Source organism: Sorex fumeus, unplaced genomic scaffold (assembly GCF_029834395.1).
Source record: "Sorex fumeus unplaced genomic scaffold, SorFum_2.1 ptg000254l, whole genome shotgun sequence".
In the NCBI taxonomy this organism is placed as follows: Eukaryota; Metazoa; Chordata; class Mammalia; order Eulipotyphla; family Soricidae; genus Sorex; species Sorex fumeus.
Genome location: NW_026606311.1, coordinates 725868 through 797956, shown reverse-complemented (window position 1 = coordinate 797956; position 72089 = coordinate 725868).

Below are 72089 nucleotides of genomic sequence, written 5' to 3'. Positions count from 1 at the left end.
AGAAAAGAAAAGAAATAAAGTTAGTAGCCTTACCCACAGAAATGTTGGGCTTAATACTCACAGGCTCTGACCATCTCAAGTTGTGTCCATTTTCCCTGGGACAGCTTCCATCCAAGCACTGCAAAAATTATCCCTCTTGTGCATAGATCAAGAGGGATAGGGAATGAGTCAGCAGGACTCAGCCTGGGAACATGAAAGGAGGGAGGCTGGCTCTGATCCGGAGGGTGGGGCGAATACTCCGTTTGGGTGGTTTTGGGGTCTCCCAAGCAGGGTTCAGGGACCCTGGACCAGTGCCTGTGATAGCGGGCTAGGTAATTTAATGTCCAGCTGGGCAGACAATGCTGTTTGGGTCACCAAGGCAATTCCAGGGGTGCTCAAGGGGCCCTGAGGCCTGGGATGCAAATTGCCTGGCAGGTGCCCCTGGGCTATCTCCACAGCTGCTCAAGAAAGAGCACAGTACGTCAGCATGTGGGTCCGACAGGAGAATGGGGGTGGCAGGGAAAGCTGGCGTAGCTCAGTGGGTCAGGTAAAAGGCAACAGAGGCCTGGGCCAGGCAGGAGCAGAAAGAACACAGCAAAGAGAAAGATACAGACGCTCTTGCTCCTTCAACTTAGTGGTTAACAGAACTCAAAGAGACCTGGAGAGGAAAAGGTCAGTGTCACTCAGCCTCAACCATGGCACATATAAACTCTATTATCTTGGTAGCACAGGGGCCAGAGAGACAGCAGAGCAGGCTTGCCTGGATTCAAGCTGACCTGGGTTTGATATCTGGCACCCCATATGATGCCCCAAGCTCAGCAGGAGTGATCTCTGAGAATGCAGCCTGAAATAATCCCTGAACATTACCAGGTGTGGTGTGACTATGGGTCTCTGTGTATGTATGTGTGTGTGCAGAATAAATGAATAAAAAAATAAACAATTAGACCGATGAATGAGAGGCAGAGAAGAATAAATTATATTTAGAGACCCCTTCTAATATAAATCCATCCTTAGAAGTAATAGACTCAAGAGGCGGGTAGAAAGTCCAAATTTACAGCTTGATACCCTCTTTTGATCAACCTGTAAATTTGAGGCCAGTTGAGGTCAGAGCAAACTGAAGGAGAAAGTAAGAACAGGGCTCTCAGGGATTCTTCAGGCTTGTGCCATTTCAGATACTCTTTCCCAGTGACTCTTCTCCATGGATACCTTGCCCAGGTCATCCAAAACTATCAACTTCCCCTAATCCCAGGCCTTTTGGCATGTTCCAGAACTTTCCATACTCTTGGAATGATTCTTTCGGTGACCATCTAAATTGTTCAAAGACTGATTCCCTGGTTTGTCCAGGGCCCACAGAGCACCAACTGCACACTGGGGCTTAACCTGAAGCTGTCCTCACACTAACAGACATCCCCTACCTCAGTCCCCTGGAGTCTTTAAACTGCCATCACCTGGGGATAGAGAGGGGCGGATGGGTGTTTGATCATTGTGTGATTGGAACCCAAACATGAAAGCTTGTAACTCTATCACTATGATTCAATAAAAAAAAAAAGAGTCTGCCTTGCATGCAGTAGACCCCACTACTACTCCCCAGAATCTCACGTGGTTCCCTGAGCTCTGCCAGGAGTGGTCCCTGAGTGCAGAGCCAGGAGCAGGCCCTGAACAGCACTGGGTGTGGTCCCAAACCATTCCCTCTGTCCAAACAAACTGGATCACATTTGCAAGTACAAAAATGGGGTTTTCTCTGTCTACTCTAAGAAGTCTCTGGCTGTGCACTTTGGCTTCAGAGATCTCCAGGGGCCTCCTACCTGGAGTGTCATTTTCCTAATGTCATACTACCATCTAGTTGTGCCAGGCAACTTTACACATAGATCCAGGAAATATTGTGTTTCTATTCCAGGACTGTCTGACATCTCTTTTTTTTTTTTTTATAATTTATTTATTTATTGAATCACTGTGGGAAAAGTTACAGAGCTTTCGGGTTTAGGTCTCAGTCATGTAAATATCAAACACATTTCCCTTTACCAATACTTATTTTTAACCCCGAATCCCAATAGACCCCCACCTCCCACCCCTCCCAATTCTTGTGAGGCAGATGAGTTCTAGTTAATACTCTATCTACTTTGACTAGATATATTGTTTCGATAGAAGATGCACAATTATTGTTTAGAGTTTACGACCCACCCCCCATAATCAGATATGCTGAAACAGCGTTGTGAAATGATTTGCTTTCTACAACTTGGTTTAAGAATAAAATGATGTCGCGCAGCCGCGCGGTTTTGAATTTCTGCTATTTTACTTATTGACCCTGGAAGAATTTCTATTAAAAGTTAGATAGTTAAGAGATTGGTTTCTGTGCCCTGGAGTCGTGGCCGTGCCGGAGAGCCGCTCGTGGGGGGCAGCTGGCGACCTCGGTGGGGCGTGGGGGACGGCCCACAAAGCCCCCCTTCCCATGAGGTCCCCGCCGCTCCCGCCGAGCCCGGCTCAAACCTGCTGTCCACAAGGCTCCCGTGCGGCCACCATCTTTCTTTCCAGAGAGGAGCGGGCGGGGCTGTCTGACATCTCTTAACATTTTCCTTTATCTATGAAGAGGATCTCCTAAAGACTGATTCTCTAGCATATAACAAAGACTCGATACTTCTTTCAACAAGTATAAACAGGGAGGGATACTGGGAACATTGGTGGTGGAGAATGGGCACTAGTGGAGGGATGGGTACTTGATCATTGTATGCCTGAACGCAATCAAGAAAGTTTGTAAATCTGTAACTGTATCTCATGGTGATTCAATAAAAAACTTTTTTAAGTATAAAGAGAAGGGCAAAATAATTTCTTACCCTCTTCAGGTACCTTAATGGCAACTGAAATCCAGAAAGTCTTTCCCAGGTGCGTCTGGGGTCGCATGTCCAACTAAACTTTAAACCCCAGTGTCACACCTGTTCTTTAGTTAGCAATAAAGTGATTTTTCAAAAGTCCCAGCTGCCGTGGATGAAATCCTGACTCCTATCCACCAAAAGGACATTTGAATAATCTAACAGAAATGCTGAGGAACAACCTGTAACCCCGGAGGTCAAGATCAAGAAGGAAGGAGAGAAAAAGACATCCCCACCCCAGCTGAGAGGCTGGGAGTCAGCCCAGTCATCCTCCACCACCCCTTGGGTCTCTGCCTTGGGTCTCTGGGTAGACAGGCCTTGGCTTATGGAGACAGCCGGGGAGGCCTGAGTGCCCAGCTGGATCATGAAATAAAAACAAAACAACTGTGCTGGTCATTATCTGTTGGCCTGGTAACCTCTCATCCTTAACAGTCGCTGAAATTGCCCTCCATACTGGACCCTGCAAATGCCCTTTCCCTCTCAGTTGAAAGCAAAATTCTCAAGTCCAGATATGTTCAGCAATTTGGGGGTGTTTTTGTTTTTTGTTTTTCTTGGGTTGGTTTGTTTTGCTTTGGAGTTACACCAGGTGGTGAGCAGGGCTTTCTCCCGGCTCTGTGCTGAGCGATCACTCCTGAAATGCTCAGAGGGCCATATGGGGTGCTCAAACCTAGGTCATCCAGGTGCAGAACCAGAGCTTCACCTGCCGGACTAAAGCTCCAGCCGGGCTCCAGATGGACAGCCCTATTCTCCATTTTAGGAACAAAGCCAGACATCCAATTTAGGGGTTCGTTTGGACAGAGCACCTACAGCTAAATGGGCCTATCTGACCTAACCTTGGCCTGTGACAGAGGAGAAGGGACACAGGAGCCTGGTTTCCTAAGCTCCCTACCATGCTGATGGCCAAAGGAAATTCCCTCCCTCATCTCCTAACTACCTCCAAAGCCAAGCTTGTTGGGGAAAACTCAATCCTCGTGCCCCACAGACAGGGATTCTGCAAGCTTCTCTAGGACCGGATGGACCTTGTCTCCCCAGAGCCCTGCACCCCAATGTAGGACCCTTCACTGCCCACAAACTTCCCAGACAGCACAAGCCCATAGTCACCCTCGTTCCCCACCACTCAGAGACGTATTTGACTCTCAGCCCAGCGATCGCAGGAGGGAGAGCGGTCAGGGCGCAGGAGGCGGCTCAAAGCACTGGGCCTGGCTGTGCGCGGGGCAGGGAGGACAGGGGCACTCTGCAAGGGTCATAGCGGGCAGGGGACGATGTGGGCAGTTGGGGTCCCTTATGGTCAGGCTGCAGGACTCCCTGAGGGCACATGGCTAGGCTAGAGGCCAAAGGTACATATGAGTGCACTGAGAGGATTTCCAGAACAGGTCGAGAGCCATATGAGAGAAGCGTCCACCTTCCCAATGCCAAGGCCAGCTAGGATGGACTGAGTCTCAGAGGAAGGGGCAGGAACAGGGGCTAGGGAGGCGCTTGTGGTGGGGAGGGGGTCATGGAAGAGCCCTCCGTGGGCTCTGAAGGGGAAGTCTTTATGCAACAGAGGGAACTCTGGTCAGAGACTGCCCGGACCAGGGTCTTGAAGGCCTCATAGATTTGCTGCCAGGCTGGGAGGGAGCAGAGAGAGAACAGAGATAGGACGGGGAAAGAATGCACGAGCCAGGAGTAACCCCTGTGCATTGCTGGCTGTGGCCCAAGAAGCAAAAAAATTAAATAAATAAGAGAGAGAGAGAGAGAGAGAGAGAGAGAGAGAGAGAGAGAGAGAGAGAGAGAGAGACAGGGTGAGTGAGGGGTGGTGTGGACAGCGGCCTGGACACCCCCTAAGCCAGTGCTCTGGACTCTGACACCAGCAGCCAGGCCCAACCTGGGGGAGCTCAGAGGCGACTCCCAGCGGCTGCAGGACAAGCCTGGGAATCTGGGGGCATGATTTGGGAATGAGAAAGTCCTGGACTGAGCTATGGGGAGACTGAAAGGGTCAGTGTCTGGACAGACGCGCTTCCCTCGGAATAGGTTCCCGGCCCACCCTGGGGCCACAGAGTTCCAAGCCTCCATCATGGGTAGGGGCAGTGCCCAAGGGACAGAGGCTGGTGCAGCCTTCCTTGTTAGGTCAGCTTCCCTCTGGGTGGTGGCTGGGCCCCTGGGAGCGCTGGAATTCTCGCTGGCCAATGGGGTTGCAGATCCGAGGCCACGCCCACGAGCCCCGCCCTGACAGTTGAGGGCACCCTCTGGCAGAGACCCTTAAGCTAGAAGAGGCCCCAAGCCCCTTATACAAGTTTACTTTTCTCTAGGAGATAGCTGGAAATGGGCAGAGCCCGACAGAGGGTCAGAGTGCTGGAATGGCTTTCCCCGGGCAGCCCACGGTCCTGCGACGGCTCTGCAGTGGTCAGAGCGTGAGGCACAGAGTTCAAGAATGAAGACCCGGTCCATTTCCAGCCCAGGTCTGCAGCCATTCCTGTCCCCAGCAGCCTTGGCTACCAGGTTCTCCCCAGGACTCTGGGATGGGGACCCTCAGAGGCCCCCTCTCCAGGAACTTTCCTCTCCTTCTGCCACTGGAAAGACCCAGGGGCCTGGACACTGGTGTACCAGCTCAGGAAACAATGTGGATGGGAGCTCAGCAGGAGAGGAAAATCCAACACAGTGCTCAGGAGCTGCTTCTGAGGTACTGGGGTTCAAAGCAGGATCCCTGGGTGCAGAGACCCCTGGACTGACCATTGCCAACACACCCCCTCCCTCGTGTTTTGGACAGAGAAAGGAATTGAAAGACGAATTCTAAAACATCAAATATATTAAAACATTCAGAAGACCACATAGCAGGACACACTTGTCTGGGTGAGTGACTGGGGTCTCGGGGGAATGGGATCAGGGGTTCAAGCCTGTGACGTGGGGATGGGGATGGCGGGAAGGGGTGGCCTAGATGCCCAGGGCGGGGGCCTTGTGAAGGGGACTTGTGGTATTGAGAGACGGGCGGGAGCTGAGCTGGAGAGTCTCACAGTCCTGCTCCTCAGTGTCCTCCTCTGTGGACAGCAGGTGGGTATCAGGGTCACCCAGAATATTCTGGGCATGGAAATGCAGAGAGCTCAAAGGCCCCAAACATGGAACCGTCATTTATGTCCTGTCCCTTTCCAGCTCTGCCAGGAGGACTCAATGAGTCCAAACCAGGGAAGAAGCGACTGTCAGGGGCCTGGAGCAGCTGAGGCCGTGAGAAATGAGCAGCCCCCCGAAATGAGCAGGAGGAGCCCCAAGGTCAGGGGCTGAGGACCATGAAGTTAGGGTGGGGCTGAGGCTGCAATGGGCTGGACTGTTGGCTTCCCCTCAGGGGCACCTGCCCCTGGGTGCCTTTGGTTCAGCCACCTGGATGTCGCCACATGACAGAACACTAAAGCTGGAGGTCAGGAAGTTCCAGGAAGAACCGGCGAGCCGGGAGAACAACTGCAGGTGCCCATGAGGGCTGAATGGATTGAGCTGGTGCCACAGGGGGGAGGGGCAGCGCCTCCTATGGTGTGAGGGCCCGGGGGTTGGTCTGAGCCAGGTTAGGCTAGAGCTGTGTCTCACAAACAGGGGAAAGGGATTTGGGCAACATTCCCCCGCGACCTGTCCCCACGCTGGGAGACCAGGAGCAGCTGGCCGCAGGCCGAGCAACCAGACTTTCCTGAGTCTGTGCAGGGATCTCCTGGCCGGCTGCTCCGCTCTGGCTTAGGCCTTTCTTGGAGAGCGGGGGAGAGATGTTTCAGCCCTCTGCGCCTTGACTTTCCTGACTGGGGAATAGGCTGGTGAGACTCCCTGTGAGGCCAAGAGCTGGCCTTGGGTGATGGAAGGGCAGGCTGGGACACCACCCTCTGAGGAGATGCAGTGGGACCAGAGAGGTGGAGGTTTCAGGGTAGGATTAAGGGGATAAAGCAGGGAGAGGCCCCATGATTAGGTCCTGGGAGAGACACCCAGTGGCGGCCTTGTAGGGGACAGGTCGCCCCAGGTGCTCCCTGCCATGGGCCGGGGAGTGAGGATCTGAGCCCTGTAGCTCATCGCTGGGGTCTGGTTAGCCCACCAACTATCCTCACAGCTCCGACCTACTCAAAGATGCAACTGCAGGATGAGATGGTGAGGGCTGTGTCCTCACTGGGACCTTTCTCCTGCTTCTTCGAACAGCACACAGCTATGACACAACAGCCCCTGGAGGCCCTCCGTCACCTGGGCTCCAAGGTGGAGACGCTGCACCCGCAGTTGCTGCAGCAGAAGCAGTTCATGGAGCAGCTGCAGCTGGCGCAATCCACACAGGAGGCCCAGCTGAGGGACACCCAGGTGAGAGAGGGGCCAGGGCTGCCAGGACAGGAAGGCAGCAACTGGCTCCCTCCCTGATTCTCACCTTTTGCCTTCACCTCTAAGGGCTGCTCAGTCAGACTCAGAAGGAGAAACAGCAGCTCTAGGACCTGCTGCACTTGCATGGGGCCCTGGAAAGGGTCAGTGGCTTGAAGGAGAAGACCCTTTGGGGGGCAGGAGATATGCAATTGGGGAGGCGGAAACGGGGGCCCTGTCCCAGACCTCTCCACCCACCTCCATTGTCTGAGACACTCTGGCTCCCTTACAGGCAACCCAGTGTCAAAGGAGGCTGACAGAAGTGAAAAGGGTGGAACTGTGCAACCAGGTGAAGTGTGCAGCTGAAGGATCAAGGAGGAGGCGGTGAGAAAGGCGCCGGAGTGAGAGAGGAGTGTGGAACTTGACATCGTGGTCAAGGAGGAAGAGTGCAGACGATCTGGGGGATTAGGAGAGTGGACGTTGACAGTGTCGTCAAGGAAGAAAAAAGTGGAAGACCTTCTGGGCTGGAGCGATAGCACAGAGGGTAGGGCATTTGCCTTGCACAAGGCTGACCCACGTTCGATTCCCAGCTTTCTGTATCAACCCCTGAGCACCACCAGGAGTGATTCCTGAGTGGAAAACCACGTTCGATTCCCAGCATACCATATAGAACTCTGAGCACCGCCATGAGTGATTTCTGACTGCAAAGCTAGGAATAACTCCTGAGCGTCCCCAGGTGTGACACCCCCCCCCCCCCCCAAAAAGTTGAAGACTTGAAGACCTTCTGGGGGATTAGGAGAGTGGAACTTGACATTGTGGTCAGGGAAGAAAAGAGTGGAAAATCTTCGGGGCTGAAGTCAGAGCACCGTGGGTAGGTCCTTTGCCTTGCACGGGGCTGACTCACGTTCAATTCCCAGCATAACATATGGCTCCTGAGCACCTCCAGGAGTGATTCCTGAGTACAAAGCCAGGAATAACCAGTGAGCATCGCCAGATGTCACCCAAAATGCAAAAAAAAAAAAAAAACCAAACAAACAAAGAAGGACGACCTTCTCGGGGATAAAGAGAGTAGAACTTGACATTGTCGTCAAGGAAGAAAAAAGTAGAAGACTTTCAGGACTGGAGTGATAGCAGCGAGGAGGGCATTTGCCTTGCACGCAGCCAAACCATGTTCAATTTCCAGCATACCTTGTGGTGCCCTGAGCACCACCCTCAGTGATTTCTGACTGCAAAGCCAGGAATAAACCCCTGAGCATCCCCAGATGTGACCCCCCCCCCAAAAAATCTGAAGACCTCCGGGGGGTTTAGGAGAGTGGATCTTGACATTGTGTTCAAGGAAGAAAAAAGTGGAAGAACTTCAGAGCTGGAGCAATGGCACAACGGGTATACACAACGGGTATACACAATTTGGCTTAACGCGGCCCGCCACATTTGGTTCCCAGCATAGCATATGGAACCCTGAGCACCACCAGGAGTGATTCCTGAGTAGAAAGCCAGGAATAAACAGTGAGCATCACCAGATCACTCAAAAAGCAAAAAGCAAAAAACAGAACAAAACAAAAACAAAACAAACAAACAAACAAACAAAAGGACGATCTTCTGGGGGATAAGGAGAGTGGAACTTGACATTGTGGTCAAGGGAGAAAAGAGTGGAAAACCTCCGGGGTTGGAGCGAGAGCACAGTGGGTAGGACGTTTGCCTTGCATTCAACTGACCCAGGTTGAATTCCCAACATCCCGTATGAACCCCTGAGTAATGCCAAGAGTGATTTCAGAGTGCAGAGCCAGGAATAACCCCTGAGCTTCCCCAGCTATGACCTGCCCCCCCAAAAAGTTGAAGTCCTATTGGGGGATTAGGAGAGTGGAACTTGACATTGTGGTCAAGGAAGAAAAAAGTGGAAGAACTTCGGAATGGAGCAATAGCACAGAGGCTAGTGCCTTTGCCTTGCATGGGGCGAACCCACGTTTAATTCTCAGCATATCATATGTCCCTTGAGCACCACCAGGAGTCATTTCTGAGTGCAAAGCCAGGAATAACCCCTGATCAGCATTCCCAGATATAACCAAAAAGTGAAAAAAAAAAGAAAAAATATATCTTCTGGGGGATTAGGAGAGTGGAACTTGAGATTGTCATCAAGGAAGAAAATACTGACAGACCTAGGGGCTGTAGCAATAGTACAACGGGTAGGACATGTGCCTTGCACTCAACTGACCCAGGTTCGATTCCCAGCATCCCATATAGTCCCGTGAGCACCGCCAAGAGAGATTTCTGAGTGCATAGCCAGGAATAACCAGTGAGTATTCCCAGATGTGACCCAAAAAGAAAAAAAGAAGGTGAAGACCTTCTGAGGCATTAAGACAGTGGGACTTGACATTGTCATCAAGGAAGAAAAAAGTGGAAGATCTTAAGAACTGGAGAGATATCACAGCAGTTAGGGCATTTGCCTTACACTCAGCTGACTCGGTTTGATTCCCCGCATCACATATGACCCCTGAGCACTGCCAGGAGTAACTGCTGAGTGCAAATCCAGGAATAACCAGTAAACATCGCCAGATGTGATCCCAAAAGGGGGGAAAAATGAAGACCTTTTGGGGGATAAGGGGAGTGGAACTTGAATTTGTCATCAAGGAAAAAAAAGTGCAAGACCTTCAGGGCTGGAGGCTGGAGTGATAGCACAGTGTGTGGGGCATTTGCCTTGCATGTGGCCAACCCACCTTCGATTCCCAGTATCCCATATCGTCCACAGATGACAGCCATGAGTGATTCTTGAGTGTGAAGCCAGGAGTAATCCCTGAAAATCACTGAATGTGGTCCAAAAAGCAAAAAAAAAAAAAAAAAAAAAAAAAGGTGAAGACCTTCTGGGGGATTAGGAGAGTGGAACTTTATATTGTCATCAAGGAAGATAAAAATAAAAGACCTTCCATGCTGAACCAATACCACAGCAGGTAGGGCATTTTCCTTGTGCTCAGATGACCCAAGTTCAATTCCCAGCATCTCATATTCACCCCTGAGCACAGCCAGGAATTATTCCTGAGTGCAAAGCCAGGAATAACCAGTGAGCATCGCCAGATATGACCCAAAAAGAAATATATATATATATATATATATATATGCTATTCGGGTCTCCCAAAGAGGAATCGAAAGAGCTATGCTTGGAGTATCATGATTCACTCAGATGAGAGATAGAATCTGGAGTTCTGATCTCCGTCAACGCTCAAGAATCAGGGACGCTGTCTCATTTGCCAAGGCATCAAAAATCAGATGGGCTGGAGATGTAATGAGGTTAACAGATTACCACTGGACTAGGGCCATTACTGACTGGATTCCACGGGACGTCAAAATATTGCGTGGACGCCCACATACAAGATGGTCAGACTCTTCGTCAAGACCCTGAATGATCGGTTTGGAGCTCTGCCTATTACTAGCACGAGCAGATGCCATTGGGCGATACTAGCACACAACATGGATGAATGGAGACGTTACTGGGACCTGCTTGAGTAAATCTATGAGTACTGGGGTATCAAGTGATCAAGTGATACATATATATAAATTTATATATATATGGAAGATCTTCTGGGGGATAAGGAGAGTGGAACTTGACATTGTCTTCAAGGAAGAAAAAAGTGAAAGAACTTCCAGGCTGGAGTGATAGCACAGCACAGAGGGTAGGGCGTTTGCCTTGTATGGGGCCGACCCACGTTCAATTCCCAGCATATCATATGGCCCCCTGAGCACTGCCAGGAGTGATTCCTGAGTGCAAGCCAGGAATAACCAGTAAGCATCGCTAGATGTGATCCAAAAAGGGGGGGAAAAAAGGAAGACCTTCTGAAGTATAAGGAGAGTGGAACTTGACTTTGTCGTCAAGGAAGAAAAAGAGAAAGACTTTCGGGGCTGAAGGCTGGAGTGATAGCACAGTGCGTGGGGCAATTGCCTTGCATGTGGCAAAACCAACTTCGATTCCCAGTATCTCATATCATCCACTGATGACAGCTATGAATTATTCTTGAGTGTATACTTGAGTGTATTCTTGAGTTATTCTTGAGTGTATACAGGGATTACTCTTGAAGCCAGGAGTAATCCCTGAAAAACACCAAATGTGGCCCAAAAAGCAATATATATATATATATATATATATATATATATATCTCTTCCGGGGTATTAGGAGAGTGGAACTTGACATTGTCATCAAGGAAGAAAATACTGAAAATACTGACAGACCTAGGGGCTGGAGCAATAGCACAGCGAGAAGGACATGAGCCTTGCACTCAGCTGACCCAGGTTCGATTCCCAGCATCCCATATGGTCCCCTGAGCACTGCCAAGAGAGACTTCTGAGTACAAAGCCAGGAATAATCAGTGAGTATTCCCAGATGTGACCCAAAAAGAAAAAAAATAGGTGAAGACCTTTTGGGGCACTAAGACAGTGGGACTTGACATTGTCATCAAGGAAGAAAAAAGTGAAAGAACTTCCGGGCTGGAGCGATAGCACAGAAGTTAGGGCATTTGCCTTACACTCAGCTGACTCTGTTCGATTCTCAGCATCCCATATGACCCCTGAGTACTGCCAGGAGTGATTCCTGAGTGTAAACCAGGAATAACCAGTAAGCATCGCCAGATGTGATCCAAAAAGGGGGAAAAAAAGGAAGACCTTCTGCAGTATAAGGAGAGTGGAACTTGACTTTGTCATCAAGGAAGAAAAAGTGCAAGACCTTCGGGGCTGAAGGCTGGAGTGATAGCACAGTGCATGGGGCAATTGCCTTGCATGTGGCAAAACCAACTTCGATTCCCAGTATCCCATATCATCCACTGATGACAGCCATGAGTGATTCTTTACTGTGAAGCTAGGAGTAATCCCTGAAAATCACCGAATTTGGCCCAAAAAGCAAAAAAGAAAAAAAAAGAAGATCTGGGGGATTAGGAGAGTGGAACTTGACATTGTCATCAAGGAAGATTAAAAAAAATAAAAGACCTTCCACACTGGAGCAATACCACAGCGAGTAGGGCATTTGCCTTCTGCTCAGATGAACCAGGTTCAATTCCCAGCATCTCATATGCACCCCTGAGCACAGCTAGAGGTTATTCCTGGTTGCAAAGCCAGGAATAACCAATGAGCAACGCCAGATGTGACACAAGAAGGAAATATATATATGATCTTCTGGGGATAAGGAGAGTGGAACTTGACATTGTTGTCAAGGAAGAAAAAAGTGAAAGAACTTCCAGGCTGGATCGATAGCAGAGTGAGTAGGGCATTGGCCTTGCACGTGGCAGACCAAGGTGCGATTCCCACACACTATAAGGTCTCCTGAGCATCGCTCAGATGATTTCTGAATGAAAAGCCAGGAATAACCCCAGAGCATCCCCAGAGGTGAGCCAAAAAGTTTTTTTTAAAAAAACGTAAGATCTTCTAGGGAATAAGGAGAGTGGATCTTGACACTATCCTCAAGGAAGAAAAAAACTGGAAGACCTTCAAGGCTCGAGAAATAGTACAGCAGGTAGGGAATTTGCCTAAAAAGAAAAAAAATGTTGAAGACCTTTTTGGGGGTAAGGAGAGTGGAAAGTTACATTTTCATCAGGAAGATAAAAGTGGAAGACCTTCAGGCTGGAGCAATAGCACAGAGGGTAGGGCATTTGTCTTGCATGCGGCCGACCCAGGTTCAATTCTCAGCATCTCATATTGTTCCGTGAGCACCGCCAGCAGTGATTCCCGAGTGCAAAGCCAGAAGTAACCCGTGAGAATCTCCAGATGTGACCCAAAAAGCAAAAAGAAAAAAATTTGAAGACATTTTGGGGAACAGAAGAATGCAATTTGACATTGTCATCAAGGAAGAAAAAAGAAGAAGGAAGACCTTCTCAGGGATTAGGAGAGTGGAACTTGACATTGTCATCAAGGAGGAAGTGGTGGAGGATGAGCTGGTGGAGTGTAGAGGAGTGTGGGACTGGAGGCCATGGTCAAGATACAGACAACAGGGACCATGAAGTACGTGAAGATCAAGACAGACTCTCCTGTGCCTATGTGTGTAGAACGAGAGGCCGCAGACCTTGGACCCAGGCTGCAGACTCAGCCTCCACGTCCAGAGCTTCAGCACAGGTTCAGCTGGAAACTTAATCCCCACTGTTCTCTTTTTTCTGCTGTCTGGTGGACACTCTCCTCTCCAAATCCAATTCATCTAGCCCCAATGCTGTCCTTCCCACCCCCTACTTCCCGCCTTCCTCATTTCATCCTCCTCCTTCCTTGCTCTTCCTTCCACCCTCCTCTTGCCACTCTCACCTGCCACCAACCAGGAGGCATCAGGTATGTTGGGAGCAGACAAGGCCCCCACCTGAAAACACGAGATCAGGGGGGGCAGAAAGGTCAACCACAACGAGACACGGGATCGGGAGGCAGACATATCCCCCAACACTTGGAACAGAGATGTGGGGGTCAGACATGCCACAACAACTAGGCATCAGGGATCAAGGGGACAGAAATATCCCCCAATAGGTAGCAGGGATGTGAGGAACAGAAATGGCCCCAACCTGAAGACAAGGGGTCATGGGGACAGAAATGCCCCCCACCACTAGGTACCAGGGACCAAGGGGACAGGAATGTCCCCCGCCACCACTAGGCACCAGGTATTAGGGGAACAAATTCCTCCTAGACTAGGCACCAAGTATCATGGGTACAAATGACCCCCCCTTAGGCACCAAGGATTGGTGGGCAGAAATGTCACCCTGTTCGGCACTTGGAATTGGGGGGAAAATGTCCCCCAATAATTAGGCACCAGGAATGGGGGGCAGAAATGTTCCTCCCCCACAAATAGACACCAGGTATATAGGGGCAGAAATGTCCCCCCATCAGGGACTAGGAATTGGAAGCCAGAAATGTCTCGCCACCACAAGGCACCAGGGATTGGGGAGCAGAAATGTCCCCCTCACTAGGCACAAGCGATAGGGAGTAGAAATATCCCCATATTAGATACCAGGATTGGGGGCAGAAATGTCCTCACAAACAGTAGACACAAAGGATCAGGGGGCAGAAATGTCCCCCCATTAGGCACGAAAAATCGGAGCCCAAAATGACCCCCAATCATTAGACACTAGGTATCTGAGGCAGAAATATCTCACAAACGAGGTACCAGATATCAGGGAGCAGAAATGTCCCCCTCCCATTAGTCACAAGGAATCAGGGGGCAGAACGTTGACCTTCAGCATGAGGCACCAGGGATAATGTGGACAGAAATATTCTGCCCATTAGACACCAAAAATCAGAGGCAGTATTGTACCCCCAGGACAAGGCAATAGGTATCGTGGGGCAGTAATGTCCTCCGTATTAGGCAAAAAGAATCATGGGGCAGAAATGTCTGCCACATTACTAGGTGCCAGGGATCGGGGGGAAGTAATGTTTCCTGTACCACTAGACAAGAGGGATTTGTGGCAGACATGCCCCCCCAAGGATATGAGGATTTGGGGTCAAAAATGTACCGTCCATTAGGCACTAGTGAACGGGTGGCAGGAAAGAAACGTCCCCCCAATATGCTCGAGGAATTTCGGGGGCAGAAATTCCCCCCACTTACCTTAGGCACCAGGATGGGGGGAAGAAATGTCCACAACACCAGAAGGCACCAGGGATCGGAGGGTAGAAATGTCCCCCCAACAATTAGGCACCAGGTATTGGGGGCCAGAGATGTCCCCCCACCAGTAGGCACCAGGGAGCAGGGGGCAGAATTGTCCCTCATTATGCATCATAATTGGGGGACAAACATGTCAGACCTACAACTAGGCACCAGGGATACGGACCAGAACTGTCCCCCATATTAGGCACCATGAATATTGGGGCAAAAATATCCCCCCACCACTAGGCACCAGGAATTTGGGGAGCGGAAATGTTCCCCCAACACTAGTCATATGAGGCAGGGGGCAGAACTCTCCCAGTAGGCACCAGAAATCGGGTCAGAAATGTTCCTCAGATGACTAGACACCAGGAATCGGCGCAGAAATGTCCCCCCACCATTAGGCACCTGAATCAGGGGCAAAAGTGTTCTCCACACCATGAAGTATGAGAAATTGGGGGGCAGAAATGTCTCCCCTTTTAGGCACAAGGGATCGGAGGGAAGAAATGTCCCCCCCATTTAGGCACCAGGAATCTGGAGGTAGAAATGTACCCCCAGCAGTAGGCACCAGAGACCGGGGGACAAAAATGTCCCCCCATATATATCTGGAATCAAGGGCAAAAATGTCTGCCAGACCAATATATACCACGGATTGGGAAGCAGAAATGTCCCCCCAATAGGCATAAGAAATTGGGGAGCAGTAATGTCCCCAAATTAGGCACAAGGAATCCGGGGGGAGAAATGTGCCCCCCAACTAGGCATCATGGATTGGGGAAAAATAATGTCCCCCCTAGCATGAAGCACCAGGGATCAGGGCCAAGAAATGTTTCTCCGTTTTGGCACCAGGAATCGAGGAGCAGAAATGTCCCGCATTAGGCACAGGGAAGGGGGAGGCAGAAATGTCCTCCCCACCATGAGGTACGAGATCAGGCGGCAGAAATGTCCTCCCTTATGGGCACCAGAGATCGGGGGTCAGAAATGTCCCTCCCACCACTAGGTATCAGGATCGGAAGGCTGAAATGTCCTCCCCACTAGGCACCAGGGATGGGGGGCAGAAATGTCCCCTGACCACTAGGAACCAATGATTTGGGGGCATAAACGTACACCCATTACGTACCAGGAGACGGGGGGGGGGGCAGAAATGTCCCTACCCCCAACCCACTAGGCACCAGGGATCAGGGAGCAGTAATGTCCCTCTATGTGGTACGAGCAACAGGGGGCAGAAATAGCGCCCCGATAAGTACCAGGAATCGGGGGCAGAAATATCCCCCACATCACTAGGCACCAGGCATCGGGGGCAGAAGTGCCCCCCTCCCGACTGCAGCAGGGATGTGAGCAGAAATGTCCATCCAATCAATAGGCACCAGGAATAGGGGGCAGATATGTCCCCCTATTAGGGACCAGGATTAGGGACTGAAATGTCCTCCCAATAGGCTCCAGGAATCGGGGGGCAGATGTTTTCCCCAATTAGGCACTAGGAATCAGGGCAGAAATTTCACCCCTACCACTAGGCACAAGGGATCAGGGCACAAAAATTCCCTCCAACCACTAAGGCATCAGAGATGAGGGAGCAGAAATCTCCCTCTGTTAGGTATGAGAAACAGGGGCAGAAATGTCCCCCTATTGATACGAGAGATCAGGGGAGCAGAATTGTCCCCTCAGCATGAGCCACCAGAGATCAGGGGCCAAAAGTATTATCACCACTAGGCACCAGGAATTGGGGGGCAGAAATGTCCCCGAACCATGATGTATGAATCTCGGGGAGCAGAAGTGTCTCCCCTATTAGGCGCAAGGGATAGGGGGGGCAGAAATATCCCTTACAGCACGAGGACCAGGGATGTGGGGCAGAAATGTCCCCCCTTTTTGGCACCAGGAATTGGGGGACAGAAATGTCTCTCCATTAGGGATCAGGAACCAAGGGCCAAAGGTGTCCCCTGATTAGGCACCAGGAATCAGGGGCAGATATGCCCCCATCACCACTAGGCACCAGGGATCAGGAGGCAGAAATGTCCCCCAGACTAGTAGGTACCAGTGATCGGGGATCAGAATTGTACCCCCATTATGTACCAGGAGACGTGCGGGTCAGTAATATCTCCCACACCACCAGGCACCAGGGATCGGGGAACAGAAATGTCTCTATATTAGGTACAAGAAATGGGGCAGAATGTCCCCCTATCAAGTACCAGTATCGGAGGGCAGAAATGTCCCCCACAACACTAGGCACTGGACATCGGGGGAAGAAATGTCACCCCACCACTAGGCACCAGGGATGGGCGCAGAAATGTCTGCTCAACCACTAGGCACCAGGAATCAGGGGGCAGATATGTCCCCCCTATTAGACACCAGGAATCATGGGGCAGATATGTCCTGCTTTTGGCACCAGGAATTGGGGGACATAAAAGTCCCCCCCCCAGCACTAGGCACCAGGAATTGGAGGGGGTACAAATTCCCCCCCCCCCCCCACACACACACTGGCACCATGAATCAGGGGCAAATCTGTCCACCTATTAGGCACCAGGAATAGGAGGACAAAAATGTCCCCCATTTAGGCACTTGTAAACATGGGGCAGATGTGTCCCCCCATTAGGCACCAGGAATTGGGGGAGCAGAAATGTCCCCCACCACTAGACAACATGGACCAGGGAGCAGAAATCTCCCTCTATTAGGTACAAGAAATGGGAGGTAGAAATATCTTTCTATTATCAGAGATCAGGGGACAGAAATGTCCCCCCAAGCACAAGACACCTGGGATCAGGGGCCAGAATGTCCCTCTGTTTTGGCACCAAGAATCAGGAGGGAGAAATGTCCCCCCCCACCACCACAAGGTAATAAAGATTGTGGGGCTAAAATGTCCCGTCACTCCTACTGGCACTAGGGATAAGGGTATGGAAATGTCCCCTCATTAGTCATCTGAATCAGGACACAAATGTCCTACCCAACATGAAGTATGAGAAATCAGAGGACAGAAATGTCTCCCCTTTTAGGCACAAGGTATCATAGGGCAGGAATACCCCCCCCCCCAAATTAGGCACCAGAATCTGGAGGTAGAAATGTCCCCCCACCAGTAGGCACCAGAGAGCGGGGGCAGAAATGTCCCCCATATGTATCAGGAATCAGGGGGTAAAAATGTCCCCCCCACCACTAGATACCAGGGATTAGGAAGTAGAAATGTGCCCCCCCAATTAGGCACAATAAATCGGGGGGCAGTACTATTCCCCAATTAGGCACAAGGAATCAGGGGGCAGAAATGTCACCCCCGCCACTAAGCACCAGGGATTGGAGGACAAAAATGTCCCCCCAGCATGAAGCACTAGGGATCAGGGCCCAGAAATGCCCCTCCTTTATGGCACCAGGAATTGGGGAGCAGATGTGTTCCCCCCATTAGGAACCAGGAATCAGGACTGAAATGTTCGGCCATTAGACACCAGGAATCAGGGAACAGAAAAGTCCCATTAGGCACCTGGAATCGGGGGCCAGTAAGGTCCCCCCACCATGAGGTAAGAGAGATTGGGGGGCAGAAATGTCCCAACTATTACACACTAGAAATCAGGAGGCAGAAATGTTCCCCCCCACTACTAGGCACCGGAGATTGGGGGGAAGAAATGTCCCCCCGACCACTAGGCACCAGTGATTGGGTCAGAAATATCCCATTACATAACAGGATACAGGGAGCAGAAGTGTCCCCCACAACACTAGGCACCAGGGATCGGGAGCAGAAATGTCCCCCCTTTTTGGAACCAGAAATCGGGGGACAGAAATGTGCCCCCATAAGAGACCAGGAATCGGGAGCCAAATGTGTCCCCCCATTAGGCACCAGGAACCAGGCAGACATGCCTCCATCACCACTAGGCACCAGGGATCAGGAGACAGAAATGTCCCTCAGAGTACTAGGTAACAGTGCTTGGGGATCAAAATTGTCCCCCCATTAGATACCAAGAGACGGGGTCAGTAATACGACCCACACCACTGGGCAACAGGGATTGGGGACTCATATGTCCCCCGACCACTAGATACCAGGGATCAGAGAACAGAAATGTCTCTAGATTAGGTACAAGAAACGGGAGGCAAGCTATTAAGCCCAGGTATTGGGGGAAGAAATGTCACCCCCACCACTAGGCACCAGGGAAGGGGGCAGAAATGTCTGCTCAAGCACTAGACACCAGGAATCATGGGCAGACATGTCCCTGCGTTTAGGCACCAGAAATCAGGGGCAGAAATGTCCCCCCCACCACCACCACTAGGCACCAAGGATCAGGGAGCAGAAATCTCCCTCTATTAGGTACGATTACCGGGGGGCAGAAATGTCACCGTATTAAGCATCCAGGATTGGGGGTCAGAAAAGTCCCTCCTCCCAGCACAAGACACCTGGGATCAGGGGCCAGAATGTCCCTCTTTTTTTGGCACCAGGATTCGGGAGCAGAAAGGCGCCCATTAGGCAAAGGAATTGGGAGGGAGAAATGTCCCTCCCACCATGAGGTAGAGAAAGATTGTGGGGCAGAAATGTCCCTCCTATTGCACCAGGGATCAGGGTGCAGAAATGTCCTCTCATTAGTGACCTGAATCTGGACAGAAATGTCCTCACCACCATAAAGTACGAGAAATCGGGGGACAGAAATGTCTCCCCTTTAAGGCACAAGGTATCAGAGGGCAGAAATGTCCCCCCATTTGGCACCCGGAATCTGGAGGTAGACATGTCCCCCACCAGTAGGTATCAGAGAGCAGGGGGCAGAAATGTCCCCAGTATGCATCAGGATTCAGGGGGCAAAAATGTCCTCCACCCCACTAGATACCAGGGATTGGAAAGTAGAAATGTGCCCCCACCATGAGGTATTAGAGATCGGGGGACAGCAATGTCTCTCCTACTAGACACCATTGACTGGGAGGCAGAAATGCCCCCCAATAGGTACCAAGGATCGGGGGCAGAAATGTCCCCCCGACTACTAGGCACCTGGAATCAGGGAGAAGAAATCTCCCTCTATTAGGTATGAGAAACAGGGGGCAAAAATGCCCCCTTTTAAGTACCAAGGATCGAGGGGCAGCACCTGGAATCAGGGGTCAGAAATGTCCCTCATTTTTGGCATCAGGATTTGGGGATCAGAAATGTTCCCCCTTAAGGCACCAAGAACCAGGGGGGAGAAATGCCCCCCCCCACCATGAGGTACGAGAAATCTGGGGGCAGAAATGTCCCCCCTTTGAGGCAAAGGTATCAAAGGGCAGAAATGTCCCCCCTCATTAGGTACCAGGGATCTGTAGGTAGAAATGTCCCCCCATCCATAGGCAACAGAGATCAAGGGGCAGAAATGTCCTCCATATGTATCAGGATCCGGGGGGGGGGGAGCTAAATTGTCCCACACATCACTAGATACCAGGGATTAGGAAACAGAAATGTCCCCCCCCCAATTAGGCACAAAAATTGGGGGCAGTAATGTCCCCCAGTTAGGCACAAGGAATTAGGGGGCATAAATGTGCCCGCACCAGTAAGCACCAGGGATCAGGGGACAAAAATGTCCCCCGCAGCATGAAGCACCAGGGATCAGGGCCCAGAAATGTCCCTCTTCTTTGGCACCAGTAATCGGGGAGAAGAAATGTCCCTCATTAGGCACCAGGAATCGGGGGCCACTAATATACCCCCCACGATGTATGAGAGATCGAGGAGGGACAGAAGTGTCCACGCTATTAGGCACCAGAGATCAGGGATCAGAAATATCCCTCCCACCACTAGACACCAGGGATTGGGCTGCAGAAATGTCCCTCCGGCTGCTAGGCAACAGGTATCAGGAGGCAGAATGCCTTCCCCACCCACTAGGCACCTGGGATCGGGGGCAGACATGTCCCCCCATTAGGCACCAGGAATCATGGGACTGATATGTCCCCACTATTAGGAATCGGGGTGCAGAAATATCCTCCTCACTACTAGGCACCAGGGATCGGGGGGGGGGCATGAATTTCCCACCCACCACTGGCACCATGCATTGGGGGGCAAATCTGTCCCCCCATTAGGCACCAGAAATCAGGGGAACAAAAGTCTCCCTTTAGGCACCAGTAATCGGGGGCAGAAATGTCTCCCCCCAGCACTATGCACCCGGGATCTGGAGGCAGAAATATCCCCCCGAACACTAGGCACCAGGGATTGAGGGGCAGAAATGTCCCTGCATTACATCCCAGGTGACGGGGCAGAAATGTCCCCCATAGCACTAGGCACCAGGGATCAGGGCCAGAAATGCCCCCCCCAAAATTAGGCACAAGGGATCAGGGAGTAGAAATCGCCCTCAATTAGGCATGAGAAACCAAGGGCAGAAATGTCCCTCCTTTTTGGCTCCAGGATTCGGGGAACACAATGTTCCCCCATTAGGAATCTGAAATCGGGGGGAGAAATGTCCTCCCCACCAGGAGGGACAAAAATTGGGGGGCAGAAATATCCCCCCCTTTTAGGCGCAAGGTATCAGAGGGCAGAAATGCGCCCCCACCACCACTAAGAACCAGGGATAAGGGAGGAGAAATCTTCCTCTATTAGTTGGGCAGCAGAAATGTCCCCTATTAAGCACCAAGTGTCAGGGGGCAGAAAGGTCCCCCACAGCACTAGGCACCAGGAATCGAGGGCAGAAAGGTCCCCCCCACCACTAAGTATCAGGAATCTTGGATAGAAATTCCCACTCCCCCCACCACTAGGCACTAGGGATTGGGGAACAGAAATGTTCTGCTCACCACTATGCAGCAGGAATCAGGGGCCAGATAAGTCCCCCCATTAGGCACCAGTAATCATGGGGCTGATATGTCCCCACTTTTAGACACCATGGATCGTGAGGCAGAAATTTCTCCACCACCAAGGGCACCCTGAATCAGGGTCAAATCTGTCCTCTAATTAGGCACCAGGAATCAGGGGATAGAAATGTCACCATTTAGGCACCAGGAATCTGGAGGTAGAAATGTCTCCCTCAGCACTACATAACAGGGATTGGGAAGCAGAAATGTGCCCCCATTAGGCACAAGTAACTGGGGGGCAATAATGTCCCCCTATTAGGGACCAGGAATGGGTAGGCAGAAATGTCCTCCCCACCACAAGGTATGAGAGATCGGGGGACAGAAATGTCCACCTTATTAGGCACCAGTGATCGGGGTGTTGAAATGTCCCCCTTTTAGATAGCAGGTATCGGGGGCAGAAATGTCCCCCCACAGCTAGTCACCAGGGATGGGGGCAGAAATGTCTCCCTCAACCATGAGGCACCAAACTCTGGGGGCAGATATGACCCCCTATTAGGCACCAGGAATCACGGGGAGATATGTTTCCACTTTCAGGCACTGGAATCGGAGGGAAGAAATTCCCCCCCCTCCACACACACACACTCTAGGCCCAAGGGATCGGGTAAGCAGAAATTTTGCCCCCACCACTGGCACCATGAATCAGGGCGCAAATCAGTCCCCCCTATTAGGCAGCAGGAATCAGGGAACAGAAAAGTTCCCCCTTTAGGCACCTGTAGTGGGGGGGGCAGATATGTCCCCCATTAGCCACCAGGAATTGGGGGCAGAAATGCCCCCCCCCCACACCACTAGGCACCAGGGATAAGAGAGAAGAAATCTCCCTCTATTAGGTACAAGAAACAAGGGGCATAAACATACCCCTATTAAGTACCAGGTATTGGGGAGGAGAAATGTCCTCCCCTACACTAAACACCTGGGACCAGGGGCCAGAAATGTTCCTCCTTTTTGGCACCAGGATTCGGGGAGCAGAAATGTTCCCCCATTAGGCACCAGGAATCAAGGGGAAGAAATGTTTCCCCCACCAAGAGGTACGATAAATTGGGGTCATATTGTCCCATATTTTAGGCACAAGGTGTCGGAGGGCAGAAATGTACCCCCTCCATTAGGCACCAGGAATCTGGAGGTAGAAATGTCCCCCAACCAGTAGGTACCAGAGATCAGGGGGCAGATATGTCCCCCATATGCATCAGGAATCGGGGGGCAAAAATGTCTCCCCTTCACTAGATACCAGGGATTGGGAAGCAGAAATATGTCTACCAATTAGGCAGAAGGAATCAGGGGACAGAAATGTCCCCCAATTAGACACAAGAAATTGGCGGGCAGAAATTGGCCCCCTATAAGGCACTTCAATTCAGGGGCAGAAATGTCTCCCCAAGCACTAAGCAGCAGAAATCACTTATCACTTAATCACTTAACTTCCCGTTAGTCGTCGATTTGCTCGAGCGGGCGCCAGTAACGTCTCCATTTGTCCCTGTCGCGTGCTAGTGTAGCCCAATGGCATCTGTTCGCTCTGGGAAAATGAAGGGCCTCAAACCGATCCTTCATGATCTTGACGAAGAAGTCTGACCATCTGGTAGGTGGGCGGCCACGCGGTCTTTTGACATCCCGTGGAATCCAATCAGTAACAGCTCTAGTCCAACGGTCGTCTTTAAATCTCATTACGTGACCAGCCCATCTGATTTTCGACACCTTGGCAAATGAGACAGCGTCCCTGATCCTTGATCGTCGACGGATGTCAGAACTCCGGATTCGTTCTCTCATTTGAGTGAAACGTGATATTCCAAGCATAGCTCTTTCTATTCTTCTTTGGGAGACCTAAATAGCGTTCTCATCTTGTTGCAGCAGAAATGAGGGACAGAAATGTACCCACATCTATAGGCACCAGGGATCACGGGGAAGACATCCCCCCCAACCACCACTAGCACCATGAGTTGGGGGCAGATGTGTTCCCCCTTTTAGTCCCCAAGAATCAGAACAGAACTGTCTCCCCATAAGGCACAAGGAATAGGGGCCTGATGTGTCCCCCGTTAGGCACCAGGAATCGGGGCAGAAATGTCTCCCTGACCACTATGACCAGTGATCAGAGTCAGAACTGTCCCCCCATTAGGTACTAGGAGATGGGGGAGCAGTAATATCCCCCATACCACTGGGCTCCAGGGATCGGGGTACAGAAATGTTCCCCCAACCACTATGCAACAGGGATCAGGAAGTAGAAATGTCCTTATATTTGGTACGAGAAACAGGTGGCAGAATGTCCCCCTATTAACTACCACAGATCGGGGGCAGAAATGTCCCCCACACCACTAGGCATCAGAGATCAGGGGCCAAATATGTCCCCCTTATTAGACACCAGGAATCGGTGGCAGATATGTTCCTGCCTTTAGTCACCAGGAATCGGGGGGCAGAAATGTCCCCACACCACAAAGAATGAACGATGGGGGGGCAGAAATGTCCCCCCTATTGGACAACAGAGATCGGGGGTCAGAAATGTCCCCACCCCCCAACTAGAAACCAGGGATAGGGGCAGAAATGTCTGCTGAACCACTAGGCATCAGGTGTCAGGGGGCAGATATGTCCCCACCTATTAGGCACCGGAAATCCTGGAGCAGATATGTCCCCGCTTTTAGGTACCAGTAATCGGGGAAGAAATGTCTCCCCCAGCACTAGGCATCAGAGATCTGGGGGGCAAAATTTTTTTCCCACCACTAGTCACCAGGTATAGGTTGCAGAAATATACCCCCAACCACTAGGCACCAGGAATCAGGGAGTAGAAATCTCCCTCTAGAGAAACGGGGGGCAGAAATGTCCCCCTAAGTACCAGGGATCAGGGGGCAGAAATGTCCCCTCAGCACAAGACACCTGGGATCAGGGGCTAGAAATATTCCTCCTTTTTGGCACCAGGATATAGGGAGCAGAAATGTTCCCCCATTAGGCACCTGGAATCGGGGGGGAGAAATGTTCCCCCACCATGTGGTACAAACAATCCGGGGGCAGAAATGTTGCCTCATTAGGCACCAGTAATCTGGAGGTAGAAATGTCCCCCCATCAGTAGGCACCAGAGAGCGGGGGACAAAAATGTCCCCCATATGCATCTGGAATCGGGGGCAAAAATGTCCCCCACACCACTAGATACCAGGGATTGGGAAGGAGAAATGTAACCCCCCAATTGGGCACAAGTAATCGGGGGGCAGTAATGTCCCCAAATTAGGCACAAGGAATTGGGGGTCAGAAATGTCCCCCCCCTTAGGCACCAGGAATGGGGAGGCAGAAATACTCGCCCGCCACAAGGTACTAGAGATCGGGGAACAGCAATGTCTCTCCTATTAGACACCAGCAATTGGGGGGCAAAAATGTCCCCCATTAGGCACCAAGGATCGGGGGCAGAAATGTTCCCCCGACTACTAGGCACCAGGGATCAGGGAGCAGAAATCTCCCTCTATTAGGTATAAGAAGCGGGGGGAAGAAATGTCCCCTTGTAAGTACCAAGGATCGGGGGGCAGAAATGTTCTGACCAGCACAAGGCACCTGGGATCAGGGGCCAGAAATGTCCCTCCTTTTTGGCATCAGGATTTGGGGATCACAAATGTTCCCCCATTAAGGCACCAGGAACCAGCGGGGATAAATGTCCCACCCCATCATGAGGTACGAGAAATCTGGGGGCAGAAATGTCCCGCCTTTGAGGCAAAGGTATCAAAGGGCAGAAATGTCCCCCCTCATTAGGTACCAGGGATGTGTAGGTGAAATGTCCCCCCACTAGTAGGCAACAGAGATCAGGGGGCAGAAATGTCCCCCATATGCATCAGGATCAGGGGGCAAAAATGTCCCCCACATCACTAGATACCAGGGATTGGGAAGCAGAAATGTCCCCCCAATTAGGCACATGAAATCGGGGGGCAGAAATGTCCCCTCCATTACTAGGCACCAGGGATCGGGGGGCAGAAATTTCCCGCCCACCACTGACACCATGAATAGGGGGACAAATCTGTCGCCCTTATTAGAACCAGGAATCAGGGGACAGAAGAGTCCCCCCTTTAGGCACCAGTAATCGAGGGGCTGATGTGTCCCACCACTAGGCACCAGGGATCAGGGAGCAGAAATTACCTTTTATTAGGTACAAAAAACGATGGGCAGAAATGTTCCCCGATTTAGTACCAGGGATCGGGAGGCAGAAATGTCTCCCCCACCACTAGGCACCAGGGATGGGGGTCAGAAATGTCCCCTCAACCACTAGGCAACAGGAATCAGGGGGTGGATATGTCCCCCTATTAGGCACCAGAAATCATGGGGCAGACATGTCCCCACTTTTAGGCACCAGGAATCGGGGGGCAGAAATCCCTCCCCCCCACTAGACATCAGGGATCGGTGAGGGAGAAGAAATATCCCACCCACCAATGGCACCATGAATTGGGGGCAAATCTGTCCCCCCTATTAGGTACCAAGAATCAGGGGACAGAAATGTTCCCCCGTTAGCCACCAGTTATTGGGTTCAGATGTGTTCCCCCCCATTAGGCACCAGGTATTGAGAGGCATAAACGTGCCCCTCCACTACTAGGCACCAGGGAGGGGTAGAAATGTCCCCACATAACTACACACCGGGAGCAGAAATTACCTTTTATTAGGTATGAAAAACGACGGGCAGAAATGTTCCCCGATTTAGTACCAGGGATCGGGAGGCAGAAATGTCTCCCCCACCACTAGGCACCAGGGATGGGGGTCAGAAATGTCCCACCAATCAGTAGGCACCAGGGATCAGAGGGGAGAATTGCCCCCCCATTAGGCAACAGGAATCGGGGGAGAGAAATGTCCCCCACAACTCTAGGCACCATGGATTGGGGGCAGAAACGTTTCCCCCAAATGAGCACAAGAAAGTGGGGGCAGAAATGTCCCCTATTAAGCACCAGGAAGCAGGGGGCAGAAGTGTCCCTCCCTTAGGCACAAGTAATCGGAACGAACAAATGTCCCGCAATTAGGCACCATGAATCAGGGGGCAGAAATGTCCCCCCCCACCAATAGGCATCAGGGATCTGGGGGGGCAGAAATTTCCCCCCCCCATCACGGGCACCATGAATCGGGGGCAAACCTCTCCCCCTATTAGGCACCAGGAATCAGGGGACAGAAATGTCCCCCCTTTAGGCACTAGTAATCGGGGGCCAGAAACATCCACCCCTGCACGAGACACCTGGGATCAGGGGTCAGAAATGTCCCTCCTTTTTGGCACCAGGATCCTGGGAGCACATATGCTCCCCCATGAGGCACCTGGAATCGGGGGGGAGGAATGTTCCCCCACCATGAGGTACGAGAAATCAGGGGGCCAAAATTTCCCCCCACTTAGTCACAATATATTGAAAGGCAGAAATGCTCCACCCATTAGTCACCAGGAATCTGTAGGTAGAAATATTCCACCAACAGTAGGCACCAGAGATCGGGGGGGGGGGGCAGAATTGTCCCCCATATACATCGGGAATCGGGAGCAAAAATGTCCTCCACTCCACTAGATACCAGGGATTGAAAAGTAGAAATGTGCCCCCAATTAGGCACAATAGATCGGGGGGCAGTACTGATCCCCAATTAGGCACAAGGAATCGGGGGGAAGAAATGTCCCCCTACCACTAGGCACCAGGGATTGAGGGACAAAAATGTCCCCCCCCAGCATGAAGCACCAGGATTCAGGGCCCAGAAATGTCCCTCCTTTTTGGCACCAGGAATCAGGGAGCAGATGTGTTGCCCCCATTAGGAACCAGAAATCAGGACTGAAATGTCCCCCCATTAGACACCAAGATTTGGGGGACAGAAAAGTCCCCATGAGGCACCAAGAATCGGGGGCCAGTAATGTCCCACCCACCACGAGGTAAGAGAGATCGGGGGGCAGAAATGTCCCAACTATTGGGCACCAGAGATCAGGGGTCAGAAATGTCCCTCCAACCACTACACATCAGGGATCAGGGGGCAGAAATGTCCCCCCAACCACCACTAGGCACCAGAGATCAGGGGTCAGAAATGTCCCTCCAAAAACTAGACATCAGGGATCAGGGCGCAGAAATGTCCCCCCCCCCCACCACCACTAGGCACGAGGAATTGCGGGCAGAAATGTCCCCCGACCACAAGGCACCAGTAATCGGTTCAGAAATATCCCATTACATAACAGGAGACAGGGAGCAGAAGTGTCCCCCACAAAACTAGGTACCAGGGATCGGGGGGCAGAAATGGTCCCCCATGCAAGAGCCACCATGTATTCGGAGGCCAGAAATGCCCCCAACACCACTAGACACCAGGAATTAGGGACAAAATTACCCCCCAGCAAGAGACAACAGAATCATGTGCCAAAATGTTTCTGCTTTTTGTCACCAGGAATCGGGGAGCAGAAATGTCCCCCACAATTAGGCACCAGAAATCAGAGGTAGAAATGCCCCCGTCACCACTAGGCACCAGAGATCAGGAGGCAGAAATGTCCCCCAGATCACTAGGCAGCAGAGATCAGGGGTCAGAATTGTCCCCCCATTAGGTATCTGGAGACCGGGAGCAGTAATATCACCCACATCCCTGAACTCCAGGGATTGGGGGGCCGATATGTCCCCCCAACCACTAGGCACCAGGTATCAGAAAACAGAAATATCCCTATATTAGGTACGAGAAATAGGGGGCAGAATGTCCCACTATCAAGTACCAGAACTGGGAGGGGGGAGCAGAAATGTCCCTCACACCCCATGGTACCAGAAATTTGGGGGCAGAAATGCCCCCCACCAGTAGGAATGTGGAATTGGGGTGCAGAATTGGCTTCCCAATCACTAGGCGCCAGAGACTGGGGGCTGAAATGTCCCCCCCACCACTAGGCACCAGGAATCAGGAGGCAGATATGTCCCCACTTTTATGAACTAGGAATCAGGGAGCAAATATGTCCCCTCTTTTAGTCACCAGGAATCTGGGGGCAGAAATGTCCCCCGTTTAGGCACCAGTAATTGGGGGGCAGATGTTTCTCTCCATTAAGCACCAGGAATTGGGCGCATAAATGTCCCCCACACTACTAGGCACCAGAAATCTCCCTCTATTAGGTATGAGAAATGGTGGACAAAAATGCCCCCCCCAAAAGGCACCAGGAATCTGGAGGTAGATATGTCCCCTCACCAGTAGGCACCAGAGATCAGGGGGCAGAAATGTCCTCCATGTGCATCAGAAATGGGGGGCAAAAATGTCCCCCACACCACTAGATACCAGGGATTGGGAAGCAGAAATATGACCATCAATTAGGCACGAGGAATCAGGGGGGTAGAAATGTTCCCCCAAATAGACACAGGAAATCGGGGGGCAGTAATCTCCCCCCATTAGGCACCAGCGATTCAAGGGCAGAAATATCTCCCCAACCACTAAGCACCAGAAATCGGGGACAGAAATGTACGCCCACATACAGGCACCGGGGGTCAAGGGGCAGAAATTCCCCCGCCCCGGCACCATGAATCGGGGGCAGATGTGTTCCCCCTATTAGTCACCAAGATTCTGAACAGAAATGTCCCCCCATTAGGCACAAGAAATAGAGGCCAGATGTGTGCCCCCAACCACTATGCACCAGTGATCGGGTCAGAATTGTCCACCCCATTAGGAACCAGGAGACGGGGGGGGGTGCAGTAATATCCCCCACACCACTGGGCTCCAGGGATCAGGGGGGCAGAAATGTCACTATATTTGGTACAAAAAATAGGTGGCAGATTGTCCCCCTATTAAGTACCAGGGATCGGGGGCAGAGATGACCTCACACCACTAGGCATCAGAGATCGGGAGGCAAATATGTCCCCCTTATTAGACACCAGGGATCAGGGGGCAGATATGTTCCCGCATTTAGGTACCAGGAATTGGGGGACAGAAATGTCCCCATACCACGAAGTATGAATGATTGGGGGGCAGAAATGTCCTCCCTTTTAGGCACAACGTATCAATGGGCAGAAATGTCTCACCCATTAGGCACCAGGAATCTGGAGGTAGAAATGTCCTCCCAGCAGTAGGCACCAGAGAGCAGGGGAAAAAATGTCCCCCATATGTATCCAAAATCAGGGGCAAAAATGTCCCCCACCCCTGTAGATACCAGAGATTGGGAAGCAGAAATGTCTCCCCAAATTAGGCACAAGTAATCAGGGTACAGTAATGTCCCCCAATTAGTCACAAGGAATTGGGGGGCAGAAATGTCCCCCAAGCACGAGGCACCAGAGACTAGGGGCCAGAAAAGTCCCTCCTTTTTGGCACCAGGAATCAGAGTAGAAATGTCCCCCCATTAGGCACCAGGAATGGGCAGGCAGAAATATCCTCCCACCACGAGGTACTAGAGATCGGGGGCCAGCAATGTCTCTCCTATTAGACACCAGTGATCCAGGGGCAGAAATGTCCCTCCATTACATACTAGGAGGCGTGGGGGCAGAAATGTCCCCCATAGCACTAGGCACCAGGGATCGGGGCCAGAAATATCCCCCCAAAATTAGGCAACAGGGATCAATCTCCCTCTATTAGGTATGAGAAACGGGGGGCAGGAATGTCCCACCATTAAATACGAGGGATTGGGGGGGAGAAATGTCCCTCCCCCAGCACAAGACACCTGGGATCAGGGGCCAGAAATGTTCCTTCTTTTTAGCACTTGGATTTGAGAAGCACAAATGTCCCCCCATTAGGCACCCGGAATCGGGGCAAGAAATGTCCTCCCCACCAGGAGGTACGAGAAATTAGGGGGCAGAAATGTCCCCCCTTATAGGCACAAGGTTTCAGAGGGCAGAAATGTCTTCCCCACTAGGCACCAAGAATTTGTAGTTATAAATATCCCCCCACTGGTAGGCACCAGAGAGCATGGGACAGAAATGTCCCCCTTGTGCATCAGGAATCAAGGTGCAAAAATGTCCCCACACCACTAGATACCAGGGATTGGGAAGCAGAAATGTCTCCTCAATTAGGCATGAGAAATTGGGGGGCAGTAACGTCCCCCAGTTAGGCACAAGAAATTGGGGGCAGAAATGTCCCTCCCAGCACTATGCTCCAGAGATCAGGGCACAAAAATATCCCCCCTTTTTGGCACCAGGTAACGGGGGCAAAAATGTCCCCCATTAGGCACCAGGAATCAGGGGATAGAAATATCCCCCCTTTAGCACTAGTAATTGGGGGCCAGAAACATCCACCCCTGCACAAGACACCTGGGATCAGAGGTCAGAAATGTCCCTCCTTTATGGCACCAGGATTCTGGGAGCACAAATGTTCCCCCATGAGGCACCTGGAATGGGGGGGAGAAATGTTCCCCCACCATGAGGTACGAGAAATCGGGGGGCCAAAATTTCCCCCCACTTAGTCACAATGTATTGAAAGGCAGAAATGCTCCACCCATTAGTCACCAGGAATCTGTAGGTAGAAATATCCCACCAACAGTGGGCACCAAAGATCGGGGGGGGGGGCAGAATTGTCCCCCATATGCATCGGGAATCGGGAGCAAAAATGTCCTCCACTCCACTAGATACCAGGGATTGAAAAGTAGAAATGTGCCCCCCAATTAGGCACAGTAAATTGGAGGGCAGTACTGATCCCCAATTAGGCACAAGGAATCGGGGGGAAGAAATGTCCTCCTACCACTAGGTACCAGGATTGGGGGAAAAAATGTCCCCCCCCCAGCATGAAGCACCAGGATTCAGGGCCCAGAAATGTCCCTCCTTTTTGGCACCAGGAATCAGGGAGCAGATGTGTTGCCCCCATTAGGAACCAGAAATCAGGACTGAAATGTCCCCCCATTAGACACCAGAATTCGGGGGACAGAAAAGGCCCCATGAGGAACCAAGAATTGGGGGCCAGTAATGTCCCACCCACTACGAGGTAAGAGAGATCGGGGGGGGGGGGAGAAATGTCCCAACTATTGGGCAGCAGAGATCAGGGGTCAGAAATGTCCCTCTAACTACTAGACATCAGGGATCAGGGGGCAGAAATGTCCCCCGACCACAAGGCACCAGTAATCGGTTCAGAAATATCCCATTACATAACAGGAGACAGGGAGCAGAAGTGTCCCCCACAACACTAGGCACCAGGGATCGGGGGGCAGAAATATCCCCCCAAGCAAGAGCCACTATGTATTTGGGGGCCAGAAATGTCCCCACCACCACTAGGCAACAGAAATTAGGGACAAAATTTCCCCCCCGACAAGAGACAACAGAATCAGGGGCCAAAATGTTTCTGCTTTTTGTCACCAGGAATCAGGGAGCAGAAATGTCCCCCTCAATTAGGCACCAGAAATCAGGGGCAGAAATGCTCCCGTCACCACCAGGCACCAGGGATCAGGAGGCAGAAATGTCGCCCAGACCACTAGGCAGCAGAGATCAGAATTGTACCCCAATTAGGTATCAGGAGACAGGGAGCAGTAATATCACCCACGCCCCTGAACAACAGGGATTTGGGGGTCCATATGTCCCCCCAACCACGAGGCACCAGGGATCAGAAAACAGAAAAGTCCCTATATTAGGTACGAGAAATAGGGGGCAGAATGTCCCACTATCAAGTACCAGAACTGGGGGGCAGAGATATCCCACACACCCCATGGTACCAGAGATTTGGGGGCAGAAATACCCCCCACCAGTAGGAATGAGGGATCGGGGTGCAGAATTGGCTTCCCAATCACTAGGCACCAGAGACTGGGGGGCTGAAATGTCCCCCCCCACCACTAGGCACCAGGAATCAGGAAGCAGATATGTCCCCACTTTTATGAACTAGGAATCAGGGAGCAAAGATGTCCCCTCTTTTAGACACCAGGAATTGGGGGGCAGAAATGTCCCCTCCACCACTAGGCACCAGGGATCGGGGGAACAGAAATTTCCCCCCCCACCACTGGCACCATGAATCGGGGGACAAATCTGATCCCCCTGTTAGGCTCCAGGAATCAGGGGACAGAAGTGTACCCCCTTTAGGCACCAGTAATTGGGGGGGGCAGATGTGTCTCTCCATTAAGCACCAGGATTTGGGCGCATAAATGTCCCCCGCACTACTAGGCACCATGGATCAGAGACCAGAAATTGCCCTCTCTTTGGTATGAGAAGTGGTTGGCATAAATGTTCATGCCCCCCCAATAAGTCACCAGGAATCTGGAGGTAGATATGTCCCCTCACCAGTAGGCACCAGAGATCAGGGGGCAGAAATGTCCTCCATGTGCTTCAGAAATGGGGGGCAAAAATGTCCCCCACACCACTAGATACCAGGGATTGGGAAGCAGAAATATGACCATCAATTAGGCACGAGGAATCAGGGGGTAGAAATGTTCCCCCAAATAGACACAGGAAATCGGGGGGCAGTAATCTCCCCCCATTAGGCATCAGCGATTCAAGGGCAGAAATATCTCCCCAACCACTGAGCACCAGAAATCGGGGACAGAAATGTACCCCCACATATAGGCACCGGGGATCACGGGGAAGAAATTCCCCCACCCCGGCACCATGAATCGGGGGCAGATGTGTTCCCCCTATTAGTCACCAAGATTCTAAACAGAAATGTCCCCCCATTAGGCACAAGAAATAGAGGCCAGATGTGTGCCCCCAACCACTATGCACCAGTGATCGGGTCAGAATTGTCCCCCCGTTAGGAACCAGGAGACGGGGGGGGCAGTAATATCCCCACACCACTGGGCTCCAGGGATCAGGGGGCAGAAATGTCCCTATATTTGGTACAAGAAATAGGTGGCAGATTGTCCCCCTATTAAGTACCAGGGATCGGGGGCAGAAATGCCCCCACACCACTAGGCATCAGAGATCGGGAGGCAAATATGTCCCCCTTATTTGACGAAGTCCCCCTTGGTTCTTTCCGGACCCGCGTGGCAGCTCCAGCCGAGACCCACGCACGACTGAAGACCCAAAGAACAAGATAAGCGGAACTCTCTGAGACCTTGGACTCCAGGCTCGACGGACCCAGGGACAGAGCTTCTCTGCTTGCTCCCACCAACCACAGGAGACCCACCCTACCCAGATAAATACCCCACTGGAAGACTTCTACTCTCGACACTACCCAGCCGTCGCCACACTCCAGGACGCTTTCCGGACCTGCGTGGCAGCTCCGGCCGAGACCCACGCACGACTGAAGACCCACAGAACAAGATAAGCAGAACTCTCTGAGACCTTGGACTCCAGGCTCGGCGGACCCAGGGACAGAGCTTCTCTGCTTGCTCCCACCAACCACAGGTGACAAAGGGATTCTAATCAGGATCCCCACCCTACCCTGCCCTGTCTGCTTCCATCAACCACCCAGGGATCGAATTGTGCACAGGAGACCCACCCTACCCAGATAAATACCCCACTGGCAGACTTCCACTCTCGACACTACTTCCACTACCCAGCCGTCGCCACACTCCAGGACGCTTTCCGGACCCGCGCGGCTGCAAGCGGCTGTGCGACACATCATAAGACACTAAATACCCATCTTCCGGAATTGTCGTACCATATTTGATAGGGTTCAAATATGGTAACACCTACAAGGGTGATTAGAGGTCGCCCCCAAAGCCTCTATCCCTCTCGGAAAGACTGTCAAGCTACCGAGAGTATTCCGCCCACACGGAAGAGCCTGGCAAGCTATCCGCTGTGTATTCGATATGCCAAAACCAGTAACTACAACTGGTCTCATTCACCTGACCCTGACGGCTTCACCGACATGGCAGCACTGAGAAGGATGAGAAAGGAGAGGCCGACAAAATCTCATGGCCGACCTAGGCTGCCACAACGAAGGAAGACAAAAATGATCGTCTGTACTTTCAATGCACGTATGCTAGCATCAGATGCATCCATTGAGGACCTGATGGTACAAGCGCGAATGATCAAGTACGACATCACTGGTCTGACCGAGACAAGAAGGCACAAATCTCACCATGCCGTTTTCGACACTGGAGAAGAATTGTTCCTCGGAACATGCGATAAAAGAGGTATTGGAGGCGTCGGTGTCCTTGTCAACACAAACTTGGCCAAGAGCATTGATTCATTCGAATGCCTAACAACCCGAATTGGACGTTTACATTTGAATAGATGTGGCTCACTGCCTGCAGTTTCTATCTTCGTTGTCTACGCACCAACATCTCATTATGATGAAAGAGAAATCGAGAAGTTCTACATGGAGCTAGAGAAGTTCTATAAAGAAGACCACACCTTCTACAAGATCATTGTGGGTGATTTTAACGCCAAGATAGGACCGAGAAGATCAGCTGAAGAACTTCACATCGGGACCCATGGCCTAGAATGGAACGAACAGGGTGAGAGACTGTCTGAGTTCATCATGTCGACCAAGACCATTCATGGTAACTCACAGTTACAGAAGGCAGAATCTAAACGATGGACATGGGAGTCTCCCGGTGGACGATTCCACAACGAAAAAGACCACATCATATTCAATCGACGGTTTTGCCTGACTGATGTTGCTGTTGTCCCAAAATTTCAAACGGGCTCGGACCACCGTCTCCTTCATGCAAAATTCTACTTACAGAGCGGGGAGAAAAGGCTGCAAAGTTCAAAAAGAGAACTCCCAGAATGACCACCAACTGGGAACTCTTTGGTACTATTGCGGCAACATGGGAAGATGCCATTGTTGACAACATTGACGAGGAATACGATCGACTGGTTCAGCACCTCCATGAATGTGCGAGGAACGCCAAGAGAGAGATAGCCACAAAAAATCACCTATCTTCGAAAACTCTTGAGCTAATTCGCCAGCGTGGTTTGGCGCATGCCTCAGGCAACCGCAAGCTAACGTCCGAGCTCACAAAGCAGTGCAGAGATGCGATCAAGGAAGACCTCAAAGAGAGAAGAGCTGAAGTACTGGTAGATGCGGCAGAAGCCGGGAAAAGTATTCGTAACGCCTGCCTGTCCTTCGCCAACTATAAGACCAAGATGACTGCCCTCCGACGTCCTGATGGATCCATCACATCCTCCAGAACGGCAATGGAGAAGATTATCCATGACTTCTACTCAAATCTCTTCGACAGCCATGTCCACTTGCCAACATACCAAATTCCACAGGATGGATATGTCGTTCCCAACATTCTCCCTTCCGAAATCTGACACGCCATTTCATTGGTAAAGAAACAAACAGCACCCGGCCCAGACAAGGTCAGACCTGAACACCTGAAGAACCTGCCGTCAGTACTCATCAATACACTGGCTCGGCTCTTCACTCGCTACCTGTCTGAATGCAAGGTTCTGTCCCAATGGAAATCCAGCAGGACCGTACTACTGTTCAAGAAGGGAGACATCCATGACATTGGCAACTATCGCCCGATCTGCCTATTGTCTGTCATCTACAAGTTGTTCACTCGAGTCATCCTAAATAGGATTGGCATAACACTGGATGAAGGACAACCATGCGAGCAAGCAGGATTCCGCAAAGGATTCAGCACCATCGACCATATCCACACGATAACCAATCTCATTGAGGTTTCTCGGGAGTTCAAGATGCCGCTCTGTTTAACGTTCATTGATTTAAAGAAGGCCTTTGATTCTGTTGAGACGGAAGCGGTCATTGAAGCCCTAGCCAATCAGGGCATTCAAGCCCAGTACATCAGGATCCTCCGTGAGCTGTATTGCGGATTCACTACCAGGATCTCACCATTCTACAAAGAAGTGATCGTTGATGTCAAGAGAGGGGTTCGGCAGGGTGATACCATTTCACCGAAACTCTTCAGTGCCACCCTCGAGAACATCATGCGACGACTGGAATGGGAAGGAATGGGAGTGAAGATAGATGGTCGGCAACTACACCACCTCCGCTTTGCTGATGACATTGTTTTAATAACACCAAACATCAGCCAAGCGGCACAAATGCTGGCCGACTTTGACCGTGAGTGTGGAAAGGTAGGACTACAGCTGAATCTTACGAAGACAATGTTTATGAGAAACAGCCTTGTTCCTGACGCCCCATTCACTCTCAATGGAACGACCATCTCCGAATGCAACAGCTATGTGTACCTAGGTCGAGAGGTCAACATGACAAATGACCTGGCACCTGAGCTGCGCAGGAGGAAGAGAGCGGCTTGGAACACTTTCAAGAACGTCGAAGAAATAGCTAAGAGGACGAAGAACCTCCGACTCCGGGCACATCTCTTTGATTCCACTGTTCTTCCTGCATTAACATATGCCTCAGAGACCTGGGCCCTACGCAAACAAGATGAGAATGCTATTCAGGTCTCCCAAAGAAGAATAGAAAGAGCTATGCTTGGAATATCACGTTTCACTCAAGTGAGAGAAAGAATCCGGAGTTCTGACATCCGTCGACGATCAAGGATCAGGGACGCTGTCTCATTTGCCAAGGTGTCGAAAATCAGATGGGCTGGTCACGTAATGAGATTTAAAGACGACCGTTGGACTAGAGCTGTTACTGACTGGATTCCACGGGATGTCAAAAGACCGCATGGCCACCCACCTACCAGATGGTCAGACTTCTTCGTCAAGATCATGAACGATCGGTTTGAGGCCCTTCATGTTCCCGGAGCGAAGAGATGCCATTGGGCTACACTAGCACGCGACAGGGACAAATGGAGACGTTACTGGCGCCCGCTCGAGCAAATCGACTTATAACGGGAAGTTAAGTGATTAAGTTAAGTGATTAAGTGATTATTTGACACCAGGGATCAGGGGGCAGATATGTTCCTGCATTTAGGTACCAGGAATCGGGGGACAGAAATGTCCCCACAACACAAAGTATGAACGATCAGGGGGCAGAAATGTCCCCCCACAACTAGGCACCAGGGACAGGGGCAGAAATGTCTGCTCAACCACTAGGCACCAGGATTCAGGGAGCAGATATGTCCCCACTTTTAGGTAGCAGTAATCGGAAAGCAGAAATGTCTCCCCCAGCACTAGGCATCAGGGATCTGAGGGGCCAGAAATTCTTCCCCACTACTGGTCATCCGGTATAGGTTGCAAAAATATGCCCCCAAATAGTAGGCACCAGGGATCAGGGAGCAGAAATCTCCCTCTAGAGAAATGAGCGGGGGGGGGGAGGGGGGCAGAAATGTCCCTCTATTAAGTAGCAGGGATCGAGGGGAAAGAAATGTCCCCAACAGCAGAAGACACCTGGGATCAGGAGCCAGAAATGTCCCTCCTTTTTGGGGATTTGGGGATCACAAATGTTCCCCCTTAAGGCACCAGGAACCGGGGGTGTGGAGAAATGCTCCCCCCATGAGGTACGAGAAATCTGGGGGCAGAAATGTACCCCCTTTGAGGCAAAGGTATCAAAGGGCAGAAATGTCCCCCCTCATTAGGTACCAGGGATCTGTAGGTAGAAATGTCCCCCCACCAGTAGGCAACAGAGATCAGGGGGTAGAAATGTCCCCCATATCCATCAGGATCAGGGGGCAAAAATGTCCCCCACATCAGTAGAGACCAGGGATTAGGAAGCATAAATGGACTTCACAATTAGGCACAAAAATTGGGGGGGGGGCTGTAATGACCCGAATTAGGCACAAGGAATCAGGGGGCAGAAATGTGTCCCCACGAGTAGGCACTAGGGATCGGGGGACAAAAATATCCCCCCCAGCATGAAGCACCAGGGATCAGGGCCCAGAAATGTCCCTCCTTTATAGCACCAGGAATTGGGGAGCAGAAATGTCCCTCATTATGCACCAGGAATCGGGGGCTACAAATGTCCCCCCCACGATGGATGAGAGATTGTGGGGCAGAAGTGTCCCCACTATTAAGCATGAGAGATCAGGGGTCAGAAATATACCTCCCACCACTAGGAAACAGGGATTGGACTGCAAAAATGTCCCACGAACCTCTAGGCAACAGGTATCAGGGGGCAGAAATGCCTTCCCCAAAACCCACTAGGAACCTGGGATCAGGGGGCAGACATGTGTCCCCTATTAGGCACCAGGAATCATGGCACTGATGTCCCCACTATTAGGAATCGGGGGGCAGAAATGTCCCCCTAACCACCAGGCACCAAAATCAGGGGGCAGAAATTTTCCCCCCACCACTGGCACCATGAATTGGGTGGCAAATCTGACTCCCCTATTAGGCACCAGGAATCAGCGGACAGAAAAGTCCCCCCTTTAGGCACCAGTAATCAGGGGGCAGAAATGTCCTCCTCCCAGCACTATGCACCAGGGATCTGGAGGCAAAAATGTTCCCCACAACACTAGGCACCAGACATCAGGGACAGAAATATCCCCCCAAAATTAAGCAACAGGGATCAGGGAGTAGAAATCTCCCTCTATTAGGTATGAGAAACGGGGGGCAGGAATGTCCCCCAATTAAATACGAAGGATTGGGGGGGAGATATGTCTCCCCCCGTCCCCCCAGCACGAGACACCTGGGATCAGGGGCCAGAAATGTCCCATTTTTTTAGCACCTGGATTCAGGGAGCACAAATGTTCCCCCATTAGGCACCTGGAATCGGGGATGGGAGGAGAAATGTCCTCCCCACCAGGAGGTACGAGAAGTTAGGGGGCAGAAATGTCCCCCCTTATAGGCACAAGGTTTCGGAGGGCAGAAATGTCTCCCCCATTAGGCACCAGGATTCTGTAATTAGAAATGTCCCCCCCACCGGTAGGCACCAGAGAGCGGGCGACAGAAATGTCCCCCATGTGCATCAGGAATCAAGGCGCAAAAATGTCCCCACACCACTAGACACCAGGGATTGGGAAGCAGAAATGTCTCCCCAATTAAGCATGAGAAATCGGGGGGGCAGTAATGTTCCCCAATTAGGCACAAGGAATTGGGGGGCAGAAATGTCCCCCCCACCACTAGGTTCCAGAGATTGGGGCACAAAAATGTTCCCTCTTTTTGTCACCAGGTAACAGGGGCAGAAATGTTCCCCATTAGGCACCAGGAATCAGCGGGCAGAAATGTCCTCCCTACCATTAAGCATCAGTGATCGGGGGCAGAAATGTCCCCCCACTACTAGGCACCTCATGGAGGGGAGGACATTTCTGCCACCCATTCATGGTGCCTTATGGGGTGACATTTCTGCTCCCCGATTCCTGGTGCAAAAAAGGAGGGACATTTCTGGGCCCTGATCCCTGGTGATTCATGCTGGGGAGGACATTTTTGTCCCCCAATTCCTGGAGCATAATTTGGGGGAACATTTCTGCCCCTGATTCCTTGTGCCTAATTGGGGACATTACTGCCCCCCAAATTCTCGTTCCTCATGATGGGGGGACATTTCTCCTCCCGATTATTGGTTCCTAACGGGGGAATATTTGTGCTCCCAGAATACTGGTGCCAAAAAGAAGGGACATTTTGGGCCACTGATCCCAGGTGTCTCTTGCTGGGGGGAATATTTCAGTCCCCCGATCCTTGGTACTTAATACGGGGACATTTCTGACCCCAGTTTCTCGTACCTAATAGATGAAGATTTCTGCCCCGGATCCCTGGTGCTTAGTGGTGTTGGGGGTGCATTTTTGCCTCTCAATTCCTGGTGCCTAATCGGGGGACACATCTGCCCCCCCCCGATTACTGATGCCCAAAAGGGGGATATTTCTGTCCCCTGATTCCTGGTGCCTAATAGGGGGGACAGATTTGTCCCCCTATTCATGGTGTCAGTGGTGGGTGGGAAATTTTTGCCTACCCGATTCCTGATGCCTAGTAGTGGGAGGACATTTCTGCCACCCATTCCAAGTGCCTAATGGGGCAACATTTCTGCTCCCTGATTACAAGTACCAAAAATGAGGAACATTTCTGGCGCCTGATCCCTGATGCCTCGTGCTATTGGGGACATTCTGACTCCCAATTCCTTATGCCTTGTGGTGGGGGGACATTTCTGACCCCCGATCTCTGGTGCCCAATAGGTTGGATGTTTCTGCCCCCCAATCTCTCATACCTCGTGGTGGGGGACATTACTGCCCCCAGATTCCTGGTGCCTAATGGGGGACATTTCTGCTCCTGGATTCCTGGTCCCAAAAAGGAGGGAAATTTATGAGCCCTGATCCGTGGTGCTTCATGCTGGGGGGGACATTTTTGTGCCCTGATCTCTGGAGCCTAGTGTTGGGGGGACATTTCTGGCCCTGATTACTTGTGCCTAATTGGGGGATATTACTGCACCCTGATTACTTGTGCCTAATTGGGGGGGGGGCATTTCTGCTTCCCAATCCCTGGTATCTAATGGTATCTAATGTAATGATTGCAAATACATATGGGGGACATTTTTGTCCCCCGCTCTCGGGTGCCTACTGCTGGGGCTACATTTCTACCTCCAGATTCCTGTTGCCTAATGGGGGGGGGAATTTCTGCCCGTTGATAACTTGTGCCTAAAGGGGGGGGACATTGCTGCCCCCCGATTTCTTGTACCTCATGGGGGGGAACATTTCTCCCCCCGATTCCAGGTGTCTAATGAGGGTACATTTCTGCTCCCCGAATCCTGGTGGCAAAAAGGAGGAACATTTCTGACCCCTGATCCCAGGTGTCTCGTGCTGGGGGGGACATTTCTGCCCCCGGTACTTGGTAGTTAATAGGGGGACATTTCTGTCCCCCATTTCTCATATCTAATAGAGGGAGATTTCTGCTCTCTTATCCCTGGTGCCTAGTAGTGAGGCGAAAATTTCTGCCCCTCCAATTCCTGGTGCATAATTGGGAAACACATCTGCCCCCAATTACTGGTGCCTAAAGAGGGGACATTTCTGTCCCCTGATTCCTGGTGCCTAATATGGGGGACAGATTTGACCCCTGTTTCATGGTGCCAGTAGTGGGGGTGAAATTTCTGTTCCCCCGATCCCTGGTGCTTAGTGATGGAGGGGATATTTCTGCCCCCAGATTCCTGGTGTCTAAAAGAGGGGACATATCTGCTTCTTGATTCCTAGTTCATAAGAGTGCGGACATATCTGCCCCCGATTCCTGGTGCCTAGTGGTTGAGGGAACACTTCTGCCCCAATCCCTGGTACCTCGTGTTGGGGGAGACATTTGTGCCCCTAATCCCTGGTTCTTAGTGGTGGGGTGAACATTTCTGACCCCCAATTCCTAATGCCTAGTGGTGCGGGGGACATATCTGTCCCCGATTCCTGGTGTCTAATGGCGGGAAATTTCAGTCCTGAGTCCTGGTACCTAATGAGGGGAACAGATCTGCTCCCCGATTCCAGGTGCCAAAAAGGAGGGACATTTCTGGGCCCTGATCTCTAGTGTTTCATGCTGGGCCGAGATTTCCGTCCCCCATCCCTGGTGCCTAGTGGTGGGGGGGGACATTTCTGCCCGCGATTCCTTGTGCCTAATTGGGGAACAGTACTGCTCTCCGATATATTGTGCCAATTGGGGGAGGCACAGTTCTACTTCCCAATCCCTGGTATCTAGTGGTGTGGGGGACATTTTTGCCCCCCGATTCCTGATGCATATGAGGAACATTTCTGTCCCCTGCTCTCTGGTGCCTACTGGTGGGGGACATTTCTACCTCCATATTCCGGGTGCCTAATGGGGGGGAATTTCTGCCCTCTGTTACCTTGTGCCTAAAAGGGGAGATATTTCTGTCCCCCGATTTCTCATACTTCATGTTGGGGAGGACTTTTCTGTCCTGATTCAGGTGATTAATGAGGGGACATTTCTGCACCCTGATCCCTGGTGCCAATAGGAGGGACATTTCAGCCCCACGATCTTTCTTACCTCATGGTGGGTAGGACATTTCTCCCTCCCAATTCCTGATCCTAGATATCTCGTTCTGGGGGGACATTTCTGCCCCCCGATCCCTGATAATAGGGAGACATTTCCAGGGATTGGGGGCAGAAATTCCCCACACCCACAACAAGGCACCAGGGATTGGGGGGGGTAGAAATTGCCTGCCAACAACTGACACCATGAACAGGGGGACAAATCTGTCCCTCCTATTAGAACCAGGAATCAGGGGACAGAAAAGTCCCCCTTTTGCGCACCAGTAATCGAGGAACAAATGTGTTCCACCTCTAGGAACCAGGGATCAGGGAGCAGAAATTATATTCTATTAGGTACAAAAAACTGGGGGCAGAAATGTCCCCGTAATAGGGATCGGGAGGCAGAAATGATCCCCCACCACTAGGAACCAGGGATAAGGATGCAGAAATCTCCCTTTATTAGGTACAAGAAATGGGCAGCAGAAATGTTCCCTATGAAGCACCAGGTATTGGGGGACAGAAATGTTCCCAACACCACTATGCATCAGGAATCGGGGGGCAGAAATGCCCCCCACCACAAAGCACCAGGGATCGAAGGGCAGAAATTTCCTCCAGACCACAAGACAATAGAAATCGAAGCACAGAAATGTCCCTCCAAGCACAAGGTACCAGGGATCAGGGGCATGATTGTACCTCCTTTTTGGCACCAGGAATCGGGGAGCAGAAATGTTCCCCCATTAGGCACAAGGAATGGGCTGGAGAAATGGCAAATATTAAGCACCAGGTATTTGGGGGGGAAGAACTGTCTCCCAGCATGAGATACCAGGGATCAAAGACCTGGAATATCCCTCCTTTGTGGCTTCAGAATCAGGGAACAGAAATGTCCCCCCATTAGGCAGCAGGAATGGATAAGCAGAAATGTCCTCCCCACAAGGTACAAGAGATCGGGGGGCAGAAATGTCCCCCCTATTAGACATGAGTGATCGGGCTGGAGAAATGTTCCCCTTTTTTGGCACCAGGCATGAGGGGTAATAACGACCCCCAGTAGGTACCAGGAATCAGAGGGCAGGAATGTCCTCTCCACCACTAGGCATCAGGGATTGGGGGCAGAAATGTCCCCCTCACTAAGAGTAACCGGGAATTTGAGGGCAAAACTGTCCCCCCACCACCACTAGGCACAGAAATTAGAGGGCAGAAATGTCCTCCCCACCACTATGCACCAGGGATCGGGGTGCAGAAATTTCACAACCACCACCACTAGCACAGTAAATCAGGGGGCAGATCTGTCCCCCCCAATAGGCACCAGTAACTGGGGGGCAGATTTGTACCCCCATTAGGCACCAGGAATTGGGGGGCAGAAATGTGACCCCCCACAACTAGACACCAGGGATTGGCGGCAGAAACGTTCCCCCAACCATTAGGCACCAGGGAAGAGGGAGCAGAAATCTCCCTCTATTAGGTACAAGAAATGGGGGCAGAAATGTCCCCCTATTAAGGATCAGGGATCGGGGGGTAGAAATGCACCCCCAGCACGAGATACCTGGGATCAGGGGCCAGAAAGTCCCTCTTTTTTGGCACCAGGAGATCCCAATTAGGCACCAGGGATCGGGAGGGAGAAATGTCCCCCCCCCCACCACGAGGTAAGAAAGATTATGGGGCAGAAATATCCCTCCTATTGGCACCAGGAATCAGATCAGGGTGCAGAGATGTCCCCTCATTAGTCACCTGAATCGGGACAGAAATGTCCTCCCCAACATGAAGTACGAGAAATCAGGGGACAGAAATGCCTTCCCTTTTAGGCACAAGGTATCAGAGGGCAGAAATGACCCCCTCCCATTAGGAACTCGGAATCTGCAGGTAGAAATGTCCCCCACCAATAGGCACCAGAGAGTGGGGGGCAGAAATGTCCCCCATATGCATCAGGAATCAGGGGGCAAATATGTCTGCCACACCACTAGATACCAGTTGGGAAGTAGAAATGTGCCCCCAAATTAGGCAGAATAAATTGGGGGGCAGTACTGTTCCCCAATTAGGCACAAGGAATCAGGGACACAAATGTCCCCCCCAACACTAGGCACCAGGGATTGGGGGACAAAAATGTTCCCCACCAGTATGAAGCACCAGGATTCACGGCCCAGAAATGTCCCCCCTATTAGCCATGAGTAATCGGGATTGAAATGTCCCCCCATTACACACCAGAAATCGGGGGCAGAAAAGTCCCAATTAGGCACCAGGAATCGGTAGCCAGTAATGTTCGCCCCACCACAAGGTACGAGAGATCGGGTGGCAGAAACGTCCCAACTATTGGGCACCAGAAATCAGGGCTCAGAAATGTCCCTCTCACCACTAGGCACTAGGAATCAGGGGGCAGAAATGTCCCCACCACCACTAGACACCAGGGATTGGGGGGCAGTAATGTCCCGCTGTCCACTAGGCATCAGTGATCGGGTCAGAAATATCCCATTACAAAACCGGAGACGGGGAGCAGAAGTGTCCTCCACAACACTAGGCACCAGAGATCGGGAGGCAGAACTGTCCCCCCCAGCATGAGCCACCATGTATCAGGGGCCAGAAATGTCCCTACTACCCCTAGGCACCAGGAATCAGGGGCCAAAAGTTCCTCCTCTTTGTCATCAGGAATCGGGGAGCAGAAATGTCCCCCTACCACAATGTTTGAAACATTGGGGGGCAGAAATGTCTTCCCAATTAGGCACCAGGAATTGGGGAGCAGAAATGTTCCCTCATTAGTCACCAGAAATCGGGGGCAGAAATACCCTTGTCAATACAAGGCACCAGGAATTCAGAGCCAGAAATGTCCCTATATTAGTTACGAGAAACAGGGGCAGAATGTCCTAGTATCAAGTATCAGGATCAGGGACAGAAATGTCCCCCACACCCCATGTGACCAGAGATTCGGGAACAGAAATTCCCCCCACCAGTAGGCACAAGGAATCGGGGCACAGAATTGTCTTCACAATCATTAGACACCAGACACTGGGGGAGAGAAATGTACCCACAGCACTAGGTCACAGGCATCAGGGTCAGAAATGGCCCCCCTCACCACTAGGCGTCAGGAATTGGGAGGCAAAATGTTCACCCCACCACTAGACACCAGGGATGGGGGCAGAAATGTCCCCTCAACCACTAGGCACCAGGAATCAGGGGTCAGATATGTCCCCCCATATTAGCACCAGGAATTAGGGGGCAAATATGTCCCCTCTTTTAGACACCAGGGATTGGGGGGCAGAAATGTCCCCTCCACCACTAGGCACCAGGGACCAGGAGGACAGAAATTTACCTCCACCACTGGCACCATGAATCGGGGCAAATCTGTCCCCCCTTTTAGGAACCAGGAATCAGGGGACAAAAATGTGCCCCCGTTAGGCACCAGTAGTTGGGGGGCAAATGTGTCTCCCCATTATGCACCAGGATTGGGGGCAGAAATGTCCCCCCCACTACTAGCCACCAGGGATCGGAACAGAAATGTCCCCCCAAACACTAGGCACCAGGAATCAGAGAGCAGAAATCTCCCTTGATTAGGTATGAGAAACGGGGGGCAGAAATGTCCCCCTATTAAGTACCAGGGATCGGGAGGCAGAAATGTTCCCCGCAGCATGAGACACCTGGGATCAGGGGCCAAATGTCTCTCCTTTATGGCACCAGGATTTGGGGAGCAGAATTGTTCCCCCATTAGGCACCAGGAATCAGGGGGGGAGACACCAGAAATCGGGTGGCAGAAATGTCCCCTCCACCACTAAGCACTAGGGTTCAGGGGGCAGAAATGTCCCCCCGACCACTAGGCACCAGTGATTGGGTCAGAAATATCCCGTTACAAAAAAGGAGATAGGGAGCAGAAGTGTTCCCTACAACACTAGGCACCACAGATCGGGGGGCAGAAATATCCCCCTGGCACGAGCCACCTTGTATCGGGGGCTGAAATGTCCCCACCACCACAAGGCACCAGGAATCAGGGACAAAAGTCCTCCCTGCAAGAGACAAAGGAATCAAGGGACAAAATGTTCCTCCTTTTTGTCACCAGGAATTGGGGAGCAGAAATATCCCCCCACCACGATGTATGAAATATCGGGGGACAGAAGTGCCTTCTCAATTAGGCACCAGAAATCGGGGGCAGGAATGCCCCCATCATCACTAGGCACCAGGGATCAGGAGGCAGAAATGTCCCCCAGACCACTAGGCACTAGTGATCAGGGGTCAGAATTGTCCCCCCATTAGGTACCAGGAGACAGGGAGTAGTAATATCACCTACACCCCTAAACACTAGGGATTGAAGGACCCATATGTCCCCCCAACCACTAGGCACCGGGGATCAGGAAGCAGAAATATCCCTATGTTATGTACGAGAAACGGAGCAGAATATCCCACTATCAAGTACCAGAATCGGGGGGGGCAGAAATGTTCCCCACGCCCCATGGCACCAGAGATCACAGTGGGAATTGGGAAGGCATTTCTGCCCCCCGATATTTCATATATCGTGGTGGGGGTCATTTCTGCTCCCCGATTCCAGGTGATAAAAAAAAGAACATTTTGGCCCCTGATTCCTGGTGTCTCTTACTTAGGGGACTTTTGTCCCTGATTCCTGCCCACAAGTAGGCACGAGGGTGCAGAATTGGCTTCCCAATCACTAGGCACCAGAGACTGGGGGGCAGAAATGCCCCCCCCACCACTAGGTATCAGGGATGGGGATAGAAATGTCCCCTCAATCATTAGGCACCAGTAATCAGGGTAGATAATGTCCCCCCATTAGGCACAAGGTATCGGGGAGCAGAAATGCCTACCCCAGGATTAGGCATCAGGGATCAGGGAGCAGAAATCTCCCTCTAGAGAAATGGGGGGCAGAAATGTCCTCTATTAAGTATCAGGGATCGGGGGGCAGAAATGTCCCCCACAGCACAAGGCAACTGGGATCATGGGCCAGAAATGTTCCTCCTTTTTGGCACCAGAATTCGGGGAGCAGAAATGTTCCCCCATTAGACACCTGGAATCGGGGGGGGGAGAAATGCTCCCTCACCATGAGGTATGAGAAATCGGGGGGCAGAAATGTCCCCCCTTTTAGGTACAGGTATCAATGGGCAGAAATGTCCCCCCCCTCCCATTAGGCACCAGGAATCTGGAGGTAGAAATGTCCTCCCATCAGTAGGCACCAGAGAGCAAGGGGCAGAAATGTCCCCCATATGCATCAGGAATCGAAGGCAAAAATGTCCCCCATACCACGAGATACCAGGGATTGGGAAGCAGAAATGTCCCTCCCAATTAGGCACAAGTAATCGGGGGCAGTAATTTCCCCCAAATAGGCACAAGGAATCGAGGGGCAGAAATGATCCCCCAAGCACCAGGCACCAGAGAGTAGGGGCCAGTAAAGTCTCTCTCACCATTAGTTTTCAAGGATGGGGGGGGCAGAAATGTCCCCCCCCCACCACCACTAGGCACCAGGGATTAGGGAGCAGAAATCTCCCTCTATTAAGTACTAGAAATGGGTCGCAGAAGTGTCTTCTATTAAGCACCAGGTGTCAGGCGCAGAAATGTCCCCCACACCACTAGATACCAGGGATAAGGGAGCATAAATCTTGTACCTGGGAGGTTACTTGTACCTCTATTAGGTACAAGAAACAGGCGGCAGAAATGTCCCCTATTAAGCACAAGGTATCGGGGCCAGAAAAGTCCCCCACACCAATAGGCACCAGGCATCAGGAGCAGAAATGTCCCCACCACCACCACCACCACTAGGTATCAGGAATTGGAGGGCAGAAGTGTCCCCCCACCAAAAAGCACCAGGGATAAGGGAGCAGAAATCTCCCTCTATTAGGTACAAGAAATGGGCAGCAGAAATGTCCCCCATCAAGCACCAGGTATCGGGGGCAGAACGGTCCCCCACACCACTAGGCACCAGGGGGCAGAAATGTCCTCTGCACCACCACTAGGTATAGGGAATTGGGGGGCAGAAATGTCTCCCCCACCACAAAGCACCAAGGATAAGGGAGCAGAAATCTCCCTCTATTAGGTACAAGAAACAGGCGGCAGAAATGTCCCCTATTAAGCACCAGGTATCGGGGGCAGAACGGTCCCCTACACCACTAGGCACCAGGCATGGGGGGAAGAAATGTTCTGCCCACCACTAGGCAGCAGGAATCAGGGGCCAGATAAGTCCCTCCTATTAGGCACCAGGAATCATGGGACTGATATGTCCCCGCTTTTAGACACCAGGATTCGGGGGCAGAAATGTCCCCCCCAACCACTAGGCACCAGGAATCAGGGAGCAAAAATCTCCCTCTTGTAGGTATGAGAAAAGAGGGGGCAGATGTCCCACTATTAAGTACCAGGGATCAGGGGGCAGAAATGTTTTCCCATTAGGCACCAAATATTGGGGGGGGGAGAAATGTCCCTCCCACAATGAGGTTCGAGAAATTGTGGGACAGAAATGTCCCCCTTTTCATGCACAAGGTTTCTGAGGGCACAAATGTCCCCTCTATTAGGCACCAGGAATCTGGAGGTAGAAATGTCTCCCACACCACTAGATAATAGGGAATGGAAGCAGAAATGTGCCCCCATTAGGCACAAGTAACTGGGGGGCAATAATGTCCCACATTAGGCACCAGGAATGGGTAGGCAGAAATGTCCTCCCCACCACAAGGTTCGAGAGATCGGGGGGCAGAAATGTCCCCCCCCCACAACTAGTCACTAGGAATGGGGACAGAAATGTCCCCTCAAACACTAGGCAAAAAGAATTAGATATGTCCCCCCTATTAGAACCAGGAATTATGGGGTAATATGTCCCCACTTTTAGGCACCAGGAATCGGAGGGAATAAATTTCGCCCCACCACTGGCACCATGAATCAGGGGGCAAATCTGTCCCCCCATTAGGCACCAGGAATCAGGGGACAGAAATGTCCCCCCTTTAGGCACCAGTAATCGGGATCAGATGTGCCCCTCATTAGGCACCAGGTATTGGGATCAGAAATGTGACCCCCCCCCCCCCAACCAATAGGCACCAGAGATCAGGGAGCAGAAATCTCTCTCTATTAGGTATGAGAAATGGGGGGCAGACATGTCCCCTTATTAAGTACCAAGGATTGGGGGACAGAAATACCCCCACAGCAAGAGACACCCGGGATCAGGGGCCAGAAATGTCCCTCCTTTTGGCACCAGTACTCGGGGAGCAGAAATGTTCCCCCATTAGGTACCAACAATTGGGGGGAGAAATGTGCCCCCACCATGAGGTACATGAATTTGGGGGGCAGTAATGTCCCCAATGAGGCACAAGGAATCAGGAACAGAAATGTCCCCCCCAAATTATGCTCCAGGAATTGGGAGGACAAAAATGTCCTCCCCAGCATGAATCACCAGGAATCAAAGCCCAGAAATGTCCCTCCTTTTTTGCACCAGGAATCGGGGAGCAGAAATGTTGCCCCATTAGGCACCATGAATGGGCGGCAGAAATGTCCTCCTCTCCATGAGATATGAGAGATTTGAGGGGAAGAAATGTCCCTCCAATTAGGCACCGGCGATCAGGGTGCAGAAATGTTCCCCCTTTTTGGCACCAGGTATTGGAGGCAGAAATATCCCTCATTAAGTACCAGGAATCAGTGGGCAGAAATGTCACACCCACCACTATGGACCAGGGATTGGGGGGCAGAAATTTCCTGCCCACCACTGGCACCATGAATTGGGGGACAAATCTGTCCCCCCCCCATGGCCATAAGAAATCAGGGGACAGAAATGTCCCCCCCCCCGGTAAGCACCAGTAATTGATGGGCAGATTTTTCCCCCAGTAGGGACCAGGAATTGGGGGGTAAAAATGTCCCCCCCCAAGCTAGGCACCAGGGATCAGAGGCAGAAATATCCCCCCCACCACTAGGCACCAGGGATCAGGAAACAGAAATCTCTATTAGGTACGAGAAATGTGGGGCAGAAATGTCCCCCTATTTGGTATCAGAGATCGGGGGACAGAAATGACCCCCGTCATAGGCACCAGGGATTGGGAGGCAGAAATGTACCCCCAAGCACGAGGTACCAGGGATCAAAGGCCAGAAACGTCCCTCCATTTTGCTCCAGGAATCAGGGAACAGAAATGTCCCCCATAGGTACCAGGAATGGGTAGACAGAAATGTCCTCCCCACAAGACACAAGAGACAGGGGGGCAGAAATGTCCCCCCTATTAGATACGAGTGATCAGGATGCAGAAATGTCCCCCATTTTTGGCACTAGGTATCAGGGGCAATAATGTCTCCCAGTGGGCACCAGGAATCAGAGAGCAGAAATGTCCTCCCACCACTAGGCACCAGGAATCCGGGGGCAGAAATGTCCCCACCAACACTAGGCACCAGGAATTGGGTGGGGCAAAAAATTTCCCTCCCACCACTGGCACCATGAATCGGGGAAAATTCGGTCCACATATTAGGCACCAGGAATGCGAAGACAAAAATGTTCCCCATTTAGGCACCTGTAATCTTGGGGCAAATGTGTCCCCCCATTAGGCACCAGGAATTGGGGGGCAGAAATGTGCCCCCCACCACTAGACACCAGGGATCGGCAGCAGAAATGTCCCCCCAACCACTAGGCACCAGGGATCAGGTAGCAGTAATCTCCCTCTATTAGTTACGAGAAATAGGGGGCAGAAATGTCCCCATATTTGGTATCAAAGATCGGGGGAAAGAAATGTCCCCCCCCACCATAGGCACCAGGGATTGGGAGGCAGAAATGTCTCCCCAAGCACGAGGTACCAAGGATCAAAGGCCAGAAATATCCCTCCATTTTGCTCCAGGAATCAGGGAACGAAATGTCCCCCCATTAGGCACCAGGAAGAGGTAAGCAGAAATGTCCTCCCCACAAGGTACGATAGGGGGCAGAAATGCCCCCCTATTAGACACGAGTGATTGGGGTGCAGAAATATCCCCCCTTTTTGGCACCAGGTATCAGGGGCAATAATGTCCCCCAGTGGGCACCAGGAATCAGAGAGCAGAAATGTCCTCCCCACCACTAGGCATCAGGGATTGGGGGGGAGGGGCAGAAATGTCTGCTCAACCACTAGGCACCAGGAATCAGAGGGCAGATATGTCCCCCGTATTAGGCAACAGGAATCACGGGGCAAATATGTTCCTGCTTTTAGGCACCAGGAATCGGGGGGCAGAGATGTCCTCCCCCAGCACTCTGCACCAGGGATCTGGAGGCAGAAATGTCCCCTGAACACTAGGCACCAGGGATTGGGGGGCAGAAATGTTCCCCCATTATATGCCAGGAGACAGGGGACAGAAATGTCCCCTGAACACTAGGCACCAGGGATCGGGGCTGGAAATGCCCCCCCAAAATTAGGCACCAGGGATCAGGGAGTAGAAATGTCCCTCTATTAGGTATGAGAAACGGGGGGCAGAAATGTCCCTCTATTAGTACATGGGATAAGGTGGCAGAAATGTCCCACCTTTTTGGCACCAGGATTCAGTGAGCACAAATGTTCCCCCATTAGGCATCTGAAATCAGGGGGAGAAATGTCCGCCTCACCAGGAGGTATAAGAAATTGGGGGGCAGAAATGTCCCCTCTTTTAGAAAAGCACACAGTATCGTTGGGCAGAAATGTCCCCCTCCCACGAAGTACCAGGGATAAGGGAGCAGAAATCTCCCTCTATTAGGTACAGGAAATGGGCGGCAGAAATGTCCCCTATTAAGCACCGGGTATCAGGGGGCAGAAAGGTCCCCCACAGCCCTAGGCACCAGGCATCGGGGACAGAAATGTCCCCTCCACCACTAGGTATCAGGAATCTGGGGTAGAAATGTCCCCCCAACCACCAATAGGCACTAGGGATTGGGAAACAGAAATGTTCTGCCCACCACTAGGGTACAGGAATCAGGGGTCAGATAAGTCCCCCCTATAGGCACCAGGAATCATGGGGCTGATATATCCCCACTTTTAGACACCAGGAATCAGGGGCAGAAATGGCCCCCTTTAGAAAACAGTAATCTGGGGGCAGAAATGTCCCCCCTTTAGGCACCAGGAATTGGGGGGACAGAAATGTCCCCCCCACTAGGAACTTAGGATCAGGGGCAAAATTGTCCCCCCCATCATTAGGCACCAGGGATTGGGGGCAGAAATGTCCCCCCAACCACTAGGCACAAGAAATCAGGGAGCAGAAATCACCCTCTACTAGGTACGAGAATTGGGGGATAGAAATGTCCTCCTAATAAGTACCAGGGATCAGGGGGCAGAAATGTCCCCCCCAGCACAAGACACCTGGGATCAGGGGCCAGAAATGTTCCTCTTTTTGGCATCAGGATTCGGGGAGCAGAAATGTTCCCCCATTAGTCACCTGGAATTGAGGGGGGAGAAATGTTCCCCCACCATGAGGTATGAGAAATCGGGAGGCAGAAATATCCCCCCTTTTATACACAAGGTATTGGTGGGCAGAAATGTCCACCCCACTAGGCACCAGGAATCTGGAGGTAGAAATGTACCCCCATCAGTAGGCACCAGAGACCAGGGGGCAAAAATGTCCCCATATACATCCAGAATCATGGGCAAAAATGTCTCCCACACCACTAGATACCAGCGACTGGGAAGCAGAAATGTCCCCAAAATTAGGCACAAGAAATCAGGAGCAGTAATGTTTCCCAATTAGGCTCAAGGAATCAGGGGGCAGAAATGTCCCCCCAAGCACGAGGCATCAGAGACTAGGGGCCAGAAAAGTCCCTCCTTTTTGGCACCAGGGATCAGGGAGAAGAAATCTCCCTCTATTAGGTATGAGAAACGGGGGGCAGAAATGTCCCCTTTTAAGTACCAAGGATCGAGGGGCAGAAATGTCCCCCCTAGCATGGGTAACCTGGGATCAGGGGCCAGAAATGTCCCTCCTTTTTGGCATCAGGATTCGGGTATCACAAATGTTCCCCCTTAAAGCACCAGGAAATGGGGGGGGGGAGAAATTTCCTCCCCACCATAAGGTATGAGAAATTTGCGGACAGAAATGTCCCCTCTTTGAGGCAAAGGTATCAAAGGGCAGAAATATTTCCCCTCATTAGGTACCAGGGATCTGTAGGTAGAAATATCCCCCCATCAGTAGGCAACAGAGATGGGGGGAGCAGAAATATCCCCCATATGCATCAGGATCAGGGGGCAAAAATGTCCCCCACATCACTAGATACCAGGGATTGGGAAGCATAAGTGTACTCCACAATTAGGCACAAAATTGGGGGGCAGTAATGTCCCCCAATTAGGCACAAGGAATCAGGGGGCAGAAATGTGCCCCCAACACTAGGCACCAGGGACCGGAAGGTTGAAATGTCCTCCCCACTAGGCATCAGGGATAGGGGGCAGAAATGTCCCCCGACCACTAGGCACCAGTGGTCGGGGGGCAGAAATGTACACCCATTACGTACCAAGAGACGGGGGGCAGAAATGTCCCTCCCTCCAAGCACTAGGCACCAGGGATCAGGAAGCGGTAATGTCTCTCTAAAGGTACGAGCAACAGGATGCACCAATGTCGCCCCGATACATACCAGGAATCGAGGGCAGAATTGTCCCTTCCCCCCCCCCCCCCGCCCACTGCACCAGGGATGAGAGCAGAAATGTCCCCCCAACCACTAGCACCAGGAATAAGGGGGCAGATATGTCTCTCTTATTAGGCACGAAGAATTGGGGCAGAAATGTCGCCGCTTTTAGGCACCAGGAATCGGGAGGCAGAAATCCCCCCCCCCCCCAACGTCACCATAAACCGGATAGCAGATGTGTCCCCCCTATTAGGCACCAGGAATCGGGACTGAAATGTTCCCCATTAGGCACCAGGAATCGGGGGACAGATGTTTCCCCCAATTAGGCACCAGGAATAGGGGCAGAAATGTTCCCCCTACCACTAAGCACCAAGCATCTGGGGGCAGAAATGTCCCCCCAACCACGAAGGCACCAGAGATGACGGAGCAGAAATCTCCCTCTGTTAGGTACGAGAAACGGGGGCAGAAATGTCCCCCAATTAATTCTGGGATCGGAGAGCAGAAATGTACCCCCCAGCATGAGCCACCAGGGATCGGGGGCCAGAAATGTCAACACCACTAGGCACCAAGAATTGGGGGGGGGCAGAAATGCCCCCCCAGAAGAGACACCAGGAATCAGGGACCAAAATATTGCACCTTTTTGGCACCAGGAATCGGGGAGCAGAAATGTCCCTGAACCATGATGTATGAATCATCGGGGAGCGGAAATGTCTCCCCTATTAGGCACCAGGGATCAGGGGGCAGAAATGCCCCCCCCCCCCCATTAGAAACCAGGAATCGGGGGCAGACATGCCTCCATCTCCACTAGGTACCAGGGATCAGGAGGCAAAAATGTTCCATTGACTTCTAGGTACCAGTGATCGAGGATCAGAATTATCCCCCCATTAGGTACCAGGAGTTGGGGGGTCAGTAATATCACCCACACCACTGGGCACAAAGGATCAGGGGACTTATATGTCCCCCAACCACTAGGCACCAGGGATCAAGGAACAGAAATGTCCCTATATTAAGTATAAGAAATAGGAGAGAATGTCCCCCTATGAAGGACCAGGATCGGGGGGCAGAAATGTCCCCCACAACACTAGACACCAGGGATAAGAGAGCAGAAATCTCCCTCTTTTTGGTATAAGAAACGGGCAGCAGAAATGCCACTATTAAGCCCAGGTATTAGGGGGCATAAATGTCCCCCACACCACTAGGCACCAGGAATCAAGGGGCAGATATGTCCCCCTATTAGGCACCAGGAATCATGGGGCAGATATGTCCCTGCTTTCACGCACCAGGAATCAGGGGGCAGAAATGTCCCCCACACCACTAGGCACCAGGGATGGCGGCAGAAATGTCCCCTCAACCACTAGGCACCAGGAATCAAGGGGCAGATATGTCCCTCTATTAGGCACCAGGAATCATGGGGCAGATATGTCCCTGCTTTTACGCACCAGGAATTGGTGCAGAAATGTTCCCCCCCACCACCACTAGGCACCAGGGATTTGAGGGGGGGGGCAAAAATTTCCCTCCCACCACTGGCACCATGAATCTGGGGCAAATCGATCCACATATTAGGCACCAGGAATAAGAGGAGAAAAATGTCCCCCATTTAGGCACCTGTAATCATGGGGCTGATGTGTCCCCCCCATTAGGCACCAGGAATTGGGGGGCAGAAATGTCCCCCCACCACTAGGCACCAGGGATCAGGGAGCAGAAATCTAAATCTATTAGGTACAAGAAATGGGGGAAGAAATGTCCCCCTATTAAGGATCAGGGATCAGGGGCAGAAATGTCCCCCCCCCCCCAGTACAATACACCTGGGATCAGGGGCCAGAATGTCCCTCTTTTTGGCACCAGGATTCGGGAAGTAGAAATGTGCCCATCAGGCACCAGGAATCAGGAGGGAGAAATGTCCCCCGTACCACGAGGTATGAAAGATTATGAGACAGAAATGACCCTCCTATTAGCACCAGATCAGGGTGCCGAAATGTCCCCTCATTAGTCACCTGAATAGGGACAAAAGTATCTTCCCCAACATGAAGTAAAAGAAATCAGGGGACAGAAATGTCTCCCCTTTTAGGCACAAGGGATCAGAGGGCAGAAATGTCCCCCATTAGGTACCCGGAATATGGAGGTAGAAATGTCCCCCCACCTGTAGGCACCAGAGAGCGGGGGGCAGAAATGTCCCCCACAGCATCAGGAATCAGGGGGCAAAAATGTCCCCCACACCAATAGATACAAGGGATTGGGAAGTAGAAATGTGTCCCCCAACTAGGCACAAGAAATTGGGGGACAGTACTGTTCCCCAATTAGGCACAAGGAATCAGGGGCACAAATATCCCCCCACCACTAGGGACCAGGGATTGGAGGACAAAAAAGTTCCCCACCAGCATGAAGCACCATGATTCAGTGCCCAGAAATGTCCCCCCTAATAGGCATGAGGAATCAGGACAGAAATGGCCCCCCATTAGACACCAGGAATCGGGGACAGAAAAGTCCCCATTAGGCACCAGGAGTCGGGGGCCAGTAATGTCCCCCCCCACCACGAGGTAAGAGAGATCGGGGGGCAGAAATGTCCTAACTATTGGGCACCAGAGATTGGGGGGCAGAAATGTCCCCCCACCACTAGGCACCAGGGATGGGGGCAGAAATGTTCCCTCAACCACTATGCAAAAAGAATTAGTGGATATGTCCCCCTATTAGGCACCAGGAATCATGGGGCAGATATGTCCCCATTTCTAGGCCCCAGGAAATGGGGGGCAGAAATTTCCCCCCCACCACTAGGCATCGGGGATTGGGGGGAAGAAATATCCCACCCACTACTGGCACCATGAATCGGGGGCAAATCTGTCTCCCCCCCATTAGTTATCAAGAATCAGGGAACAGAAAAGTCCTCCCTTTAGGCACCAGTTATCGGGGTCAGATGTGTCCCACCCATTAGGCACCAGGTATTTGGGGGGGCAGAAATGTCCCCCTCCACTACTAGGTACCAGGGTTCGGGGGAAGAAATGTCCCCCCAACCACTAGGCATCAAGGATCAGGGAGTAGAAATAGCCTCTATTACGTATGAGATACGGGAGGTAGAAATGTCCCCCTATTAAGTACCAGGGATCGGGGCAGAAATGCCCTCCCCACAAATAGGCACCAGAGAAATGTCCCCCCACCACTAGGCACCAGGTGTGGGGGCATAATGTCCCCTCAATGATTAGGCAGCAGGAATCGGGGGCAGATATGTCCCCGCTTTTAGGCACCAGGATTCGGGGGGCAGAAATGTCCCCCCACCTCTGGCACCATGAATCGGGGGGCAAATCTGTCCCCCCTATTAGACACTAGGAATCAGGGGACAGAAATGTCCCTCCTTTTGGCACCAGTAATCGGGGGGCAGATGTGTTCCCCGATTAGGCACCAGGAACTGGGGTCAGAAATGTGCCCCGCCCCCCCCCCCCCCACCACTAGGCACCAGAGATCAGGGAACAGAAATCTCTCTCTATTAGGTACAAGAAACAGGGGGCAGAAATGTCCCCCTATTAAGTTCCAAGGATCAGGGGATAGAAATATCCCCCACAGCAAGTGACACCCGGGATCAGGGGTCAGAAATATCCCTCCTTTTGGCACCAGTATTCGGGGAGCAGAAATGTTCCCCCATTAGGAACCAATAATTGGGGGGAGAAATGCCCCCCACCATGAGGTATGAGAATTCAGGGGTCAGTAATGTCCCCAATTAGGCACAAAGAATCAGGGGCAGAAATGTCCCCCTCACCATTAGGCTCCAGGAATTGGGGGACAAAAATGTCCTCCCCAGCATGAATCACCAGGGATCAGGGCCCAGAAATGCCTTTTTTGCACCAGGAATCGAGGAACAGAAATGTTGCCGCATAAGGCACCATGAATGGGTGGAAGAAATATCCTCCCCTCCATGAGATATGAGAGATCTGGGGGGCAGAAATGTCCCCCCTATTAGGCACCAGCGATCAGGGTGTAGAAATGTCCCCCCTTTTTGGCACCAGGTATCAGGGGCAGATATATCCCCCATAAGCACCAGGAATCAGCGGGCAGAAATGTCACCCCCACCAATAATCACCAGCGATCAGGGGGCATAAATTTCCTGCCTACCACTGGCACCATGAATTGGGGGACAAATCTGTCCCCCCTATTGGGCACATGAAATCAGGGGACAGAAATGCCCCCCCTTTAAGCACCAGTGGGCAGATTTTCCCCCCACTAGGCACCAGGAATTGGGGGGTAAAAATGTTCCCCCCAAACTAGGCACCAGGGATCGGGGTCAGAAATGTTCCTGCAACTTCTAGGCACCAGGGATCAGGGATCAGAAATCACCCTCTATTAGGTATGAGATACGGGAGGTAGAAATGTCACCCCAAGCACGAGGTACCAGGGATCAAAGGCCAGAAATATCCCTCCTTTTTGGCACCAGGAATCAGAGAACAGAAATGCCCCCCCACCCCCATTAGGCACCAGGAATGGGTAGGCTGAAATGTCCTCCCCACAAGGTACAAGAGATCAGGGGGCAGAAATGTCCCCCCTATTAGACACAAGTGATTGGGGTGCAGAAATGTCCCCCCTTTTTGGTACCAGATATCACAGGCAATAATGGCCCCCAGTAGGCTCCAGGATCAGCAGGCAGAAATGTCTTCCCCACCACTGGGCATCAGGGATCGGGGGCAGGAATGTCCCCCCAACTAAGAGGCACCAGGGATTGGATGGCAGAAATGTCCCCCCTCACCACCACCACCACTAGGCACCAGAGATTGTGAGGCAGAAATCTCCCTCAATTCAGTATGAGAAAGGGGTGGCATAAATGTCCCCCTATTTAGTACCAGGAATCAGGGGGAAGAAATGTCCCCCACACCACTAGGCACCAGGGATCGGGGGAACAGAAATTTCCCCATCACCACTCACACCATGAATCGGGGGCAGATATGTCCCCCCCATTAGACACCAGGAATCAGGGGACAGAAATGTCCCCCCATTAGGCACCAGGAATCGGGGGTAGAAATGAACCCCCCACTATGAGGCACCATGATGAGGGGGGGAAATGTCCCCCCATTAGGTACCAAGAGACTGGGCAGAAATGTCCCCCACACCTCTACGCACGAGGGATCGGGAGGCGAAATGTCCCCCAATTAGGTACCAGGAGACGTGGGGCAGATAGTCACACACACCAATAGGCACCAGAAATTGGGGGGCAGAAATGTCCCCCTAACCACTAGGCACCAGGGATCGGGGAACAAAAATGTCCCTCTATTAGGTACAACAAACGGAGGCACAAATATCCCCCTATTAAACACCAGGGATCAGATTGGCAGAAATGTCCCCAACACTGATAGGCACCAGGGATAGGGGAGAGAAATGTCCCCCCATCTCTAAGCACCAGGGATCAGAGGGCAGAAATGTACCCTCTGCCCCCGCCAACACCCCCCGCCCCAGCACAATGCACTAGGGATCTTGGGGCAGAAATGTCTCCTGTTTGAATTTTTCTTTAGGACTCAAACCTCAGTCCCAATGGCTTCCAAGCCAAAGGATTGAGCTGGGCACTCTCCCCACCCCCCACCCCCAGTTCTGCACTCCTGTTTCTGGGAAAGGCACCCCTGAAGCTGTTGGGGCTGGAACCCAGAACAGCCACTGTTGGGCACTCTTTGGGCTGTTTGTGGGACTCATGAATTGGTGGCAGAGGAGAGTGGAAGCAGGAGGTCTGGCTCGCTCCCCTGACAGTCACTGTCCTATTTCCATGATTGTTTCAATAAATGGATCTCTCCGAGGCTGGTGTGGATTTGTGGCGGAGGGGGGTGGGGGATGGCTCCCCCGGAAAGGGCACAAGCTTCTGAACTGTGGGGAGCCTCTGCCATGGGGTCTTCCGGGACTTCGGGGAATGGGGTTAGATATGGCCAGAGTCTGTCACTTGCACACCCCTGGGTGACGCCTGTCCCGTGCCCCCAGCGATTCCACTCTGAGGATAGAGGCCAGGACTGCAACAGGTGGTCTAATGTGGTGTCCCCTCAGCCAGGGTCCCTCTTGATGCCACCCACCCTGACAGAAAGAGAATGTCATCACCAGGAACAGGATGAGGCCCTGGATGGAACATGTTTTGGGTCAGCCCAGAACCAGACCAGAGTCGGCATCCTGATGTGGCCCCCACTTTTGTGTGGATTTTTAGATTCCTCTATGACAAGCCCCACTCCCAGGGGTCAGCAGCCTGGCCAGATTCCCATGTTGGGGAGCTCCAATCCCTGGGTCCTCTCTGCTCCCGCACACAGGAATCTGTGGAGACAGCCCTGCTGAGTCACACAGCCTCAGAGACAGGGCAGGAAGCATGCCCAGGACAGGGGTCAGGGACCGGCAGGCAAAGCCTCAGGAGGAAGCACCATCCTTTTCAGGAAACTTCCAGGAATGGGGTTGGCCTAGGCCCTTGCTGCCACTCACACACCCACCAGGACCTAGAGCAGGCATGGGCGGGTGCTTGGTTGACCCCAGGACTCCCAGGGTTAGCTCTGTCCTCAACTTGTGCTCTGGGACCGGGGCCACCCATTCACACTCTCACGCTTCTGCATGCCTCACACACAAGCCTGAGTGGGAGAGAGCACAACCTCTCACAGCCTCGACTGGGGCTCTGGGATTAGTTCCTCATGTCCTGCCACTCGGCCCCTGGGCTGGGGAGACCCCAAGTCCAGGTTCTCCTTGAGGTTTGGGGACCTGGGAGACTGTGGGGATCAGTCGCTCGACCCCTACACACCCTTGCCGGTTAAAGAACTTCTCCCTGGACGCTGAATGACCATCGTGCAACTTTTCCCTCTTAGGATGGGACAGTGGTCTGAACAAGACATAGGTGGTACCCAAGAAGTATGAGGGAAGCACCCCAATTTATTCCAAGAGTCGAGGCTCAACCCAGCTCCTGCCCAAAGAGGCATTAGCAGAGAGACAGGACACAAGTTCTGTAGATTGGTTCCAGGGACCATCGATTCCACGGCAACACCTTTCACCTCACACACAGTGGTGCCGAGTGTACTCGGCTGCTCCAACCAGTGATGACAATCCGTTCCTACGTCCCAGCATCAGACTCTTCCCGGGAACCTCTTCCATCCTTGCTCTTGTGACCTGCCCACTGGCTCTTCCACTCCAAAAGAGGAGAGAGCCAGATGGGGTGCAGGAAGGGCCCTGGGATGGAACCTGGGTTTCCTGCTCACCTCGCAGACTCGGATTATTTAGGTTTTGCTTCTGAGACAGGAGGAATGTGACCCACGTGGGTCAGAATGCAAGTACAGGGGTCAAGGGGCTTGCCCTGCCACGCCGGCCACTGACCCACAGTTTGGTCCCCAAAACGGCACCCGTGGGAGAGACTCCCAAGCTCAGAGCCTGGAGTAGCCCCTGTACACCACAGGGTCTGCCTCCTGCCCCACCCACCCAAGAAAGAGGTGGTCCAGAGAACCAATCCCAGGAAATAGCTTCCCTGCCTCCCAGAAACAGACCGAGTCTTGGCAAACCCAGCAGCTGTTTAATGACTAAAACGAGGCTAGTCTCAACAGATGAGAAGTTCCTGCAGGTGGGGCTTTCCTCCGTGTGTAGAGCCCAGTGGAAGGGGATAAAGGATATGGTATCTGAGGCTCTATGCGGGGAGAGAAATCCCCTCTGCTTTCTGCCCCGCGGGCCAAGGTCATGGTGTTTGAGATGCGGACCTGCCCCCCACCTAACTCTCCCAAGAGCCCTTGCTTGCGGGCGGAGAGAGAGCTCTCTCCTGCTCCACAGACGCACACTCGGATGCATACTCCACGTCATCTTTGTCCTGAAGAATCCTCAGGAGTCTGAGATCAGGATTCCGGGTGGCCAGGCTCCTCCTCAGACTCTTGTGGACTTTCAGCACCACCTCCACCTCAGAGCTGACGGCCTTCTGGAGGGGGACCTCCGTCTCAGGGAACTGACCCTCCGAAGTGACTGACTGCACGGGAAGCTTCTCCCCAGTCACTGGGATCAATAGGAGGACAGAAAAGGCAGGGCTTACCCTCCACAGGCTCAGACGAGCCTCACCCAAGTGGGATCCGGCAGAAAAACAGAGATAGGTGGCCCCGGGACTGAGACCTCCAAGCCCGCTAGCATCGGGACTAGGTCTCCTCCCACCAGCTCCCCAGTTTTCCAGTACCTTGGTAGTCACACTCACAAACTGTGCCCAGCGCCAAGTAATCTCACCAACTGCCAAGATCCAGAGACTACAAACCAAAGCTCCGCAAGAGAGCGCTGCAGAATTTCCTGGAGTATGCAGCTGCATTCACAACCTCATATTCTAGCCCACTTATGTACCAAAAGTAGCAGATATTTGTTTGGTTTTAACATATTTGCTTGTATTCTCTTCTCTACGGTCTTAAATGGCCCCAGTATGAACTACAGCAACATACAACAACCTTCACACGCTTTCCTCTCACGGTGGTGGGAAGGTGCTCAGTGGTGGGATTGATGTTTGAATATTCTCTGCAAAGAACCCTCTGAACTACTTTATGAAAATAAAATATTTAAAAATTGCAAAAGAAAAAAATATGCAGGGCTTGGAGCGGAGTGATAGTCCAAGGGTGAAGGCACTGGCCATACTGTGGTCAGCCACTCTCCGCCGTCAGGAGTGATCCCTGAGCAAAGAGCCAGAAGCCAGCCCTGAGCACTGCCGGGAGTGCCCACCACAGAAGAGTCAGGGCCAGGAGTCTTGGGGACCGTCTGAAGAATGAGACTTCCCCCTCAAGGAGCCGAGCCATCTGGGCGCACACACGTGTTCCTACTCACTCACACGCTCCTCGACTGGTCACTCACCTTCCTTCCCCAGGAAGGAATCCTGGAACTCCTGATGCTCCATCTCTTTGCTCTCTGAAGATTCCTAAAAGTGTTAGAGACAAAAACAGGAATATAAAATTTCGGGAAACTTGGGGACCAGAGAGAACAGTGGGTAGGGTACTGGCCTTGCACACAGATGACGAGCGTTCAATTCATAGCACTCCACAGAGTCACCTGAGCACCGTCAGGGGTGATTCCTGAGTGTAAAGCCAGGAGTAAACCCTAATCATTGTATGGTGTGACCCAAACCTCCTCCTCCCCTCAAAAATCACCCACATTTTTGGAAACTAGACTTGGCCAAAGTCTTGCAGTGCTCAAATTTTACTCCTGGCCCTGTGCTCAGGAACCATTCCTAAAGGTTTTCAGGGGAACACACACAGTGCTGGAGATTAAACTGAGGTCAGTCACATGCAAGGCAAGTGCCTTAACCCCTGTAGGATATCTCCAGCACTATATGCTATCATTTGCATGGGGGGGGGGGTAGGGGCAGGAGACGGGGCACACATGGCTGTGTTTAGGTATTCAAGCGTCCCAGCCCATATTATCTGCACTATGACTCCAGCCCCCAATATGCTGACGTTTTGGACAGCAAATGGGCCACACTGAGAGAAAATAAAACAGTCCACAGTCTCAGTACAGCTGCAGGAAGCTACGGGAATGATGCAAGGCGAGAATAGAAAAATTGTCCCATCAACCCACAGAATCAGGAGACAACAGTGAACTTTAGGGCTCAGGCTTTGTGGGGAGAATCACAGAGAGCTGCCCCTGAGCCCTGGGAAAATTGTGAAGGGAAGCCAGACTCACTGGCTGCTTGGGCTCTTTGTCTCTTCCCTGATCCTGTGGAACTGCAAGACTTGGTGAGAACCAAGTCCATCCTTCCCACTTACCAGCAACCCCATCCCCTGGCTGAGGCTTCTGGTTGATCCCCTTTCTACTGCAAGTGACTCTTCGTTCAGGAGAAGACAGGACCCTGGAAAAAAGGAAAAAGGCCGTGAGGCCATCACAGTTCCCATGGCGAGTCTCTTCCCGTAGAACTAAGCCCAAGCCTATTGCAGATGTAGAGATTAAGGCTGTTTTAAGAAAAGGATTCCTCCAGGAAATAGAAGGGCCCTACCTGGTGAGGCTCAGGGAAATATTTCCATAGTGGCTTCTGAAAACCAACCCCTCCCCCCCCACAGACACAAAGAATGGTTTTATTCTTTTTTTTTTTTTTTGTTTTTTCTTTTTTTTTTTTTCCCCTTTATTTTATTTTATTTTTTTTAAAGTTGTAGATTTACAATTTTTTGTGCTTTGGTTTCAATTATACAATGATCAGATACCCATCCCTCCACCAGTGCCCATTTTCCACCACCATGGATAATATCCCTCCCACCCCCATCCCCCCATCCCCCCGTCTCTGTGGCAGGGCAATCCCCTGTGTTCTCTCTCTCCTTTTGGGTGTTGTGGTCTGCAAAAGAGGCATTGAGTGGCAAACATGTTCAGTCCATAGTCTACTTTCGACATGCATCTCCCCTCCTGGGAGGATCCTCCAAACATCCTTTATTTGGTGCTCCCTTCTCTATCTGAATAGCCCTTTCCTCTAGGATACCCGGCTGGCCTCTAAGTTATGGAGTAATCCTCCTGGTGCTGATCTCAGCTATTCTTGGGTATTAATCTCATACTTTGTTACTTTATATCCCCCAGATGAATGCAATCTTTCTATGTCTATCCCTCTCTTTCTGACTCATTTCGCTTAGCATGATACTTTCCATATTGTACCACTTGTATGTAAATTTCATGACTTCATCTTTTCTAAGAGCTACATAGTACTCCATTGTGTAAACTAAGAAGCTTCTGCACCTCCAAAGAAACAGTGACCAAAATACAAAGACAGTCTACAGAATGGGAAAGGATATTCACCGAATACACATCTGACAAGGGGTTGATATCCAGGATATACAAAATACTGGTTAAACTCCACAAGAAGAAAACATCCAACCCCATCCAAAAATGGGGCAATGAAATGAACAGAAACTTTCTCAAAGAAGAAATCCGAATGGCAAAAAAGCACATGAGAAAATGCTCTACATCATTAATCATCAGGGAGATGCAGATCAAAACCACAATGAGATACCATCTCACACCTCAGAGACTGGCCCACATTCAAAAGAACAAAAGCAACCGATGCTGGCGTGGATGTGGCGAGAAAGGGACACTCCTTCACTGTTGGTGGGAATGTCCACTGGTTCAGCCCTTCTGGAAAACAGTATGGACGATTCTCAAAAAATTAGAAATTGAGCTCCCATTTGACCCAGCAATACCACTCCTGGGAATATATCCCAGAGAGGCAAAAATGTATAGTCGAAGTGACATCTGCACTTGTTTGTTCATTGCAGCACTCTTTACAATAGCCAGAAACTGGAAGAAACCTGAATGCCCAAGAACAGATGACTGGTTAAAGAAACTTTGGTACATCTACACAATGGAGTACTATGTAGCTCTTAGAAAAGATGAAGTCATGAAATTTACATACAAGTGGTACAATATGGAAAGTATCATGCTAAGCAAAATGAGTCAGAAAGAGAGGGATAGACATAGAAAGATTGCATTCATCTGGGGGATATAAAGTAACAAAGTATGAGATTAATACCCAAGAATAGCTGAGATCAGCACCAGGAGGATTACTCCATAACTTAGAGGCCAGCCGGGTATCCTAGAGGAAAGGGCTGTTCAGATAGAGAAGGGAGCACCAAATAAAGGATGTTTGGAGGATCCTCCCAGGAGGGGAGATGCATGTCGAAAGTAGACTATGGACTGAACATGTTTGCCACTCAATGCCTCTTTTGCAGACCACAACACCCAAAAGGAGAGAGAGAACACAGGGGATTGCCCTGCCACAGAGACAGGGGGGGTGGGGGGATGGGGGTGGGAGGGATATTATCCATGGTGGTGGAAAATGGGCACTGGTGGAGGGATGGGTATCTGATCATTGTATAATTGAAACCAAAGCACAAAAAATTGTAAATCTACAACTTTAAAAAAAAATAAAATAAAGGGAAAAAAAAAAAAAGAAATATCCCCTTCACCACTAGGCACCAGGGATCGGGGGAACAGAAATTTTCCCCCCACCACTGGCACCATGAATCGGGGAAAATCTGTCCCCCCTATTAGGCTCCAGGAATCAGGGGACAGAAATGTCCTTTCTTTCGGCACCAGTAATTGGGGGCAGATGTGTCTCCTCTTTATGCACCAGGAATTGGGGGGCAGAAATGTTCGCCTCACTAATGTCCCCCACACTACTAGATACCAGGGATTGGGAAGCAGAAATATCACCCCCCAATTGGGCACAAGTAATCAGGGGGCAGTAATGTCCTCCAATTCACAGTCACGGTCCTCCCGTTGTTCATCGATTTGCTCGAGCGGGCCCAGTAACGTCTCCATTGGAGACTTTGCTGTTACTGTGTTTGGCATATCGAATACGCCACGGGTAGCTTGCCAGGCTCTGCAAGCTGATATATTTCTGCTCCCCGAATCCTGGTGGCAAAAAGGAGGAACATTTCTGATCCCTGAAGGTGGGGTGTCCCCCAGGTGTCTCGTGCTGGGGGACATTTCTGCCCCCCCGGTACCTGGTACTTAATAGGGGGACTTTTATGCCCCCCATTTCTCATACCTAATAGAGAGAGATTTGGGCTCTCTTATCCCTGGTGCCTAGTGATTGGGGGCACATTTCTGTCCCAGATCCCTGGTGCCTAGTAGTGAGGCGAACATTTCTGCCTCCCAATTCCTGGTGCATAAAGAGGAGACACATCTGCCCCCAATTACTGGTGCCTAAAGAGGGGACATTTCTGTCCCCTGATTCCTGGTGCCTAATAGGGGGGATAGATTTTCCCCGATTCATGGTGCCAGTGGTGGGGGGGAAATTTCTGTTCCCCCGATCCCTGGTGCCTAGTGGTGGAGGGGACATTTCTGCCCCAAGATTCCTGGTGTCTAAAAGAAGGGACATATTTGCTCCCTGATTCCTAGTTCATAACAGTGGGGGCATATCTGCCCCATGATTCCTGGTGCCTAGTGGTTGAGGGAACACTTCTGCCCCAATCCCTGGTTCTTAGTGGTGGGGTGAACATTTCTGACCCCCAATTCGTAATGCTGATTGGTGCGGGGAACATTTCTGCCCCCAATACCTGTGGCCTAGTGGTATGGGGGACATTTCTGACCCCCAATATCCCATTGCTTAATAGGGGACATTTCTGCCATCCGTTTCTTGCATCTAATAGAGGGAGATTTTGCTATCTTATCCCTGGAGCCAAGTGGTGTGGGGGACATTTCTACCCCCCCAGTCTCTGGTGCCTAGAGATTGGGAAGACAATTCTGTGCCCCGATCCCTCATGCCTACTGGTGAGGGGCATTTCTGCCCCCCCAATCTCTGGTGCCATGGGGCATGGGGGACATTTCAGCCCCTGATTCTAGTACTTGATAGTGGGATATTCGGTCCCCTGTTTCTCGTAACTAATATAGGGACATTTCTGTTCCCTGACCCCTGGTGCCTAGTGGTTGGGGGGACATATCGGCCCCCCAATCCCTGGTGTTCAGTGCTATGGGTGATATTACTGCTCCCCGTCTCCTGGTACCTATCAGGGGGACAATTCTGACCCTGATCACTGGTGCCTAGTGCTCTGGGGGACATTTCTGCCTCCTGATCCCTGGTGCCTAGTGGTGATGGGGGCATTTCTGCCCCCAATCCCTGGTGCCTAATTGGGAAGATATTTCTGCCCCCTGATGTTTCATACTCCATGGTGGGGGGGGGGACATTTCTGCTCCCCGATTCCTGGTGACAAAAAGGAAGAACATTTTGGCCTCTGATTCCTAGTGTCTCTTGCTGGGGGGAGGGGAATTTTGTCCCTGATTTCTGGTGCCTAGTGGGGGTCAGGACAATTCTGGCCCCCAATACATGGTGGCTTCTGTTGGGGGGAACATTTCTGCCCCCCAATCCCTGGTGATTAGTGTTGCGGGGGACACTTCTCCCTGTCTCCTGTTATGTAATGGGATATTTCTAACTCAATCACTGGTGTCTAGTGGTCAGGGGGACATTTCTGCCCCCTTATTTCTGGTGTGCAATAGTTGGGAGATTTCTGCCCCCCGATTTCTCTTACGTCGTGGTGGGGAAGACATTACTGGCTCCGATTCTAGGTGCCTAATGGGACTTTTCTGTCCCCCGGTTCCTGGTGTCTAATAGCGGGAAATTTCAGTCCTGATTCCTGGTACCTAATTGGGGGAACAGATCTGCTCCCCCATTCCTGGTGACAAAAAGAAGGGACATTTCTGGGCCCTGATCCCTAGTGCTTCATGCTGGGTGGAGATTTTCGTCCCCCTTACCTGGTGCCTAGTGGTGGGGGGAAAATTTCTGCCCCCGATTCCCTGTGCCTAACTGGGGAACAGTATTGACCTCCGATATATTGTGCCAATTGGGGGGCACATTTCTACTTCCCAATCCCTGGTATCTCGTGGTGTGGTGGACATTTTGCCCCCTAATTCCTGATGCATACGGGGGACATTTTTGTCCCCCGCTCTCCGGTGCCTAGTGGTGGGGGACATTTCTACGTCCAGATTCCAGTTGACTAATGGGGGGGGGGAATTTCTTCCGTCTGTTACCTTGCACCTAAAGGGGGAGACGTTTCTGTCTCCCGATTTCTCGTACTTCATGTCCCTCCAACCACGAGGCATCAGGGATCAGGGGGCAGAAATGCCCCCTCTCCATCACTAGACATCATGGATCAGGGGCAGAAATGTTCCTCTCACTACTAGGCACTAGGAATTGGAGGGCAGAAATGTCCCCCCCACCACTAGGCACCAGGGATTGGGGGGCAGAAATGTCCTGCCGACCACTAGGCACCAGTGATCGGGTCAAAAATATCCCATTACATAACTGAAGACAGAGAGCAGATGTGTCCCCCACAACACTAGGCACCAGGGATTGGGGGGGCAGAAATGTCCCCCCAATCACGAGCCACCATGTATCAGGGGCCAGAAATGTCCCTACCAGCACTAGGCACCACAAATTGGGGACAAAAGTCTCCCCCAGCAAGAGACACAAGGAATCAGGGACCAAAATTTCCTCCTCTTTGTCACCAGGAATCAGGGAGCAGAAATGTCCCCCCACCATGATGTATGAAACATTGGGAGGTAGAATTGTCTTCCCAATTAGGCACCAGGAATCGGGGGGGGGCAGAAATGTCCCTGCATTAGGCACCAGAAATCAGGGGCAGAAATGCCCTCGTCAATACAAGTTACCAGGGATCCAGAGGCAGAAATGTCCCTATATTAGTTACAAGAAACAGGGGGCAAAATGTCCTAGTATCAAGTATCAGGATCAGGGACAGAAATGTCCCCCACACCCCACGTGACCAGAGATTGGGGGACAGAAATTCACCCCACCAGTAGGCACGAGGGATCGGTGCGCAGAATTGTCTTCCCAATCATTAGACACCAGAGACTGGGGGGCAGAAATGTACCCACACCACTAGGTCACAGGCATCGGGGTCAGAAATGCCCCCCCTCACCACTAGGCATCAGGAATTGGGAGGAAGAAATGTTCACCCCACCACTAGGCACCAGGGATGGGGGCAGTAAAGTCCCCTCAACCACTAGGCACCATGAATCAGGGGGCAGATATGTCCCCCCATATTAGCATCAGGAATCAGGGGGGCAAATATGCCCCCTCTTTTAGACTCCAGGAATTGGGGGGCAGAAATGTCCCCTCCACCACTAGGCACCAGAGACCAGGAGGACAGAAATTCCCCCCCCCACACACACTGGCACCATGAATCGGGGCAAATCTGTCCCCTCTACTAGGCACCAGGAATCAGGGGACAAAAATTAGGCACCAGTTGTTGGGGGGGCCGATGTGTCTCCCCATTATGCACCAGGATTGGGGGCATAAATGTCCCCCCAAACACTAGGCACCAGGGATCAGAGAGCAGAAATCTCCCTTGATTAGGTATAAGATACGGGGGGGGGGCAGAAATGTCCCCCTATTAAGAACCAGGGATTGGGAGGCAGAAATGTACCCCCTAGCACGAGACACCTGGGATCAGAGGCTAAATGTCTCTCCTTTATGGCACCAGGATTTGGGGAGCAGAATTGTGCCCCCATTAGGCACCAGTAATCAGGGGGGAGAAACGTCCCCCCCACCATGAGGTAGGAGAAATCGGGAGGGCAGAATGTACCCCCTTCAGGCACTAGGTGTTGGAGGGCAGAAATGCCCCCCCCCCTTAGGCACCAGGAATCTGGAGGTAGAAATGTCCCCCACCAGTAGGCATCAGGGATCAGAGGGCAGAAATGTCCCCCATATGCAGCAGCAATCTTGGGGCAAAAATGTCCCCCACACCACTAGGTATCAGGGATTGGGAAGCAGAAATATGCCCACCAATTAGGTACAAGGAATCAGGGTTAGGGCAGAAATGTTCCACCAATTAGGCACAAGGAATTGGGGGGCAGAAATGTTCCCCCCCCACTAGGCTCCAGAGATCGGGCACAAAATGTCCCCCATTTTTGTCACCAGGTAACGGGGTCAGAAATGTCCCCCATTAGGCACCAGGAATCAGCGGGCAGAAATGTCCTCCCTACCAGTAGGCACCAGGGACTGTGGGGGCAGAAATTTCCCACCCACCACTGACACCATGAATAGGGGAACAAATATGTCCCCCCTATTAAGACCAGTAATAAGGGGACAGGAAAGACCCCCCCTTAGGCACCAGTAATTGAGGGGCAGATGTGTCCCACCACTAGGCACCAGGGATCAGGGAGTAGAAATCACCCTCTATTAGGTATGAGATATGGAAGGTAGAAATGTCCGCCTATTAAGTACCAGGGATCAGGGGCAGAAATGTCCCCCCCCCAAAGAGGTACCAGGAATTGGGGGCCAGAAATGTTCCCCCACCACCACTAGGCACCAGGAATGGGGGCAGAGATGTCCCCTCAACGATTAGGAAACAGGAACCAGGGGCAGATATGTCCCCGCTTTTAGGCACCAGGAATCAGGGGGCAGAAATGTCCCCGCCACCACTGGCACCATGAATCGGGGGGCAAATCTTTCCCCTTATTAGACACTAGGAATTAGGGGGAAGAAATGTTACCCCTTTAGGCACCAGTAATCGGGGGGGGCAGATGTGTCCTCCCATTAGGTACCATGAATTGGAGGGCAAAAATGTGCCCCCAACCACTACTCACCAGGGATCAGGAAGCAGAAATCTCCCTTTATTAGGTACGAGAAACGGGAATCAGAAATGTCCCCCTATTAAGTACCAAGGATCGGGGGACTGAAATTCCCCCCCCCCCCCAGCAAGAGACACCTGGAATCAGGGGCCCGAAATGTCCCTCCTTTTTAGCACCAGTTTTCTGGGAGCACAAATGTTCCCCCATTAGGAACCAATAATCAGGGGGAGAAGGTATGAGAATTCGGGGGGCAGTAATGTCCCCCAATTAGGCACAAGGAATCTGGGGCAGAAATGTCCCCCCCACCATTAGGCTCCAGGATTTGGGGGACAAAAATGCTCTCCCCAGCATGAATCACCAGGGATCAGGGCTCATAAATGTCCCTCCTTTTTTGCACCAGGAATCAGGGAGCAGAAATGTCGCCCCATTAGGCACCATGAATGGGCGGCAGAAATGTCCTCCCCTCCATGAGGTATGGGAGATCTGGAGGGCAGAAATGTCCACCCCTATTAGGCACCAGTGATCGGGGTGCATAAATGTCCCCCCTTTTTGGCACCAGGTATTGGGGGCAGAAATATCCCCCATTAAGCAAAAGGAATCAGCAGGCAGAAATGTCCCACCCACCACTAGGCAGCAGAGGTTGGGGGAGCAGAAATGCCCCCCCCACACTATGCACCAGGGATTGAGGGGCAGAAATTCCTCCCCCCACTGGAACCATGAGTCAGGGGACAAATCTGTCCCCCTATTAGGCACCAGAAATCAGGGGACAAAAAATGTTCCCCCCTATAGGTACCAGTAATCAGGGGACAGATTTGTCCCGCCACTAGGCACCAGGAATTGGGGGGCAGAAATGTCCCCCAAGAAACTAGGCACCAGGGATTAGGGGACAGAAATCACCCTCTATTAGGTACAAGAAACGGGGGGGCAGAAATGTTCCCCGACACAGTACCAGGGATCGGGGGGCAGAAATGTCCCCCCCCCCCACCATAGGTACCAGGGATTGGGGTGTACAAATGTCCCCACCACCACTAGGCACCGGGGATGGGGGAAGAAATGTCCCTTCAACCACTGGGTAACAGGAATCGGGGCAGATATGTCCCCCTATTAGGCACCTGGAATCAGGGGGCAGACATATCCCTGCTTTTAGGCACTAGGAATTGGGGGGCAGAAATGTACCCCCTCCCAACACTAGGAATCAGGGATAGGGGGCAGAAATGTCCCTATATTAGGTATGAGAAACAGAATGTTCCCGTATCTAGTACCAGGATCAGGAAGCAGAAATGTCCCCCACACCCCTTGGCACCAGGAATTGGGGGGCAGAAATGCCCCCACCACCAGTAGGCATGAGGGATCTGGGCGCAGAAATCTCTTCCCAATCACTAGGCATCAGAGACTGGGGCTCAAAATGTCCCTCCCACCACTAGGCTTCAGGGATCGGGGAGCAGAAACGTCTCCCACCCATCACTAGGCACCAGAGATAAGGGAGAATAAATCTCCCTTTATTAGGTACAAGAAATGGGCAGCAGAAATGTCCCCTATGAAGCACCAGATATGGGGGGCAGAAATGTA